Raw genomic sequence first — 72,089 nt, forward strand, 5'->3', positions numbered from 1 at the left:
AGTCGGCCTTGTACGGCAGTGGAGTTGCGATGTCGTCAGGATACCGGCAGTTGACTCTGCCGTCTGTGACCCTGCCGACTCAGTGCTGCTCGGTGTGAGCCGCAAGCGACGAGCTGTGTCTTTCTCGCTGGTGTGGCTAAGGTCACAGCGACAACAAGTTCCCATGGTCTGGAGTCCAAAAATGCGGCCCTCGCCTCGGGATGCCTCCAGCAAGTGCTGGAAGATGGTTCAAATGGCTCTGAGCACTATGGGACTCAACTGCTGAGGTCATTAGTCGCCTAGAACTTAGAACTAGATAAACCTAACTAACCTAAGGACATCACAAACATCCATGCCCGAGGCAGGATTCGAACCTGCGACCGTAGCGGTCTTGCGGCTCCAGACTGCAGCGCCTTTAACCGCACGGCCACTTCGGCCGGCAGTGCTGGAAGCAAGAGCGACTGCTTGCAGTAGCGAGCCATGGAGTGGCCCGCCACTGCCTGGCTACGGATCACTCATCGGCCTCAGAGGGTCAAACCAGCAACCCGCCCTGGACTGGATGCTGGGGCCCCATCTGTCGATGCATGTAGCTGGTGGTGTGACATGACCCGCTGTCCAGGAGAGCTGCCACACTCGAATCAATCTTGTTAGAAATCGCACCTTTTTATAATGCGGCTGTGCACCTCTGTTTTGCCATACGCGCCGCTTCACGTCACGTTCTCATAACACGCTAGGTTGGCCAGTGGGCCCCCTCTGCCTGTGATTATCGCCATGCAAAAGCACTACGTATTCTATTTCAGCAGTTTGACAACCATGTGGCCTCTGTCTACTTCACATCTGTTGGTATGTATAACTCACTGCAATCTGGCCTACACTTGGCTGTAACTTGTCATCAGAGTATTGAACCAAACTAACTTTCCCTATCCTAAACGGTGGTGCCGTTATAGTGTGTTCAGACAGCTTTGGTCTGTGCCAAGCATTAAAGTCTCTTGTTAGTTCCGTCACAGTTCGCCATCTGTCCTGTTTTTCGAGTGTTCCCAGCCTAAAATATCCGACAATTGTAATTGTTGGTGGTGGCATGAACGCGATGAGGTCTGGACATGGTTTCACTTTGGTTCGGCCATGTATTGAAGACATTCACCACGGCACTCCTCGAACACCCTACAAATCGTGCAGTTCACGAAACTCTCGTGTCGAATCGTTGGGTCATCACATTCTGTCCGCTGTGAAACTCAGGTAGAGCGCGCAGTTCCCCATTCTACTACATATGGACAGCATCCTCACTGATACAGCACACACCGTGAGTATGTTTGATTAACAGTCATTCCAGCTCAAGTGACACTGCCACCACCTGGGTGGGTTTATATCGACACCAGAGCGGTGTTCATAATCCTCTGGGTCATCAGTGTATTTATTGACAATAATCCTCAGGAACGCATTATTTAGATATCATTTACACACAAGAAAGAAACATGGCATTTCATTGCTCAACAACAATTTCAACAGTGTAGCATGTGAGTCATATGGTAACAAACAGCTGTTTCTCGGACACACTGCTATTGAGTGCTGTGAGTGCTGTATCCATCATGTTGGTTAATTATTTGTTAACCTCGGCTGTACATGTGGCGTCCAAACTAAAAGCTGTTTCTTGTACTCAGTGCTATTGAGTGCTGTGTTCGTTACTACTATGTATTTCAACTTTGAGACATTGAGATTCGGAGATTTTTGACTAAGAGTTGACTAATTGGTTTGGAACAATAATACAGATAAAAACATATTGTACTCATGCATGGACTTTGTTGTTTCTTCAACTTCACCTCTGTTCTGATACTGCAGTTAACGGTTGCAGTTCATACTTGGGCGATGTACTTTTCAGAATAACAGCAGAATTGCTAAGATTAATAAGACAAGATTTTCACTTGTGGGACATTGCCGCACCTAATGCGACGTATACGACATTAAAATAATGTTCGGCATAGACAAAGGCTTCACAACGATCAATTGCAGTAATGTTGTTTCTTTGCCATTAACGCATAACGAGGTTTAATTTAACATGATACATTCAGAGTATAGTTTACTATGTCAGAGGTGTCGTGGTTACATGTTACTTCAGGTTCTTATAATTAATAACAGACGTATACTTGTTGCGTTTGCTAATGGTGACTGAGCTGAACCGAAACTAGTCATGTAAACTTTCTGTAATTTACTACGATGTAGCGAGTCGGCGTTTTGTGAGACTAGATATTGAGCATCAGTGCAGAAAAGAGCGAAGGTCGTAATTGTGTCAGGGATGACGAGAAAGATAGTGACACTTTGTGGCCGGTGGAATTGGCACGTCCCTTAGCTCAGAGGGTGAGCTATGAGTGAAACGTTGGTGGTTCAGTTAGCAGTCATTTATTGACACATAAGACCCTTTAAACAAACAGAGTAATACATTGTGTTTCACACCTCAGTGATGCGGCTCGGAGTCGTAGCGCTCAGATTCCAGTGACCGATAATGGCTCGTGTTGCAGCGCAGCGCCAGGCGTCGTATTCCTCCGTTCAGGACCGTATCCTTGACCCACTGCGGCGGCGGTGCGGTATTCTCCTTGGGTAGTATCAAGGGACTACGGCATGTCGCTGAGGGCTCCATCCCGGAATCGAACCAGCGGACCTAAGGTTCGGCCTCTTCTGGCGTGAGTTCATCAGCCTCTAGGTTCACAGATGACCCATTTGGTTAGGCCACAGTCCCATCTTCCTCACTAGCTACCTGGGTAGGTAGCACAACAACTTCTTTCTGATAGCATCTGGGGTGGCGCCTTCTGCGTTGGCTTATTGGCGCAGTACCAAAATCTTCTCCTGTCCCGTAGCGTAGCGACCAAGCCGTTGCAGCGAGGTATTACGTCCGCTGACTAACCATCGGTCTGTCCGTCCAGGCGACGTTTCTTCGCCTCTTATTTCTCCACTCAAAGGACCACCTCATGCCTATTGGTTGGATGTATTTATTCGGTGTTTTCGCCAATGTCACGAAGTTTCTAGAGCGGCGACTAATTCTTCGGTCGTTGATCCATGCTTCTCACGTCGGACAGAAACGTGACCAAAGTCGACACAGATGACGGCTTTCCTTGTTGTATCTATATGCTGACGTGGTATGGAACCACCCTGTCGTCCACCCCTGAACGTGATTCCAGTATGATGACAGTTCCTGGAGCATTGACTGCTGATGTGGGAACTGCACTGGTCGTCTCTCCCCTTGGAAGCGTTGCCCATCTGCTCACTCATTGATCTGTCGAAGTGCCGACTGCTGCTGCGCAAACTCCGCTGATCATCGGCCTCCTTAAACTGCTGCTGCTACCAAATTTTGTGGCTTAACGTTTCAAAGTGCCTTAAGTGTTCACTTAACCCATAATAAGTCTTTACGTATTTTTCTGTCGGATTTCTGCTTTGAACAACCGTAAATAAGACATAATTATTATGCACAGCCGTAAATATCACATAATTATTATACACCCTACAGCTACTATGTCTTGCATACTGGGCGTCAAACAAATAAATTCGAAAAAAATAGTAAAAAGCATAGTGACATACACTTGAAGACCAAAATCGCAACAGTATAATGTAAATGTAACTTCCGTAGAATTCACCAAATTTGACTTCAGAATTAAAGAAAATTATACATTTCCTCCATAATGAAAGCTCATCTTGTTTTGACAGTGTTTCCTAAAGAGTACTAAAAATTTGTTCCCATGTAATAAGTCCAGCCTTATCTGAAATATGTAATGCATCAGTAGTTCAAGGCATTTTTCCAGAGAGACTGATATATGCCATTTTTAAACTTCTCTTTAAAAAAGATGATAAGGGAGATGTCAATAAACACTGACTTGTTGTGCTGCTCATATCATTCTCCAAAATTTTTGAGAATATTTTCTTGAGTAGTATCCAACCTTAGCAGCAATAGTTTCCTTAGCAAATCACAGTTTAGCTATCAGAAGAGTTTCTCTACTGGGATGCCATGTACACATTCACTCGTAAGATTTTACAAGCAATAAGAACTGAAACAGTGTCGTTTGGAATTTTCTGCGACCTCTCTAAGGCATTTAACAGAGTGAATCAAAGCATTCTCCTAAATAAATTGACCTTTTACGGGATTGATGGTATAGTCAATCAATGGATAATATCGTATTGAACCAAAGGAAAATAGTAAGTTGTACTTAGTAATTCAAGCAACGTAGTCCAGGGACATAATTCTCACTTGGGTGAACCACATATGGAGTTCCCCAAACTTCAATCTCAGGTACACTATTGTTCTTCATACATGTAAACGATTTTCCATCCAGTACAGAACAAGCTGAATTAATTCTTTTTGTAGACGACACTAGTTTTGTAATGAATCCAAGTATACATGCGGAAACAAAAGAAACGCTAAACAAAACTCTTAAAAGTAACATTGACTTATTTTCCGCGAATGGTCTTACCCTCAGTTTTGAAACAACCCAATATATTTAGTTCTGCACATTTAGAGGTACCACACCAATGGTAACTGTAACAAATGATGGGGAAATTATAAACTGGGTGGGAACTTCAAAATTCTTAGGGTCCGTATTGATGAGAATTTAAACTCGAAACGACACTTTTAGAACTCCTAAAACAACTTAGTTCAACCACAAATCTGCTTACAATCATTACAAATGTTGGGGAGAGACAAATCGCTAAACTGACATATTTTGGAAATTTTATCATTGTATCCAATAATGTTTTTTGGTGACTCATCTTCAAGAAGGAAAGTCTTCATTATATAAAAGTGTGTTGTAAGAGTAATATGCGGAGCTTACTCACGACCATCATGCAGACATCTGTTTGAGTGGGCACTGTGACTGCTGCTTCAAGGTAAATTTATTCCCTCATTAAATTTACTGTAAATCATCCACTACAGGTCAAGAGGAACATTGGTTCAAAAATGGCTCTGAGCACTATGGGACTTAATATTTATGGTCATCAGTCCCCTATAACTTAGAACTACTTAAACCTAACGAACCTAAGGACATCACACAACACCCAGTCATCTCGAGGCAGAGAAAATCCCTGACCCCGCCGGGAATCGAACCCGGGAACCCAGGCGTGGGAAGCGAGAACGCTACCGCACGACCACGAGCTGCGGACGGGAACAGTGGGGTACGTAATTATAATACCAGAAGGACAAATGTCTTTCATTACTCTACATTATGGTTGTGTTTAGCATAAAAGGAGGTGCACAATGCAGCAAAAAATTGGTCACTTGCCAAGTGATGTGAAATGTTTGACAGACCCAAAGTAAAATTTGATAACGAACTGTAAAAGTTTTTCCTTGACAACTCCTTTTAAGCCTTAGAAGACACTCTGATAGTGTAATGTGTAAAAGGTGGTTAGTAGTGAAAGGGTACAGTACTGCCCAACATAGAAAAGATGTACAACATTCTTCGTTGTTCTTGTCAGAACAGCGTTTTTTGTGGAATAACACCATTTTATTTAACAGAGCGAAGCCGGATACCATTGTAGGAAAGAAGGTATGTTTAATTATTCATATGTGCACTTCCTAAAAAACAGATCCGTGAATCCAGTTTGATAGTGTTTGTGAATTGAATGAATGGCTGGTCGTCTGCTGACCCCAGATAGTGAAGGTAGATTCTATAATCATCTTTGAGGCGGTTGTCTGGTCACCTTTGGCTGAACCAAAGAGATGAAGTATACCGGAGCACTAGAGGCCTGTAATGTGGCTGAACAGTACGGTGGCAAGGTCCTCCCCATTTCTGCAGAAGCGCGGGGTGACCGGATGAACGGCCATGTTTCAGCACTCTGTCGCTGGTTCCTGAGGTGTGAAGACGTGCTGTATGTGTGCTCCAGAAAAACTAAGTTAAATGAAAATGGTATGCATGTGGAATACTTAGGAGTAGATGAACCAATAATTTCTCTTTTCAGAAACTTTTGATGGGTGGCTGATGTAAATTGTTCTGAAAAAAATAGGCAGGTAAAAATTGATGGGGAACACAGGATTCTTCGGAAGTGACAAAGAAACCACGTGTTGTAATCATAAGACGAAGTACTAGCGTGTGGTAGTATTAAGATCAAATACTTGCGTGTGTAAATCTAAGTTGAAAATAATTCAGATTTCCATGTGCAGAACTTGAATTAGAGACCAACCAACAACTTGAAACAGGACTTTCAATAAAAGACCGTTTCTCTTTCTATAGTTTTCGGTAGGGCGTATACTTCTTTTAGCAACAATTTAAAGGAATTTGACTCTTTTCATATAGTAGCCCTCCTCCTTAACACCTCTGTCTAGTACACACATAAAAAAAGGTTTTGTATAACCTCGGTTCCTAGAGTTCCGTTACCTGCACAGAAAATAGTAATAGAGATCAACATAAACATCATTTCCGCCCTTTGTATTGCTCGTGAAAACCACACATTGCATGTTGTACCACCATACAGCGGGGTGGTGGCCCAGATTGCTGTACACACCGCTAATACCGAGTAGCACGTCCTCTTGCATTGATGCATGAGTGTATTCATTGTGGCATACTATCCAAAAGATCAGCAAGATACTGTTGGTCCAGATTGTCCCATTCCTCAACGGCGATTAGGTGTAGATACCTCAGAGTGGTCTGTGTGTCACTTGGTCCGTATACAGCACTTCTCAATCTATCTGAGGCATGTTAGACAGGATACATGTCTGGAGAAAATGCTAGCCTCTCTAGTCAAGCGGTCGCTATCCTGAAGGAAGTCATTCACAAGATGTGCACGATGGGGGCGCGAATTGTCGTCCATGAAGACGAATGCCTCGCCAAAATGCTGCTTACATTCTTGCATTATCGGTCGGAGGATAGCATTCACGTATTGTACAGCCGTTACGGCGCCTTCTACGACCACCAGCAACATACGTTGGAGCCACATAATGCCACCCCAAAATAGCAGGGAACCTCCACCTTGCTACACTCGCTGGACAGTGTGTCTAAGGCGTTCAGCCTGACCGGGTTTCCTCCAAACGGGTCCCCGTCGATTGTCTATTTGAACGCATATGCGACCCTCATCGATGAAGAGAACGTGATGCCAATCATGATCGGTCCATTCGGCATGCTTTTGGGCCCATTTGTACCACGCTGAATGGTGTCGTGGTTGCAAAGATGGAACTCGCCATGAACGGCGGGAGAGGAGTTGCTCATCATGCAGCCTATTGCGCACAGCTTGATTCGTAACACGACGTCCTGTGGCTGCGCGAAAAGCATTATTCAACATGGTGGCGTTGCTGTCAGGGTTCCTTCGAGCCATAATCCATAGCTGCGATCATTCATTAGTAGCCCTTGGGAGGCCTGAGTGAGGCATTGTTTGGACAGTTCCTGCCTCTCTGTATCTCCTCGATGTTCGAACAACATCGCTATGGTTCACTCCGAGACGCCTAGACACTTTCCCGGTTGAGAGCCGTTCCTGGTACAAAGTAACAATGCGGACACGATCAAACCGCGGTATTGATCATCTAGGCATGGCTGAACTATAGACAACACGATCCGTGTACCTCCGTCCTGGTGGAATGACTGGAATTGATCGGCTGTTGGACACCCTACGTCTAATAGGAGCTGCACGTGTATAGTTGTTTACATCTTTGGGCGGGTTCAGTGACATCTCTGAACAGTCAAAGGGACTGTGTGATACATTATCCACAGTCAACGTCTGTCTTCAGGCGTTCTGGGAACCGGGTGAAGCAAATCTTTTTTTGATGTGTGTATTATTTACAGCACCCCTATATTTCATTTTTCAGTTAGATTTTTCTTTTCATTTTCATCAGAAAGTTTAGTGTCTGAGATATTAACATCACTGATCTGATGCAGAAAACGCTTTCCTTTCGCAGACACTTCTTTTGTGCTATTTATAACAAATTCCTTCACAGAATAGGCTTAAAGGAGAGGCGGGATGGAACTCGCTTTTGTTTATGTTAGAGACTGTCTTTTCACCTACTTCAGTCCCCTCACTAACACTGATTTGCCAAGTATTATATCATTCATATTTTCATTGACAGTTTTACTAATGTTTTTACTTTTTTTGTGAGCATTATCCATTATACTGTGAGCATCGCCAGCACACATTTCTGTTCTTTCATACTAGCAAGTTGTTAATATTCTTCATGGTTTCCTGCTACTGCTCATTTTGACCTGGATGACTGTACATCGGTCTGTGATATATTCATCTACACTGTTGTTAGTTACCTCATTAATTACTCCAACTTTAACAAATTCGCAATTAACGATTAGGACCACTTCCTTCATTATAGCCGGCCAGAGTGGCCGAGCGGTTCTAGCCGCTTCAGTCTGGTACCGCGCGGCCACTACGGTCGCCGGTTCGAATCCTGCCTCGCGCATGGATGTGTGTGATGTTCCTTAGGTTAGTTAGGTTTAAGTAGTTCTACGTTCTAGGGGACTGATGACCTCAGATCTTAAGTCCCATAGTGCTCAGAGCCTTTTTGAACCTTCATTATAGTGTACACTTTTAATTTCTGTAGCTGCATTCCCACTGATCTTGAAACTCCATATCATATTCTTTCATTTGCCTTAAATAACTTATCTTCTCTACCCTTATTTTAAGTGGCACATAAAGAATTTACACCCTGGTATTAATTGCTAATGGGAATTACAGCTACCGTGAACCCTGACTTTCTCTTCTGCCTTCTCGGACGACGTAGCTGCTTGAAGAATGTGCCGACGCAACACCCTCCTGTAGAGCTGCGCGTTTGCACCCCCTGTGCATCTCGTACTGATGGTGCTGTAACTCGGTGTGATTCCCCCATATTCCTTACGCGAAGTGAACCTTCCTGTGTTCAAGGAGCTGTCTTCAGCTTGTGTGCTACCAAAAGAACTCGACTTTGCTACCTGCAAACCCAAGATTTCAGTCACTTTTAATTCACAGTTCAGTTCCGTCACACTACATGATGTCTAATCGCATCGCCTTTCCAACCCCATATCATAGGCTTTTTCACAAAATTTTCCATACACAAGGGATGCAATATTGCAATGTCCCATTATAGAACCAACCCTGCATAAAAGTTGCTCAGTTTAGCCATTAGTCCATGGATAGTCCTGTAGAGTACACTTGACGGATTTACTTCATAGTGGTATCGTAATATCAGAGCTTCAGTTAGAATTATGCTTGTCCTGACACATTTTATGTCAAAAGTGGACACTATTTATTAATATTTGCTATCGAAAATTTTCAGTTTCACGTCCGAAAGAATGTAAGTCACCTACGTATATTACGATTACATCTCCTCACTCCACTGACTCATTACAATGTGAAATGGTCCATCCGTCATCTACGCCTATGTTGGAAGCAGTTTCTCACTCGCTGCTGCTATCTGTTGCAGTGGTGTAGCGTTACAATAAAATGTAAAACTTAGAAAATAATAGACGGTCCAAACTAAGAGAAACCTCACCAGAGACAATAATACTTACATCAAAAAAACTTTACTGTCACTCCTTTACTTTGTAATTTGTGTCACGACAGTCAAAACGAGGCTCTGACGCATTCATATAATACATTCACTTCCAATGTGTCCAACTGATCAAACAAAGAGAGCATTTTTGTAACGACGAAACGCTTTGTTCCCATCACACTTTTTTGCTCACCCCTGAGAAAAGTCGAAATGTGGTGGAACGCCCCCTTGCTCAGATATAGGCTTTAATCAGTTACTGCGTACCACTGATGGGATCTTCAAGCCAGACATTGTCCAAAATTTTCGCACTGTCCAATTGTGATTGTGTATGAGTCACACAAAGTACACTCTCGTTGTACAAGTCGACAAACTGCTCTTTTCATTCATTGGTTGGGATCATGTCTGGGCAACAGACCGTCTTCTCCATTCTGGTGATACCAAGATGTTGAAAGAACTTATTCATGAGACCAGCACGATGACGCAAGGTATCATCCGTCAAGGTGAAACTAACATCGATCTTTGTGATTTGGTCGTAGCTCCTCGTTTCTGTAGATCAGTGACATTTCTCTCCACTTCTGCAAAATTGGTACGGTGGCTTCAAGTAATACCTCCCAATTAAATCATTCTACCACTAGATTGTTACACGTATGGGACACAATTTCGGAGATGTTAGGTTTCTCTATATTCAAATTCATCGTCTACGGTTATCAGGTTACACCCAAATTCGAGCTTCGACCGTATACTTGACTCCAAACCTTGAGCTCCTATTCTCCAAGGTATCTTACCCATATGTAACAGAGCTAATGGTGTTATGGTGTACGACATGGTGTTCGCGAAGGTCGTCGCGAATGGAGCTGCTCGTGCTGAGCCTCCGGGAAATCAATGGAGTAAGAAATGGCTTAGGCGTTTAATTCAGAAGGGAAGATGAAGTACCTTATAGACAGAGAGCTTCTGTATTGCTTGAAAAGTCAGAAGGCAAAGAAAAATGGCGTGGCAGTAGAGTGCTGCTGACCTGCATAAACGCGATAAAACGGCAAAGCCGCCTGTGTTGGGTGCGTCAGCGCGACGGGTCGTAAAGCTGGGGGCGGAGGCGCGGAGGCGGGATGCAGCGCTGCGTTTGGCCGCCTGCCAACCCAGAACAGTCCAAGGTCGCCCCCTGCAGTTCCGCCAGCAGCCACCCGCTGCCATACCTCTCGCCGCAGGTGCAACCAACAACTCACACCCTACCTCTCGGCGCCCCAGTTTATTGCCGCTGAAGTACAGCTGACTTCTATGTCAACTATTTGGACACTAATTTCACGAGAAACGACTCTTCGTCATACAAAATTTCCATTCGTCTGTGTTCCGCAGTGTATACTCTCACAACCATTCACCGCCTCATCTGTGACAAACTATTTTTTCTGGATCTGGGTAGAAGGTCATTCAGTACAATGAATGATGTCTAGGGACGCACTAGTTGACGAATAATAACGTTGGTCCCACTAAACAGATTACAGTTTCACCACTAAATTAGTGAATATACACCGATGGAAAAAATCGCAACACCAAAAAATAATTAATGCGAGGTAATGTAATGGGAAAAAAATCTCAACACCAAAAAAATTAATGTTAGGTAATGTCATTTTACTTATCTTAGAAATTAGATTAAGGATAGGCAGACCTACGTTTCTAGCATTTGTACACTTAGAGAAAGCTTTTGACAATGTTGACTGGAATACTCTCATTTTAAAATTCTGAAGTTGGCAGGGCTACAATACAGGGAGCGAAAGGCTATTTACAGTTTGTACAGAAACCAGATGGTAGTTTTAAGAGTCGAGGGACATGATAGGGAAGCAGTGGCTGGGAAGGGAGTGAGACAGGGCTGTAGCCTATCCCCAATGTTATTCAATCTGTATATTGAACAAGCAGTAAAGGAAACAAAAGAAAAATCCTTGAATAAGAAATAAAAACTTTGAGGTTCGCTGATGACATTCTAATTCTGTCAGAGACAGCAAAGAACCTGGAAGAGCAGCTGAATGGAATGGACAGTGTCTTGAAAGGAGGATATAAGATGAACATCAACAAAAGCAAAACGAGGATAATGGAATGTAGTCAAATTAAGTAGGGTGACGCTGAGGGAATTAGATTAGGAAATGAGACACTTTAAGTAGTAGATGACTTTTGTTATTTGGGGAGCAAAATAATTGATGATGGTCGAAGTAGAGAGGACAGAAAATGTAGACTGGCAGTGGCAAGGAAAGCATTTCTGAAGAAGAGAAATTTGTTAACATCGAGCATAGATTCAAGTGTCAGGAAGTCGTTCCTGAAAGTATTTGTATGGAGTGTAGCAATGTAAGGAAGTGAAACATGGACGATAAATAGTTTAGATAAGAAGAGAATAGAAGCTTTCGAAATGTGGTGCTACAGAAGAATGTGGAAGATTGGGTGGGTAGATCACATAACTATTGAGGAGGTATTGAATAGAACTGGAGAGAACAGAAATTTGTGCCGCAACTTGAGTATAAGAAGGGATCCGTTGATAGGGCATATTTTCAGGCATCAAGGGATCACCAATTTAGTATTGGAGGGTAACGTAGAGCCTAAGAATCATAGAGGGAGACGAAGAGCTGAATACACTAAACAGATTCGGAAGGATGTAGGTTGCAGTAAGTACTGGGAGATGAAGAAGCTAGCACAGGATAGAGTAGCATGGAGAGCTGCATCAAACCAGTCTCTGACAACAATGTCATTTTGGGAATACATTTGTCAAGGTAACGTATTCAAGTGACTAACATTGCAGAAACACAGGTTTAAGTAAGAGCGCGATAAGCCACTGCAAATGTGACATGTTGGAATGTTAATAACCGGTTCAACCGCCACAGTATTGAACCCGAGAATGCAAATGTGCATGCACAGTGTTGTATAGGTGCCGGATGCCAGTTTCCGGGAGCGACCTCATCCTATTGGGAAAACCCCTGGAATGCTGTTCGTGAATTGCAGCACATCAGGTCGAATCACCAGATTGACATACAATTTTGGGGCGGTTATGGTGAGTGGGATAACAATGCTGTACCCCTGCTGTCAAACAAAATTTCATCCCAGACCGTAACTCCAGGTGTAAGTCCAGAGTGTCTAGAACGCGTGATGAAGAAGTTACCGAGATTCAACAGAACATGCAACGCTCTGCCACTGCATTAACGTTCAGTGTCGACGGTCACGTGCAAATTTCAGTCGTATTTACCGATGTCGGCACATTCATCCGTCGTCGGCTGCGGAATTACATAGTTAGGAGCGTATGGTGTACTATGTGTTCAGACACACTTGTACTCCGCGCAGCATTGAATGCTGATGCTAGTTCCACCACATCTCGCCGCCTGTTCCGCTATACGCCTCTCCCCAGCCTACAACATCCGACATCTCCAAAGATGGGTGGCCGCCCAACCCCATGACATCTGGACGTGGTTTCATACTGGTTTTGCCACGTGTTAAGGTCACTAACCACAGCACTCCCCGAATATCCGACAAGCCGTGCAGTTTCCGAACGCTAGTGGCGAGCCTCCGGGAAATCAGAATCTGCCCTCGGTCAAACACTGATAGATCGCACGCCTTCACCTTTCTACACACGGACAGCACGCACACTGATACTACATGGGCCGTGCTTGTGTCTGACTAGCAGGCATTTCTTGCCAGGTGACGCTGCTACCGTTGGACTGGTTGATACCGATAGTTGGTCCTTGGGCATAATGTTCTGGCTGATCAGTATACATAATACATTACTGAAAAATACCCAAAATCTCGAAAAGTTCTTTATTGAAATTCTTCCAGTTTTTACATGATAATCTAATAAACGTGCTGACAGACATTGGCTATATATTTTAATAATATTGTAGTAAACGTTTGGACGGACATGGGTTTTGTATTCTTATATCTCTGGTTATAAAAATTCATAACATCTATACTACCATATATAAAAAGTCGTTGTTGAATGAAGTTACCGAAAACATCGCAAAGTACACTACCGATGTACCTCAAATTTTGCATTAAACTCAGATACTATATATCTGAAGTATTTATTTAATATGTGTGGCATTAAAATATGCATTTCAAATCAATTCTATTGTGCAATGAGAAGTTCATGTGTAAAGTTGTTACCAAACTTTTTGAATAGTCGTTGTTGATTGATATACCTCCAATGTTTAAATGTTACAGTGATTTGTCTACAGACGGCAGAGGTGTTGCATTTTACTGATGAGGTTTGACGCCTCACAACCATTGGTCATCCATCTTTGGTGTCTGTGTTGTGTCTCCTAAACAGCATCACTCCCATTACTTCATAGCCACACTTCGTATATGGAATAGTTTACATTTTTTTTAAAAAGTGTAAGAGCCGCAAATATGTGCTGTCTTCTCTATAAAATCCTTTGTATTCTTCTGTAAACGTATATGCTATACCTTGGCTGTGTGGACGAAACACACGTGTCTCAATGACTTCACAGTAAGTGACAAGTCCCACAATACCACTGAATGCTAGAAAGAATCTGGAGAATGGAGTACTCGTTCCTGATAATATACTCTTATAATCAATAGTAGTGACCCCACCAGAGTGGAACAAGACGTGTATTATTATGCCATTGCTAAAACTTCCTGATGATTTTTACTTTGAGCATGTGTGTGTGTGTGTTTTGTAAAACATCATTTCAACCTAAATACCAGCTATTACAGATGATACTTCCCCGTACTAATGGTGTAACATAGGTCACCTGGTATCATATGCGTGTATTCCATGGCAATTCCACTTTAATCAAAATGCTGTATCTCGTTTCTCAGGACACTTACCATTTCTGAATAGATTCAGTAATGCAAATTTTGTGGCGAATGCCATGGTAATATGTCCGACATTGGAAAATACAATGAAGGCTATATCCTAAAACACAAATTGCCCACTTTCATTGTAAAATTCGTGAGTGTTTATACAATGTTCTCACTATGAAGTGAGCTTTAGATACACTGCAGCAGATGTACATGTTGTACAGCTTGTTGCACAATGCCCATGGCAAGTGAATAATTAATCACACATGCCTGGGGCAGTAATACACATACTGCAGTATCTTTGAGGAAATTTTCAGAAGATGCAAATTCTGTATGCACATACGTTATTCCAGATTTCACTGTTTAATAGAGCAGCCTTTGTATGCTAATTCAAGAAATATTTGTCTAGGCTTGAGTTCGAATTCATTTGCTTCATATGCTCATAGTAAGAACAGAAAATCCTTGCATTCATATCAAACATCAGGTTGTAACCACTATTGCCAAAGAAATCTGAATTAACGAAAACATTACCGTTAGTTAGTTCATAATTGGCAAATACACTTGGAATCCTGTCAGAGTGCAGTCCTAACATAATAACATAATGAATTGAGGCATTCCTAAATGAAAAGCGGTTTAAATATTCAGTCTTTCCTGGAAGTAGTATGTAGTATGATATATCCAAACAGCTCCCAAGAACTGATAGTTAGTGGCAGTTGAACACTCGGGTTCAATTCCTCTGAAATTTTTAAATACAACTCATGAGCTGCAGAAATATATTTTCCATATAATTTCTGAGGTACAATGTTATTTTGTTTGGGATCTCCTTGCTGTTCCTCAATAGATAGGTTTTTATTCGTTGAGCATCATACCAGCACTAAACCTTGCCCTCTATCCACTAAGAATACAATAACATCTAACCAGTGCGTACACTGATCAGCCATAACTTTATAACCAGCTACCTAATAGCCCTTACGTCCATATTTGGTACGGATAACAGCGGTGACGCATCGTGGCATGGAAGCAGCGAGGCTTTGGTAGGACGTTGGAGTGAGTTGATACCACAAGTTATTAAATTCCCGTGAATTCCTGGGATGAGGAGCCATGAGCTTTGGCACCACATTCAGTCACATCAGAGATGTGTTGGATAGGGTTTTTCTGGCGATTTGGAGGGACAGCACAATAACTGAAATTCGCCACTACTTTCCTGGAACCACTTCATCACATTCTGGCCTTGTGATATTGCGCATATCCTGTTGAGAAACGGCATTGCCGTCGGGAGAGATAATCGTCGTGAAGGTGTGCATGTCTTCTGCGATGGGTGTAGAATACTCCTTCGCAGTCGTGATGCCTCACATGAGCTCCACTGGACCTATGGAGTGTTGCCCAGAGCATAGTGGAGCCGCCGTCAGCTTGTCTCTATTCCGCTGTAGACGTGTCAAGGATCCATTCCTCTGGAAGACGATGGATTCACACCCTCCCACCACCAGGACACCAGCCGGTGTGGCCGAACGGTTCTAGGCGCTTCAGTCTGCAACCGCGTGACCGCTGTAGACGCAGGTTCGAGTCCTGCTTCGGGCATGGATGTGTGTGATGTTCGTAGGTTAGTTCGGTTTAAAAAGTTCTAAGATCTAGGGGACTGATGACCTCAGATGTTAAGTCCCATAGTGCTCAGAGCCATTCCATCACCCTGATGAAGAAGGTATGGGGTTCATCAGACCATGAAACTCTCTGCCACCGCGCAAACATCCTGCACTGATGCTCACTTGTCCATTTCACTCGCAGTTGCTGTTGTTGTGGTGTTAACGTTGGAACATGCATGGCCTATTGTTAGAAGTGTTCATTGCACTATGTTCACACATTTATCTTTTAACTGCATTAAAGTGTGTTATCAGTTCCGTTGCAGTTCGCCACCTATCCTGTTGTACCAGTCTACCCAGCCTATGACATTCGACATCTGTAGTGAGGGATGGCTGCCCAACCCCATGACATCTGGACGTGGTTTCACTTAATTTTCATCACGTATTGAAGACACTCGCCACAGATTTTCTCGAACACCAACTAGTCGTCCAGTTTCCGAGAAGCCTCAGGGCCATCATAATCTTCCGTCAGTCAGACTCAGTTTGACTGCGCCCCTTCCCCATTCTACACACGTACAGCACACACACTGATGCTACACGCACCATGCGTGTGTCTGACTATCAGTGATACCTTTCCAGGTGAAGGTGCTATCGTACGGACTGTTTTACATCGATAGTACGTCAGTGGGTGCAGTGGTTTTCCTGATCAATGTACACACTAAACTGAACATAACCTACCAATCGATTTGTAATCCATTCTACATTTCCTAAGCTAGTCAAGACCAAAGTTGATGAGGAGCCATATGTTGGAGTTATTCCCACATTTAGCTTGTATCATATTTCTTGAAACAGGAACGTGGAAGCACTATGTGTAAGTTGTTATTACACTATAGGGCCTCAAACCTTTTCCACATAGGAGGTTTTTCTTTGGAACTGTTCTTTGGAATTGTTAGAGGCTCCTGGATTTGAATGTTGATAATAATCTAATCAGTTCTATTAAAAGTTGCTGAAGCAAATGTTTCCCTGTGAAAAATTCCTGATATTGAATTCACTCATCGTTTGGCGCCGGGGCATTATATCAAGTGACGTCATTATTTGGGATCAAGTCCACCAATTTGAGAAATTTATGTTTATCTCACGTCATCGGATTGTGTTTCCACTGCAAAGTAGTGTAGTGATGGGAGTGTACTTCGGTTGTATATCTTACACTTGTGCTTCTCCTGCCTGGAATGTTAACGTATTACGGTTTCTTTATCTTGATAGCCACCTAGATGCCCTTCCCAGTCCGCAATAGTCAACTCGACTTGGTCTAGTCTCTGGACAGTCGTTGATGGGTATTTGGTGTTGGTGGGCAACTCAACGATTTTATATCCTTGGCCAATTCTAAGAAAGAATCAATAAATTCCGTGAATCGGTTTGCCAAAGGGATACGGATTCATCACAATATGGCACGTGGCACAATTTATGCTAACGCATAGCACATTTCTTGCTTGAGGTGACCCATAAATCCTATCAGAATACTTCTTCAAAACTTGTCGCTTCGAGACGCATAACTGTGCTCCAATTAAATCATTATACCAAAAAGTCCCACCCAGCATCCGTATCCCTGATTTGTTCTAGAGGCGACTGGTTTCAGTCCCTCTGTTGTAAGACTGCTTATGCTTACTTGAGCTCCACTGACATTGAAACATTCTGAGATGCCTTCCATTGACGAGACAGTTATAAAGGTAGTTTGAAGTAGTGTTGTACTAGAGGAGGAGACAACTGCGGGTATAGTAGAATCGGAAATTCCATTGGTAAATACAGATACTACAGAGGAAATGTGTCCATCAGGAAGCAAATCACAACAATAAAAGAATTTAAAACAGTTGACAGAAAATTAGAAAATCTAGATATTTTAGAAAAAAGTACAAACCGAATTGAAATTAGGACAGAGGAAGCTTGAAGCTGAATAATTGAATGACGTAAAGTGGGGATGACAAGACAGGTGGATATTCGAACTAAACACTGCCAGATGGAATGACAGGTCGCTGCGGTGCAGATTAAATTGCCGAAGCAGAATCAATACTAAAGGGCGTACTCAAGGATGTAAGTCAATAGGGCGGCAAGAAAACTGAGGGCGTAATACAGCACAAGGAGGTGACAACTGACGAGAGAATCGGCAGTCTTGTACATCAGATAAAGAAATGTATCAAACACGTTACAGCAGTAGACAGTAGTGTGCGAAAATTCATCGATGTATAGAAAGAATCCAGTAGTAAGAAAAGGATTCAGATTGTAGAGCACCAAATCAGTAAAATGGATCAGCCACTATAAGAAGCGTAGAGAAATGTTGCCAAGTGTGGCGATCCAAATGAGAATTTTTGGTGGTGCTGTGTGCAAACGAGGATCATCCAATTAGAATTCAGAAAAGTAGGATCTGTAGAGCTCAAAGAACTTTTGAGCAGTAATAGAACTAACAAGTAAGCCAGACACGTGTTGTCTTGTACAGGTGTTGCCTGTTTACATGTCTCTGTATTTGAATACACATGCCAGCTCCAATTTCTTTGGCGCTTCAGTTTATTTTGGGCAGTTTAAATGTAGAGACTATACAGAAGGAGATAGTTCGTGGGACTCCTATCTCTTACGATCAATTACAAATAATGAACAGGCAGTCGCAGGCCACGGAACTCGTTGATGCCCAGAAGACATCGCGAACTCGAGACTGGAGTTGCACGGTACCTTCGGTAAACAAGGCTCCGGCAGCAGGCGGTCTAGGTGATGGGTAATTACGTAAAGAAGAAGAAAAGTGAGTCGCGAAAATATCATATCGGATTTGTGGTAGAAGGGGCATATGAGATGGAAGAGATCATGAGGCAGAGTGGAAATGGGAAAATTTAGGAACCGACTCTGAAGAATGTTTGGCGGTGGACAGATCGAGTTTGGGTGTGAAAGGATTTTCTGCGAACTAAAGTCATGGAGGGACATTATTTGTGGAAGATGAGTTTGAGAGTGATCGAGAACTTGGCAACAGAATTCAGGTTGGGAGCCGATTTTATTAGTAGGATGGACCATATTCCCGAGTGGACAGGGAAGCAGATTTATTTCAAATTTAATCTTCAGGTTCTACTGGGGTTTTTTCGGCGTGAGAAAAGGGCATTAGTCACGATGACTGGCTCTGTAAATGGAAGGAGGAAAAGACCGAATTTAGTTAGCTCGTCCAATGGATAACCTCGATGGTTTTCTTCAAGACGTAATCAAGGCAGTCTGTGAAGAATTTCCTGAAGTGTGGACTGAAGTACTGGGAGAGATCGCATTAATTCACTATCGCATTGAGGTGAAGTTGCCGTATAGGCTATCTCCACCAAAAATGAAACTGTAGAAGGAACATGTTGACGGTATGTTAGAGAAGAGGGTTGTACAGCCGTTTATGTCACCTAAGTTGTGCCGATATGTTTTGTATTAAAGGCCAGTAGTGAGTTTCGCCTGGTTGTGGACTACTGTGATGTTAACAAGGTTATTTTCGGATGGGGGTCTTTGCCAGACTTGCATACGTGCTTCGGGTGGTTCATGTGGGCTAAGCTCTTTACGGCATGAATTTGAATCAGGAATATAACCAGGTTCTCTCGGAAGAAGGCTCGAAGTCCATTACTGCCTTCGCAAACGATGGGAATTTGTTTGAATTCACCGCCCTTTTAACTGGCCACTGGGGGGGAGGGGGTGTTTTCGGATATCAAGTTTAATTTCGGTTACCATTCTTTGGATGTTCTAATAGTGTACAGTAAATCGGTACATGAACATGTTCAGCATTCGCGGGAGGTGTTTCGACGACTGAGAGAGGCATGGCTCACGGTTAGTTCCCGTGAGGTACCTTTTGCTGATGTATCAAATTTTTTAGTCATATTGTATCGGAAGAGGGAATTTGCATTGGCAACGACAGGATTCAATAATGCTGGCAGGAGTGGCCGAGCGGTTCTAGGCGCGTCAGTTTGGAACCGCACGACGGCTACAGTCGCAGGTTCGAATCCTGCCTCGGGCATGGATGTGTGTGATGTCCTTAGGTTAGTTCGGTTTAATTAGTTCTGTTCTAGGGGACTGATGACCTCAGCTGTTAAAGCCCATAGTGCTCAGAGCCATTTGACCCATTTGATTCAATTTCCCACCCGACGGAATATTAAGGAGGTGGCATGGACTGTAGGCATTTGCCAAAAAGACGTCTCCGCTTCACGAGTTGCGCAAGAAGCGATGTAAGTTCATGTGGGGATCATCAAAGGAGAGTTCATTCAAACATTAAAGGAGGCATTACAATTGGCACCGGTGTTAGCTTTACCGGATTTCAATAGTGAATTCGTCCAGCAAACCGACACATCAGCTTTAGGAGTTGTGGCGGTATTGCTCCAGGAATGGCAAGGGAGAAAGCGATTGCTAATACCTCAAGAGGACTGAATGACCTCGAGAAGAGCTACTCCAAGTAGAATTCTTGGCGGACCTTTCATTATGGAGCAATTCATGTACTCCCTCGAGCACAGGAAGTACATTCTCGAAAGCGACAACCAGGCACATAACTTGATGTTGGCTAGACTGAGGAAGACCGGCCGCATATCAAGGTGGGCAATGCGGATTTTGGCATTCAAAACAGACATTATCTGTAGCCAGGGTTCCGAAAATATTGTGGCGAGTGGGTTGAGCAGTATGTTTGGCGTGAATGAAGAGGAAATGGAGTATGAAAGATTGCCAGGTGGGTTTTTAAGGAAGGCTATGGTTGTGTCGATCGTTATTCAGATTACTCAGTTATTCCGCGACACCAGGGAGTTCCAGGTCACCGACGGAGGTATTAGGGATATTACGATGGTGCAGGAGGGAGAGACGGTTGAGCCATACACCTTAGTTGATCGTGTAGTGTGTTGCTGGACACAGGGTGATGTTGTACCCAAAGTAGTAGGGCCTAAGGAACTAATTCTGCTTTAGTGTAAAAATTTCCACAAGTCACTGGTGGTGGGGTCGCCTTACTGTGTATAAAACTAGGGAGACGATCGATGAAAGATTCATTTCGGTGTGGATCGATAAGGGAATACAGACAAGGGTACATAATTGTGAAGTATTTGCCACGAGAGAGCCTAGACGAAATAGCAGAATTGACCGTATGGTCATGAAACCTTTTAAATGGATTTATGTCGATTTTGTTGGGGCACTGCCTAGATCTGAAGCAGGGAATAGGTATATTGTAGTATGTGTGGATGCCTTTATGAGGTTTGTCTGTGTCTGGCTATAACCGATTTGGGGAGCAACTGCGCAGTTGTTTGTACCGAAGTTGCAAGGAGTATTTGGGACTTTTGGGCCATCCCAAACCCTGGTTACTGATAATGCAAACGCCTTTACTGGACATAGGTTTAGACTATTTGGCCTTGGGACGGGTATTTGCCATATAACCACGAATCCCTGTTATCCCAGAAACTCCTATGATGAGAGCCAGAATAGGAATCTCAAAGCTGCCTTAATTGGATACTGTTGTACTTATCAAAGGGGATGGGACTGCTCACTGCACTGGCTAATGATGGCGTTTAATACGCCACGAGAGCCATCAGTCTACCCCCGTCGGGTTTCTTCTGGGATATCGGTTGGCCGCTCCACTCGACAGTGTGGAATTCATGGTCCATTAAGGACTTGTTACTTGAAGGGAAGGATGTACAGCCGGTAGTAGCACATTGTAGGTGTGCCGGGAGGAATAACCAGAAGGCACATAGAAAGAAAGCCAGGCAACATAGGAAGGGGCCGCGGCCCTAATCTTATAACACTGGAGACACAGTCTGGGTCCGCAATTTTCTGGGGGCGAGTACGGCTTCAGATAAGATTTCCAAGAAATTGATAGCCTAATGTAAGGGGTCTTTTGAGATCCAGGAGTTCCTTGCATCAGTTACCGACCATGGGGACTTTGTCTCAGCCAAAGTTGGACGTTGGGGGCTAAAGGATTACTTTCTTCCCTTCTCTGGGCCGGGTTTGTCTCTGAATCGCAAAGAGGAGGGGGGGGGGAGTGGATATAGCACTGTGAGTTTAGGTTGGCCACGTTTCCTCTCGGTAGTGAGGCAACCTCCTTTGGGTTCACAGGCATTAGGAGGGAAAGGAGTCCTGGTGGTGGCATCAAAAGGAAACGAGAGGCGGACGCAGCGGAGCTGTGCAATTGTGTTGTGGACGAGCAAGTGGCTTACCGGAGTGTTGGACATGAGTATAACTCGCCGGCTGGACGTGGAGATTGTTTCTGGATGATGCAGTGTCACTGAGACTGTGTTCCTGCAACGTTACCACCTGGCCTGTATTCTGTCCATTCATATGCAGTGCTTATGGATGACTGATCTTTTTTCCTGTGGCACTTGAATTGTGTACCCCACGGCAGACTGGTTCTGAAGGTGCTTATTAACGAACGAAACTAAGATTCTGTGTGCCTTGTTGCATGAGCAGGCCGTGTGTTGATACTGATACTACAGAGTATTGGCGGCCGCAGTGGCCGAGCTATTCTAGGCGCTTCAGTCTGGAACCGCGCGCCCGCCACGGTCGCAGATTCGAATCCTGCCTCGGGCATGAATGTGTGTGATGTCCTTAGTTAGGTATAAGTAGTTAAGTTCAAATGGCTCTGAGCACTATGGGGCTCAACATCTTAGGTCATAAGTCCCCTAGAACTTAGAACTATTTAAACCTAACCAACCTAAGGACATCACACACACCCATGCCCGAGGCAGGATTCGAACCTGCGACCGTAGCAGTCCCGCGGTTCCGGACTGCAGCGCCAGAACCGCACGGCCACCGCGACCGGCAGTAGTTAAGTTCTAGGGGACTGATGACCTCAGATGTTAAGTCCCATATTGCTCAGAGCCATTTGAACTACCTAGTATTCACAAACTACTTTCGTGCTTCGTGCCCTGTCACTGTTTATAGAAGCACCTGTTCTTGTGCATTGTGCGTATCTGGTATCTGGTGTCTACCCTGTTGGAGGTACGACCTAGGATGATGTTGTCTCTTCTTTCTTTGTTTCATTGAACGGACTAGTAGGATCCGTATTCGATGACTAGATGAAATGGGAGTGCCGCCGTGGATGCAGACCAACAAAAAGAAAACGAAAGAAACAGTTACATTTTCTTATATACACTAGCACATACTGAGGTATGGGTTGGTACCTCTCTGTGTATCCTGTTTCTGATTGTTTGGAGTATGTTAAGTTAATGTACCTGGAGGGTATCTGTTCCTTACGTACTGTGCTGGTTCAGCTTAAAGTCAAACTATGACGATTATAGCTTCCAGATATCATGCGTTGTCTGTTAGGATAAATCCGTGTACTGGAATGGACGAAGCGTAGTGGTTAATAATTTTTTATATGTTACGTTTTTTCTGAGGCGTGTGGTCTGACATTCTTATTTTGTACTGTTTCTGTGGGTAACTATTGAAAAAATGGCCGATGGAGCTCCAGCCAATATTTTGCAGAAACTGAAGTTAATGTTACTAAGATTGTTAATGGTTTTCCTCCTCATTTCATATATGAGAAGATTCATGTGCTGTCTTTGGTGCGTGGTATACATGGTAGCTTAGTTCTGTAATGAAACATATGTCAGTGGACTCAATCGAATGCTCCAGGCGCATGCCTGTCCGATGTCACCATTAACGGGTTTCAGTGTATAAGCCACTTCCTCCTCCTCGGGAGTGAAATAAACGATTACGGAATGGAAAAAACACAACGACTGCACACTATCTGTAAAATATTATAATTATCTATTCGTTTATGCACACACAATGTAGCGTTATGCAACCCAGACCGTGTCCTTGCTTGCATGATCTTCTTATGTCATTCAGTTTTTAACAATATGTTGGCTATTGATTCACGACAAGAAAGTAATTACTCGCCACTATGCGTCGCCTTACTCGGTTTACTAGGTAAAAGAAGTAAAACATACCGGTATATATGCCTATAGTTTTGAGAAATTGAAATACGAAACTAACTATGCCCTCTTGAAACAGTTATCGATTGCTTGTCTGCAATCGGAAAAGGTCCAGACATTTTTATGCTGTAGTAACATTATGAATTGTTGATTGACATTTCGTGATTCTCATTAAGAGCCGAAGTAGGAGCGAATGAATGCATTCACGCATTCCTGAAAGTAAAATAAGCCATCCCAAAATGAGCATTTGTTATTCCTAACTTTATTGACTTACTTTGTCAGTATCCCTTGGAAATTGAGAAAGAAAGATTTGTCGATTATATTACTGATTGGCGCTATAATTTATATCGCCACAATAAACATCAAAATACGATCCCATTTTGCCTCCATACACACATATAAAAGTTGTCCCATAGGATTTTATGCTTTTACGGGTTAGACGCTTGGATGCACCGCAGTACTGAAACTACACAAAATATGTGGTAGCCTCGGAACTCCTCAGACAGTGATCACACTAAGCTAAATCAATCACACAATCAATTTTTTATAAATTTCTAGTTATAGTGCACAATAGAAAACTCTGTGACAGAGAACTGTTACTGTTAATGTATCTGATATGTTGTGGTGCACGGTTATTTTGTTAAAGAAGGGCTTATAAGGCTCTACTCCCGTTGTTCTCTTTAATTTAATACAGTGTCGAAATTCAGTTTTTGATATAACAACGAAAATGGCAAAATTGGACGTTATTATTTTGCTGATACCACAATAATACCTTATCCTAATGACCGCCGAACTACAGCAAAATGGCAGTGCTTAACTCATTGATTTTATAGTTAATTAAAAATGTCAAAAAACTTCCAGCGACTGTTCCAGCATTTACTGTGTTATCGGATGCATGCTGTAAGATAAATCTTTCAACAGTTTGTAAATAGAGTATGGGATGGGATATATAGGATTACTAACATATTAGATGCTGATTTTTGTAATTACAGCAATGACATCAGTGTGACTACTTATCACACAGCATATCGTACTTTTCAGTCTTATTTTATCAGTAATTTACAGGTCGAGGCAAAAACAATATCGGCAAGGGCGGCGAGACGTGTGAATCGATCGCGGCCACGATAGAAATGCCAAAATCTCACAGTCTAGCGATCAGGTAGACGGATCGCAATTACCAATTTGGCTCACTTATACGACAGAGCGCACAAGGATACCGAAAGTCAAGACAGGTAAACCAAAGACGAATGAGTGTGGCCTGGGCAACAAAAGTAGTCCGAGACGTTTGAAGTAGACAGTCACCACAAAGTGCATGAACGACACCACCTTCACCTCGTCTTGAGCCACTCACAAGACCAAGGGAAGTTTAACACTGGCCTACATGAACTATTGGCGAGCAGAACACTAGAAGTGCTTACCAGACCAAAATCCCGCAGATGTCTCTGGCGTTTCCTCTCGTATCGGACAGCATCTGGCATGTTGGCAGCATCTGGCATCTTTGGCGGCATCCAGACCACAGATGGACCCTTGGCCTCATCCTGGCCATCAGGGACTGGCTTGGCAGAGTTGCATTTGATGTGCAACCCGCCACTTGGATTAGAATTCCATTCAACGTTAGTTTAGTGTTATCAGTACTTATTGTACTACTGTATGCCTTCGTTAATGCTACCGAAGCGAAATTTCGTGCATTTTATATCTTGTATACTCATCTTTCATTTTTCGATGTGCGACATTGTTGTCTGCTGACTCTGAAGTGGTCAGGAAGTTCGTCTACTCTGTTGCTGGTGATTTGCCTGATCTTTGTAGTGGCATTTTATGATCGTGAACACGTAATTTTACATAATACAAGGATGCCTTCTGTCTCCTCTGTCAGGGTCGCTGCTGCTGAAATGAAACACAGGCACACTGCATCATATACAGGTTGAGTCACTAAATATTGCCACCAAGAATAACTCCGAAAGTATGATAGGAGCTGAAAAGCTTGTGGGACACAAGTCGAATGAGACAACGGAGGCCATAATACGATGTTGGTTTTTTGTTGCTAGGCGGGGTCACTTCAGGGCAATGAAGGTCAACTTCGTTCTTTTTTTTTTTAATAATTGGATGCTACAGTTTGGTACTTATTTTCTGATAGCGGTTATCGAAACAGATCCAATGATCTGTAACAGCAAGTTCCTTGAAGGCCAACAAAGGTGAAAAAGGTGGAATGAACGTCCATTTACAGAGGGTGTTCGAAGTGATGACCATTGGTATCAATGCAGAGCTGTAATCTTCTTATGATGGACTGAGTGGTACTTCTTATCACATCAGCATATATCGAAGCACATGCTCTGACAGTTCTCTCTCTCATATCTTTAAGTGTATTTGAAACGTCTTTATAAACAATGTCTTTCAAGAATCCCCACAAGAAAAATTCCAGAGGCGTTGTCTCTGCAACTTATTTCTAGCAATTAGCGGAAAATGTGCTGGACACCCGTCGAGTTGATAGCACGTTCTGTTCCTTGTTCCTAAAGGTATTTATTCCAATAACAGTCCTAATGTTTCTTGCAAAAATGTGGTGTACTTCTTACCATTAAGATTTCCTTCGATGAAATAGGGGCCTACATTTGTGTCCTCCAGAATCTTATACATTCACCGACAACTGTTTTTGGTGTGCCAGTTTCTGCAGCCATCTTGAATTTTCAGTTGCCCAAAAATACATGTTATGTAAATTAACATTTCCATGATTCGTGAATATAACTCTCCACTAATTAAAATCAAATTAGTAAATGTGTTATCTCTCTGAATCTGAAGTTGAGCCCATCGGCAGAATTCAATACTACACATACAATCCGTACCAGTTCATTCTTGGTTGAGACTGATATGGTAAGGATGATATTTCTAGTGGTGCAGAACACGGACTACATTAACCTGGCTCATGCCAGATTCCCTTGCGATTTGACGCGAACTAGCACAAGGATCTCGAATCACAGTGGCAAGAGTACGAATTTCCGTTTCCTCGTTAGTAACTTTCCTTTGCCGAATATTTTTCCGATGCGTTAAAGATTAAGTTGTTCTCAATTTATTATGAACATATTTAAACTTTTCAGCTAATATCATACTCTCAAAGTTATTCTAGTTGTCAATAGTTAGTGAATTTTCGCCGAATATTTACTATGTCTACGTTATACAGCAGAGCATGTGCTTCGATAAAACCACTCAATCCATGAGGAGTTTCACTTCGAAAACCTTCTCTAAAGCGACGTTCATATGACCTGTTTGTTCTTCATTGACCTTCCTCCTAGGAGACACCGCCTTAACGGGGCACTGTCGTGCGCGTGAGGAGGTTTGCGTGCTCTGGATCCCGAGGCTATGACGGCGGTAGTGTAGCTACCAGAAGGGCCACCCATGCCGGACAGGCCAATGGGGGATGGGGGGGGGGGGGGGGGGGAGCCAGACGAAGTGTGTCCCACAACAGTCTGTCTCCTGTCCGATCCTGTCCTAAACCTATCCCTCTCCCTTATCGCTCTTAACATCCTACAACGTAGGACAGGGAGGGCTCTAGAGACGTGGTGAAGCCAGTCTCCCTAAAGGAGTAAACCCAATACAAATCACCTGCTGCCTTGCAGTTGGTAGAGGGATCTACTAAGGCTAAGGATGGCCCCCTGAACATGGAGTCAGCTACCCTGCGAGCTGTTAAGGGGCAACTCCACAACTGGTTGGGCGGAAGATTAACAATCTCCGCATGTAAAACATCAATTGTTGCGAATGCCAGCAAAAGGAATAAGCCGGACAGATATTTCGATGACGACCCCAGCGAACAAAAAAAAAGGATAAGAGGTTTGTACAGGGTGTCCAGAAAAGGACTCCCTGATTTCAAAATTAAATATCCCGAAAACAAAGATCGATAGAGGAATGCAGTAAACGGTATGTTTGTTGTGAAAGCTGTAAGAAGTTTGTACAGCAGTTTGAAATAATAGTTAGAAAAGCTGCTAACAGATGGCGCTGTAATCGTCATACGTAATGCCTAGTATAAATAGTGATCCGAAACCCAGAGCGATCATTTCCACTATTGAAACGTGAAAGGAGGTTAGCGTACCGAAGGTAGAGATTAAAACCATGTACTCCAATGAACAACGCGTTTTTCTGGTGCTAGAGTACCACAGGTTAGAAGAGAGTCCTACGGCAACGATTTAATGTTCCAAAAGGACCCGATGCGAAAACCATTCGTTCGCTCTTCGCAAAATTTCAACGAACAGGCAGCGTAACGATCTAGCGGGGCATGTTGGCCGCAAGCAAACCGCAGTTACGCCTGAAAATATCGCCACAGTTTCTGGAATTATTCAGCGACATCCAATGCCATCCGTCCATAGAATTACATCTGAGACTAGTTTGAAGGGTTCCAGCACGCAGAAAATACTGAGAAAGAGCCAACACATGTTTCCATTCAAAATTCAAACGCACCAGCCCATACCCGTACGAGCTGTGTAACAAAGGGTTGCCTTTGCTAATCAGATGTTCACAATGATTGATAGTGAAGGATTTGATGTTGGCTGCATCTGGTTTACAGATGAAGCACACTTCCACCTGAATGGATACGTGAATAAGCAGAACTGGCGATTTTGGGGTTCCAAAAAGCCACATTGGTGTGAAGCGAAACCCCTGTATTCTCCTAAAGTTACTGTGTGGCCTGCAGTATGCAGCAGAGGCATTATTGACCCTTTTTTCATTCGAGAAACGGTCACTGGTGCACGTTACGTTGCAATTTTGGAACAATTTGTCGCCACACAGCAAGCGTTAGAGGATCGACCAGGTACTGAATGGTTTATGCAAGATGGAGCCCGACCACATCGGATCGAACAAGTCTTTCGTTTTCTTGAGGAATACTTCGGGAATCGAGTCATTGATTTGGAATATCCCAAATTTACTGGTGCAGTCATGGATTGGCCTCATATTCGCCGGATTTGACTCCCTGTGACTTCTTTTTTGTGGGGCACAGTGAAAGACATGGTCTACCCGAAACATCCCGCCACGCTGGACGAGCTTGAATAGGCGATCTCTGTGGCATGTGAATCCATTTCGGTTGAGACACTACGAAATGTGATGGCGAATTTCATTCTTGCGCCACCTCTGTAGTGAGAATGGTGAACATTTTGAAAACATTGTGATGCGATTGTTTCCAAAGATTGTTTTCATACGATAATTTCACTTATGTATGCTGATATGACCTGTACAGCGCACAGCACCATCTGTTAGCATATTTTGTAACTATTATTTCAAACTGCTGTATAAACTTCTTACAGCTTTCACAATAAACATACCGTTTACTGCATTAATCTATCGATCTTTGTTTTCGAGACATTTAATTCTGAAATCAGGGAGCCCTTTTCTGGACACCCTATACATAAGAATATGGGTTGTGCGAAGCCTATACCAAGCTGGAGCCCTACGTCAGCTGCTAACACAAGTAAGCAACTACAGTATAAAAATATTGGCTCTCCAAGAAATTAGGTGGAAGGGGAGTGACATAATGGATGCAGTAAATTTCACTATCTTCTATAGTTGTGGGAGGATGAATACCTTTGGAACAGGTTTTGTGGTCACTAAAGAACTGAAAAATGCGGTGATGTGCTTCCAACCAATCAATGAACGGATGTCCATATTAAGATGAAGTGGAAAATTTTTCAACATTACAATGACAGATGTACATGCACCCACAGAGGAGGCAGATGAACAACAAAAGGACGAGTTTTACAGCAAGGTAGAACAGCTGTATGATCAGGCTCCCAAACAGGATGTCAAGATATTAATAGGAGACCTGAATGCAAAAATAGGAAAAAAGGAGGCCTTTCAGCCAACCATAGGAAGACATATCCTGCATGAAATATCAAACAACAATGGACTTAGGGCTGTAGATTTTGCTATAAGCAAAAACATGACTGTCGGCAGTACATGTTTCCCACATAAAAATACACAAAGAAACAGGGATTTCCCCAGATGGACAAACCAGAAATCAGACAGACCACATATTGATTGATCGGAGACACGGATCAGACATAATAGATGTTAGGAGCCAACGTGGAGCTGACTGCAATTCAGACCACCATCTAGTGAGAATTAAATATGGACATAGGATCTCACTGTTGAGTAAACAAAAAGGCCACAACCAAAAGAAGTTTGACATTAAGAAACTGAAATTAGAAGAAAAACGGGGAGAATATCAGATGAAAGTAGAAGAGAGGATTAAGAACGAGACCGGACACATCAAATGAACATATAGAAGTAATGTGGAAGCGATGTAAGACAGCAATCCTCGAGGCAGCTGGAGAGGTTTTAGGACATGAACGGGCTCAAAGAAAGGAAGAGTGGTTCGACGAAGAATGTAAGACAAGAATTGAGGAACGTAATGTAGCACGAATGAAATTACGGCAGAGGAGAACTCCAGCAAATGTGAATGAATACAATGATAAGCGCTGTATAGCGAAGAGGGTCTGCAGAGAGATCAAAAGAGCACTAGAAAAGAAAAAAAAACTGGAAGAAATTGAACAGCTAGGAGAAGAGAAGCAAAGTCATGAAATGTACCAAAAGATTAAAGAAGGAGAGACCGGGTTCCAAGCCAGAACAAATATGTGTGGGAACAAAGAAGGGGATTTGATAGGGGCGAGTAATAAAATACTTGACAAGTGGGCAAAATACTTCCAAGAGTTACTGAACCCAGAAGTAGAAGGGTTAGAACGAGAAGAACAGGTGGAACTAACTTACTTTGGACCAGAGGTTTTAACACCAGAACCTACATTGGGAGAAGTGATGCAAGCCATTAAGACCTTAAAAAACAATAAGCCACCTGGAGAAGGTCAGATCCAGGCCGAACTTCTCAAGTATGGTGGGGAAACGCCGTGGAAAACAATTCATAAAATAATACTGAATATCTTGTAAAGAGTAGAGCACGCCAAAGGAGTGGAAAACAGCTATAATATGTCCCATACATAAAAAAGGAGATATATTCAACTGCCAGAACTATCGAGGAATCTCCCTATTAAATGCTACATATAAAGTTTTCTCCAAGATTCTAACCAGCAAGGTTACTCCATATATGGAAGAGAGAGTTGGAGACTATCAGAGTGGCTTTAGAAGAAATAGGTCAACAACTGACCAGATATTCACATTGCGCATACTACTTGAAAAATGTTACGAACATCAAATTAACATACACTAGCTTTATATCGACTTTAAACAAGCCTACGATAGCTTCTCAAGAGCAGCATGGAAGAATGTAATGGAAGTGGCTGGAATGCCTAAGAAGCTCGCTAAACTTTCTATGATGACCCTCAGCGAAACCAACTATAAAGTAAAAATACAGGGCGAAATCTCCAGAGAAGTGGAAGTGAAGAAGGGACTTAGACAGGGTGGCAATATCTCCTCATTGCTGTTCAACCTATGCCTAGAAAAAGTGTCAGATGTTGTTGTTGTTGTGGTCTCCAGTCTTGAGACTGGTTCGATGTAGCTCTCCATGCTACTCTATCCTGCGCAAGCTTCTTCATCTCCCAGTACCTACTGCAGCCTACATACTTCTGAATCTGCTTAGTATATTCATCTCTTGGTCGTCCTCTATAATTGTTACCCTCCACGCTGCCCTCCAGTACTGTATTGGTGATCCCTCGATGTCTCAGAACATGTTTACCAACAGATCCCTTCTTCTAGTCAGGTTGTGCCACAAGCTCCTATTCTCCCCATTTCTGTTCAATATCTCCTCATTAGTTATGTGACCTACCAATCTAATCTTCAGAATTCTTCTGCAGCAATAAGTCAGATAGAGTTAAATAAAGGAGGAACCTTCTTAAATCGTTCACTACAGTACCTAGCCTATGCTAAGGATGTGACATTACTCGCACGAAACACTACTGTGCTAGGCGAAGCCTATCAACAACTGCAGAAAGGTGCGAGGGAACTTGTCCTGACAGTCAACATCAAAAAGACCAAGTATATGGCAATGACCAACCAACAAAACCTACCTAATCCCAGGACAGCCGACAGGGAATTTGAAAGGGTGAGAGACTTCAAGTACCTTGGGTCCACTATCACTGAGACAAATGACATTGGCAGTGAGGTGAAAGCCAGAATAGCAGCATGTAACAGATGTTACTTTGCCGCTTACCCGTGCTTACGACTCTATCACGAAAATCCAAAATTCTCATTTACAAATTTACAAAACTATTATAAGACCAGTTGTTATGTATGGTGCCTAAACGTGGAGCGTGACTGAAAATGAGGAAAGGATACTTAGCAGAGGGGAGAGAAAGATGCTACGTAAAACATATGGCCCAGTATATGAGCAAGAAAATTGGCGCATTCGTACGACTGCAGAACTGCAAGGCCAAGGCTCTTCAAGGACTGTTGAGCCGAGTAGTAGTAGTAGTAGTAACTGACCTTCAAAGACCTTACTGTTGCACATCATAGGATTCGTCTCGATAGCCGCTATCACAAAAAAGTATCAAATTGTAGCATCCCAATAAAAAAAGCAAAGTTGACCTTAATATCTCTGATGCGACCCCACCTAGCATCAAAAAACCAACGTCATATTATGATCCCCATTGTCCCAGGCTACATTTGTCCGAAAAACTTTTCAGTTAATATCATAATCTCTGAGTTATTCTAGTAGTCAATAGCTAGTGACTCTCTCTCTCTCTCTCTCTCTCTCTCTCTCTCTCTCTGCTTCATATTCCTGGGTCTGAGGTTCGCCACTCTACCGTGACTTGCAACTCTCCGTAATTATCCCCCATACACAATATTACGCCGACGGCGCTCACATGGCTCTCCAAAATTTCACCTCGATACAAACTACGCTGCATGACAGTCTTCGCATCGACACACGCCCAAAGCGTGGACCTATAACACAATACGGAACACATCAGACGATAGAGACGCACGTGCTCATAACACACTGAGTCTAGCGTCGAAACGCGCCCAAAGCGTGGACTGCAAACGCCATACGAAGCACATCCGAAAATGGAGACGCACATGCTCTATTGCACGATTTACCGTCTTGACCCCACGAGAAACATAAAGTGACGTACATCCGTCCCTTGGGCAGTGTACAACAAACCACGAAAAGTAAACAGAAACAATTTAATTGGCCATGGTGATACTCGTGAAGGCTCTTCTCCGAGAATGCCATGACAGAGTACGACGCGCAACTGGGATCATATTACGACAGATCTCCTTGCGCTACTGGGAGCGGAAATCAGACAACAATAGTGAGGTCCGAAGAAATAACAAGAGTACTCAGTTGTTTGAAGTACTCAGTATTGGAACATGCCTGGTTTTTATGCCACAAAAAGTGCAAATTGCCGATGAAGTATAACTTGCAACGAAATTTTAATTTAGTTTCCCACCTGCCAGTGAATGTTGGCGTGAAGATGTCACAAATATGGAACTCATTTGACCACGTTCGACAAGGACCCATGCTGAAAACTAATGGAAAATACAAACAAACAAAAAAACACCGAAATAGAACAAATGGAAAATTACGCTAAGCAACATAATATCAACATTAAATTACGTTAAACAGTTCATCCACGGACACTATTTACATACTGTACGTTCTCTGATCTATAAATCTCCAATGTACACTAATTTTATGAATGGCTTGACGTAAAGACATGGTGGATGCCAAGAGATTTCCTTGATTTCAGGGTCTCTAGCTCCAGAGAGTTCAAGTGAGCGATTCTCTGGACATCGCCAGGTTCGTAGTAGATGGGATGGAATTTTTGGCACAGCTGTTTTTGTTTGTTACATAGACATAAACTTCTAACGAGTACTTTTTTGCCAATTCGGCACTCTCTCGCGAGCGCTTTCCTGTCCCAAATGTGTTTCCGTTGCTCTCCTACCTCACGCAGTCTCCTGACTGCGAGATCAACAATTTCTTCTTGTTGTTCTCGAGCTCTCGGTGGAAAACTTACAACTTCACGAACGAGATCTATGGGCTGGCTGTTCTTGAGAACCGTTATTGATGCTTTTTTGGTGACGCAGTGTGGCAACTCTGACAGGCTGGACAGTGAAGGGGAAGGCGTGTTTATAGCGATAAGAAGTCCAATAGTATCGAAGGAAATTGACAGAGATCCGAAATGTGAAGTAAATTGGGTGAAGGCCACGGTTAAAGCAGGCTCAGACATGGTAATTGAATGTCTCTATAGGCCCCCTGGCTCAGCAGCTGTTGTGGCTGAGCACCTGAAGGACAATTTGGAAAATATTTCGAGGAGATTTCCCCACCGTGTTATAGTTCTGGGAGAAGATTTTAATTTGCCGAATATAGACTGATAGACTTAACCGTTCATAACGGGTGGCAGGGACAAAGAATCCAGTGACATTTTTTTTGAGTGCTCTATCTGAAAACTACGTTGAGCAGTTAAACAGATAACCGACTAGTGGCGATAACGTATTAGACCTTCTGGTGACAAACAGACCCGAACTATTTGAAACAGTTAACACAGAACAGGGAATCAGCGATCATAAAGCGGTTACTGCATCAATGATTTCAGCCGTAAACAGAAATATTAAAAAAGGTAGGAAAATTTTTCTGTTTAGCACAAGTGACAATAAGCAGATTACAGAGTACCTGACGGCTTAACACAAAAGTTTTGTATCAAGTACATATAGTGTTGAGAATCAGTGGGCAAAGTTCAAAACCATCGTACAATATGCGTTAGATGAGCATGTGCCAAGCAAGATCGTAAGAGATGGAAAAGAGCCACCGTGGTCCAACAACCGAGTTAGAAAACTGCTGCGGAAGCAAAGCGAACTTCATAGCAAACGTAAACATAGCCAAAGCCTTGCAGACAAACAAAAATTACGCGAAGCGAAATGTAGTGTGAGGAGGGCTATGCGAGAAGCGTTCAATGAACTCTTCACCGAAGAGTCAAGCAGTATATTGCTCCCTCCTACGTATATCTCGCGAAGAGACCATGAGGATAAAATGTACTGACTTGGCAGAAAATCCTAAGAAATTTTGGTCTTATGTCAAAGCGGTAGGTGGATCAAAACAAAATGTCCAGACACTCTGTGACCAAAATGGTACTGAAACAGAGGATGACAGACTAAAGGCCGAAATACTAAATGTCTTTTTCCAAAGCTGTTTCACAGAGGAAGACTGTACCGTAGTTCCTTCTCTAGATTGTCGCACAGATGACAAAATGGTAGATATCGAAATAGACGACAGAGGGATAGAGAAACAATTGAAATCGCTCAAAAGAGGAAAGGCCGCTGGACCTGATGGGATACCAGTTCGATTTTACACAGAGTACGCGAAGGAACTTGCCCCCCTTCTTACGGCGGCGCCAGGGCGCTCATCCTCCCTCACTTCGAAAGAACAGAATGCCTTTTCGTACCAAGTAAAACTGCCACAGTTTTGATTCTGTCTTGTTTTCACTCTCTGTTTTAGATCAAATAGACCTGGATCCTAGTTCTGCTCCTGATGTCCGTAAGGTTCGAGGTTACATAATTCTCAAATGCAGCCTTCTTCACATAGAACATCTGTAGTGTTCGTCCTCCAGTGGGTTGGCCTCACTTGCTACTAGCCCCACAGGTGAACGTGACAGCACATCCGCAATGACGTTATCCTTCTCTGGTAGGAGTGATAGAAAAGTCATAGTCCTGGAGCAAGAGTGCCCATCTCGTTAGACGTTTGTTTCGAAGTTTCGCTGTAAGTAGGAATTCCAAGGCTTTGTGGTTGGTGTATGCTCTTGTTTTTCTCCCATACAGGAGAAAACTAAATTTCTTGAAACCGAAAACAACCGCCAAAGCTTCTAACTCAGTAACCGAATATTTTCTTTCACACATGCTGAGAACTCGGCTTCCAAAACCCATGGTTTCCAGACCATCTTTCCCCCTTGCTGATACCGCTGGAAAATCACTACAGCAATCCCAGAGTAGGAGCTGTCTGACGCCGTGCAAAAGTCCTCCTCCAGGTGGGGTGCGAAGGAATTGGCGCATTAATCAGTGCGGTTCTGAGGCCTTGGAATTCATCATCTGCCACGTCATCCAATTCCCACGGCGTCTTTTTTCCTGTGAGATGGCATAACCGCGATGTCGCTAATTTATTTACATGGACGAATAGTTTAGAGATATTTGCGATGCAAGGAAGCCACGTAGTTGTTTCTTGGTTGTTGACGTGGCAAATTTCGTAAATGCCTCTGTTTTGTCTGTGTCTGGTGTGATTCCTCCTGCGGTAATTATATACCCAATGAATTTTACTCGTAAGGTTCCTATGCACGACTTTATTGATATTGGCGGTTACGTTGCGTTCTTTGAAGGTCTGTAGGATTTCTCTGAGAATCGCATTGTGCCCTCTCCATGTCGGTTCCGCAATCAAGAGGTCGTTCACGAAGGTGGTGATCCTTTACTCAATGGAATCCTTTAAGATGTTATCGAATCTTCTGATGAAGACAGATGAAGACACATTTAGCCCGAATGGTAGACGTTAAAATCGGTAGCATTTCCCGAAAACAAGGAATGATGTGTTTTCCTACAGGTTGTGTGGAGCATAATTTGCCAGAAACTGGACCGAAAGTCAAGAGATGGAAACCATGGAAATTTTACAGGAGTTCCTCCAGCTTTTCCAGGCGATCTGTCTCTAGCTTAACGATTGTATTGATTTGTCACGTATCCAGCACCAAACAGATCGAGCAGTCAGCCTTCTCAACCACTGTGAGTGGGTTGTTGTACGTGGAGCTTGTTGGCTCTATGGTGTCATCGTCAAGCATCCTCTTGATCTCCAGTTAACGTTCTGTCTGCAGGTGTGTGAAATTTAGTAGGAAGGCACAAAGAATTTAGTGCGTTACCGCACCCGAAACGCATATGTGAAATTTCGGATTGCTCCGGTTTTCGGTAGAAAGACATCCGCGTTTTCCTTTAATATTCCTTCCAGCTTTTCGTTTTCCATCGTCGGGATGTTTACTAAATTCCATAGCATGTAGTCAATAGCATCGCGCACCTCTCGTCGAATTTGCTCGACATCTTGAGTGTTGCCACATCTTGAGTGGTGCCACGATTGATTTTTTCCTTCCCCTCTTTTTTCTGCGTAGTTTAGATTGAAGCATTCGGCAGAGATTTGATGCGAAATATCTCAAAATCCAAAGAAGGGACGATCAGAAAATTCGCCTCTAAGGCATGCCCCAGGCAGCTGAACGTAATCCTGGTTTCTAACTGCACTTCTGTATGCTTCCCTTTCAGACCGCGGGTGATTTTCGTTCTCTTCAGCGTGAGTGCCTGCCAAGAATGATTCCCAGAGCATTTCTTGTATGCCGAATCTGATAACGCCGTGATTTGGCTTCTACTGTCCATAATCTCGGTTAGGTTGACGTTTCCGACTGTGATGTGAACGATGGGGTGTAAATCCAGTTGCGTCATGATCTCATTCTCTTCCCGTAGCAGTTCTCTTGAATCTTCGTAATCTAACATGTTAACATCGCTCTTTCCGATTGTTTCTGCGGCATTGCTTTGAGTTGAGTCTGCAGCTGCTGTGTATCAAATCCTGTTTGAATTTTCTCTGCGTGGCCCCTGCGATTGGTTAGGAGGCCTCAATTCCACATATTCGCTACGTTGGTCATTCCATTGATATTGATCGTTGTATGTCCTGCTATTGCGTTGCTGTTGGTCCCTAGTATCCTGTGGGCCCTGGCTCGAGCTCTATTGTTCTGTCCATTTTCCGTTTTGTCGGTAGTTGTTGTTGGCATGATTATAATTCCCCTGTCTTCTTCTGTTTTGCCATGATGTCTCGTTATTCCCACTAAAGTTTGAATTTTGGTTTCGATTCGATCGATGTTTTCCCCCTTTTCGTCCATCGTCACTCCTCTCTGGCGAATCTGGCCAGTTACGGTCATTATTTATACTTCTTTCCCGCGAGTTGTGAATTTCATTCACGTACTCGAGTTCGCACAGCGTGCTCTTGAAAGCTTCGATTGAATCGCTGCATCTACCGCTGAGCTGTTATTGGTAGCGTAAAGGTAATTTCATGTAGCAGTGCCTTATAATTTCCTTGGGACAGTACGGTTGATTCAAGTATCGGTTCTTCTTGACCAGTTATTAGAAGAATTTGACAGGGCTGTGGAGTTATGACCATTCTAAGCACTTTTCTAAGATGATCTCCTGTTTTATCCTTTCTTGTGTGTCTTGCGACCAGTATGTCCTAAGGAATGCGTCCTTAAATTCTTGGTAGGAGCGACAGCTCTCCTTAACTCCGCACATATGTTCTGCAGTCGACACGTCTAAGAAGCCACACATAAACTGGCGCCTGTACTTCAGTGGACCAGATCGTGGTAGCACGTGATCTTACTGTCAATCCAGGTCTTTCGATGTGATGCGTGGTCTGTCTCCGTGTAGACTTGTAAATTGTGTATGGGGAAGAAAATGTTTTGGTCGGAAGGTCCAACGTATCCGCCGTACGATTTTCCCTCTCGTCTGCAACGTGTGGTTCCATATATCCGTGCCCCAGCGATACTCGTGCACTGTTATGGTATCCCCTCGTGTTTGCAGATGCACATAATAACATTTCTGACCTCCTTAGACGTGTACAATTGATTTCGGGCTCGGTCTCTGACATGCAGCGTGTTACAGATGGAGAGTGTTCTGTTACGTGGTTCGCCGCGGCAGGAGCATATTCCTGTTGGGTTTGAGCATGTGCGAGGGTGTGTCCTCATATAGCGGTTCGGAGAGTCGCAACACGTTTTCCTCACCTCTGTAATACTCTCGATGGCGTTCCACCGGGCGAGATTGTATTTGCAATCGCTCGACCCGCTCATGTGCCTGCCGAATGTCCTTAGCCAACTCGTTTTGTTGGGCGATGACTCGGGTCTGCTGATTTCGGCCTGTTTGAATTTTACCTGTTCGAATCGCTTCGTAGCCTCATCATTTTTTCCTGCGTTTCTTTAATTACTTTTTTGCCTTGCTTTTGGAGAGTAGCAAGTGTCTTTTTTGTCTTACACATCTCAGTTCTTGCCAGTTTCACTTCTTCTTTGGCCACGGATGAGTACTTTCGTGCTACTTGCGCTAACAATCACGCTGGTTTTGCATCGGAGACCTCACACGTTTCTGCTATCGTTTTCTTGACATTCTCTAGCTCTTTTGCATTCCTACGACCTCTTTCTTGACTCCGTCTATACCGTGACCATTCTTATGACTAATTTGTGCCTTCCTCCCGTCTCTTTGCCTCTTGTCTCTTTCTGTCTGTCTCTGGCATGAATTGCATGAGAGCCTCGAACTGCCATCCATCGCTAACATCTCCAGGACTAGATGAACGACTGATCGGTGATTCTGACCTTAAAAATTAGGATAACGCAAGCTTAACAGATCTGACGCTGAGCAAACTTTGATTGATCAAATCTACTGAAGTTTCTCTACATTGGTGCTGCTGATAGCAAGTGGCGATTGAGGTCCGTACGCCCTGACAATGCTGGAGCGACAGTACATTTCCCTGTCTACTTCTTGCGGCCACGTGACTTGCAGCTGGCGAAATGTGTGGGGCCGAGGTGGTGAGACGTGGAGGCACCACCTTTCAATCGATAGAGGCCATGAAAGAAATGCAAAAATTTCACAGTCTAGCGATCAGGCAGATGGATCGCAATTTTGCTCTCTACCAGAGCCCTGAAATCACGGTAGATTTCAGTGCGTGACACACTCGTTCGCCTGGTCGTACCAAGGACTAATTTGGCTCACTTATACAATAGAGCGCACAAGGATACCAAACGTCAAGCCTGGTAAGCCAAAAACGAATAAGTGTGCCCTCGGCAAACGAGTAGTCCGAGACATTTGAAGTCACACTGTCGGTACAGTAAGAACTTCACCACGGGCTCCCCAGTCCAAACTACTCGCAAGTGAAGTCAGTCTCAGGACAGGTCCCGAGTACCAACTACACATGCCAGAGCTTCGACTAGAAGTGCTTACCAGACCAAAGTCCTGCACCCGTGAGCTTCGCACCGCCAGGAAAAAAAATTTCGTTTTCCAACAAAGTGCACTAACGACACCGTCTTCACCTCGTACTGAGGCAATCACAAGGCTCTAGAGGCGCTAAATCTCACTTTCCACATGACAGCACATACTCATGTCGCCCCTGGGCAGGAGTTAAGAAACCTGCAACTCTGAAAAAAAAAAGAAAAGAAATCAGCAATTCAGCGAACAATCTTGAAGATCCTTATCGAAATCAGCTGTGCCTTGGAGCTTTCTGGTCCTAGCTATGAGGTGTAATAAAGATTCTGTCTCTAGACATTTCTCAGATGCCAGAGTTATCTAATAAAACAGTGGCCTACATGAATATTGGCATACAAAAAAATATGTGAATTTTTATTATGGCTGGCTCTGCACACAATGCCCAATTTACGAATACATTGTGTAGATGAATTCCTTTAGGCCATTGTCCCATCCCGGGTTTCTGCTGGCACTGCGACAGGTATCATGACAATGTTCTGCTGGAGCCTTGTCTTGATGAGGGGCTGCCCTGTCTACCCTGTATGGCTGTCGACCTGTCTGGTAATACTTACTAAGGGATTGGCTCACCGCCAATTGCTTTCAACTCCCAGCAAGCCATTTCTATGAGCTGAGAACCATAATAATACCTCATGCTTTTAGTGCCCTACCAGGCTCCATCAACGTCTGCTCAGGACGTTACCTCTCCAGATTCTCGCTCAAGGTGTGTCAGATTGTAATAAAATCTTTCATAATTTTCTGTATGTGAAAAATAAGTGAGGGGGTAATGTGCTTGACTTGTGTCTTTTACAAGCAATTTTGATTATCGGTTGGAAACTTTAATGTAATTATTAGAAGAACTGCAAATGTCTATGAAATATTGTATCTGTAATAGCTTTTTCCATAACAACTACGGCAGCAATACTGATTCCATATACTTAGAATTAATCGTTTTACATCACTGCTGACAAATTCTGCTCGCACTAAATTCATCATAGCAGTGCATTGTCTACTCACATTTGGTGTCATCTGACGTACTCTCGCCGGCCACGGTGGCCGAGCGGTTCTAGGCGCTCAGTCCGGAACCGCGCGACTGCTACGGTCGCAGGTTCGAATCCTGCCTCGGGCATGGACGTGTGTGATGGTTGGTTGGTTGTTTTGGGGAAGGAGACCAGACAGCGTGGTCATCGGTCTCATCGGACTAGGGAAGGATTGGGAAGGAAGTCGGCCGTGCCCTTTCAGAGGAACCATCCCGGCATTTGCCTAGAGTGATTTAGGGAAATCACGGAAAACCTAAATCAGGATGGCCGGACGCGGGACTGAACCGTCGTCCTCCCGAATGCGAGTCCAGTGTCTAACCACTGCGACACCCCGCTCGGTTGTGTGATGTCCTTAGGTTAATTAGGTTTAAGTAGTGCTAAGTTCAAGGGGACTGTTGACCACAGAAGTTAAGTCCCGTAGTGCTCAAAGCCATTTGACGTATTCTCCCATAAGGGACATGGACTCTTTAGCGGTGAAAAATCCTGTCCAAAAATTGCATCTCAACGAAAATGCATACCAAGTTAATACTCCCAGACTGTACTAAAAAAAAAAAAAAAAAATCAACGAATGATCATAGCCTTTCGAAACCATGGAAATGCGGATAAGAGATAGAACCGTGTAGGTGTGATACCTTTGTGAAGTACGGATATGCTCTGGAAAATAATCGGAGTCAGTGAGAATTTACTAATGGCTTAGAACTGTCGAGAATCTTCAAGAAAGTTATCCTTCATTTTGCCGTTTTGCATTCATCATCTACTCAGTTATCAAGTATACTGCTGTAGGATTCTATAATGTCACATTTGCAAGTGCGCAGTTTGAAATGTATTCGGGACGTGCCCATATGGCCATCTTAATGATGGAAAGATTATACGGTAGTGTGCTGTGACAATTCAGAAGACGTTTCTTCTAAGGCATTGGCCACAGACATTCTAATTGGTTTTGATTGCCTGTGGGAGAATTAAGTTCAGATAGACCTCTCTAGGGGAAATTGGAAATTCACAATTAATGGTTGTGACGTGGTGACTGATTTGTGAAAACGGAATTTGGACATGGGAAAGATTGGCAAATCATTTATTTGCATGGAACAGACGATCTGAGGTAGCTGTACTGTATTGACAACTTAGGGCTCACTTCTGTAATCAGTGCGCCCCGATAGATGAGTGGTCAGCGCGGCGGTGTGTCACGCAAAGGGGCCTGGGTTCGATTCCGGGCTGGGTCGGACATTTTCTCCGCTCAGTTGTTGAGTGTTGTGTTGTCCTCATTATCATGCCATCATCATCAGTGAAAGACCAACCACCACCGGTATTCCTCCTCCTGATTTCATATATGAGAAGATTCAGATATCGTTCAAAATAGTTCAAATGGCTCTAAACACTATGGGACTTAACATCTGAGGTCATCAGTCCCCTAGACGTAGAACTACTTAAACCTAACTAAACTAAGGATATCACACACATCCATGCCCGAGGCAGGATTCGAATCTGCGACAGTAGCAGCAGCGCGGTTCCGGGCTGAAGCGCCTAGAACTGCTCAGCCACAGCTGCCAGTGACCACAACTGGAATCACTTCCCTAGTCGCTCATACGGTGGACCTCTCTGACGAGGCTCCCCCCATGACAAGACACCTGTCGAAAGGCAGAACACAAAGTTAAGTTTTTTTGTTATCAGTTTCTCTCGCTCCTTATCGAAAAGTAGTAAAGAAACCCTTGCTACTAACGGCTACCTCTCAATTTGGGCTCACTCTGACGTAAATCCCTAACGTATGGTGATCCGATAAAGAGAAAGTTACTCTTGTATAGTTATATTGTGCAACAACGTGTTCGCGAAGAGTACTCTTGAGTTACAGTATCTAGTTCCATAATCCGTATATACGGAATAATTCAGAATCCTCAGAAAATGATTTAACACTGACTTGAAAGGTAAGTTAATGTCTATAGTGTATCGTATGTTAGTATCCTATCTGGTGTAAGCTAGCTATCATTACATTCGATTATTCTTTAATTTAGTGACGATTGTACCTGTAATTCCGATACGAGTTCTATTCAAGGACTAACATTAATTTCTTTTGCATTTACACTCAGAGTTATTAAAATTCGTATCATCAGATCACTGGACAAATTACATACGCCACTACACATATTTGGTAGCTTAAAACATTTTATGCTGAAATTGGTGACCGTTCGAGGTCGCTGAAAGAAATTTATGTGTAACTATTTCATGTAAATTCGCACATCTGTGTGTTTTCGTTCATGGGAATGACTAGATATTAAATTGAGTCGAGAGAAAAAAAGACGTACAATGTTAAAAATCCGGCATGCTTAAGCTGTGAGAATCTCGTCGGTGGATGCTGATGAAAGAAAGCTTATACCTTTTTCAGAAAGACTGCTTATGTTATGTTTAACAGAAGCTCCTACAAATCTGCAGCCTAGTTTATAGTTGTTTTCTCATAGACATGCGTTAGATAGAGTTTTGCTAAGTAATTTTTTTATAAATATCGGTTTTCAGGAAGTGCCCATACGACCGTCTTAATGGTGGGAATACTATACGACAGTATTCTACAAAAATTCACAAAATGTTTCTTCTAAAGCATTGGCTATAGACCTTCTAATCGGTTTTCATTCTCTATGGGAGAATCAAGTGGAATAGACCTCTCTAGGCAAAAAGGAAATTGACAATTAATGGTTGTGAGGTGATGACTGAGTTCGTGAAAACAGAATTTCGACATGGCAAATATTTGCAAACCATTGATTTCAGTTTAGAAAAAAAGATTACTAATAATAGGCCAGAATCAAATTATTTGACTGAAAATCGTTGCGCACATCTGAGAAGGTCTTACCACAATGTGTTGAAGTATCCGAGGAAAAACCAGGTGTAATAAAGGTGACAATTTTAACATAAATGTGATATGAAATGAACCATTTGGTACCCCTCCGACACTATTCCGCGGTCGGAGAGATCAGCTATTTCAAACGAATTCAAAAAATGTAAAACTGGGAAATAATCAAACCAACTTAACGTCCATGTGCAACCCATTACTAGTGTCGGCCAAAGGGGGCAATATCATATTAGTGACCGACGCAAAAGTGATAAGTAAAATAATTATTCCTATGAGAACTAGGCCTAAAAACCCTGTTTTGCAAATACAGTTATTCCATGGTGTTACATATCCAATTTCGATCACATTGTAAGCATCAGAGTGACAACTCCCATAGATGAGCCATCTTAGATATAAACTGATTTTGACACCTTAAACTTTTTTAGTCCTGTCTTCCTCAGTTGCGTGAAATATTACGGTATATCGATAATTTTTACTGATGGACCGTCTGACCGCAACCGAATAAAACACAATTTAGTGCCATACGCATTTCGCCTTTGTTTTCTGCAAGGCATCATTAGTGGCCTGGAATATGTACACATGATAGCTATTTAATTTACATTTTTGTCACTGTGCCTATAAGTTATAAACAGTTCTACAAACATGTAACAAGAAATGAAAATAATGAGAATAGGCAACCATGACAAACATGTTATACAAACGCAAGAAAACTTCCACATCCAGAAAGCCATAGCAGAAAACAAACATGTAATAAATGAACAAACACACATCAGCACAGGCTCCCTACTACATTTATTAAACGAAATGATAACATAAAACAAAAAAAAACTCTTCCCCGCACCATCTGGACACACACACAAACGCACACACGCACACACAGCACACAGCACACACAAAAAAAAATTATACCACACAAAAATACACACACTCACACACACACACACAGCTAAAAAAATTATATCACACCAAAACACACACACACACACACATACTCACACAAACGCACACACAACTGCATACACGAACAGATCACAGATACTTCAATAACTGCACTCGAAAGTTTGGCAATAACATTCGATCCTTGGCAAAAACATTTGACAGTCGGCAACAGAAACCAAAATATTGCATTGAAACAAGCGTTCAGTTCATAGTGCTGTGGAATGTGGGATAGAAACGCAAATTGGCTTTCATAAGAAGAAGAACAACACCATAAATGCAACATGAGCGTAATATGTAATAAATTGTCCCCGCAATCTGTAAGTACAGTTCGAAACATTACTACTTAATAGGAAATACCAACCACCATTACTGTTTATAACCTATAGGCACAGAGATAAAAATGTAAATTAAATAGCTAACATATGTACATATTCCAGGCCACTAGTGATGCCTTGCAGAAGGTAAAGGCGAAACGCGTATGGCCCTAAAATTGTGTTTTATTCAGTTGCTGTCAGACAGTCCATCAGTAAAAATTATCAATATACCGTAATAAACTAATTTTATTTACACAAAATATAATTATCAATTTAAAGCTGCACCCTTTGGACATAATGTGTCAGTGTGTTATTGAGACTCTTGATTACGTATTAGATTTGTTAGACAGGATTACCTTGTACACCGATGATTTATTAACTGAAGTACAAAGTGTAATGAGCGCATATATTTCAACAGGTTTTCGGTCGATTCCAACAGTATAGAGTGACTGTTAACTTTCAAAACTTAAAGTTAGGAAGGAAAACTATAAATTTTTGAAGCACATTTTTACACAATAATGCATTTTACCTGATGATAGAGAAATCCAACTTATCAAGGACTTTACAGTGCCACAAACAGGCTATTAATGGCATTTATAGAACTCGGCTCATTTTATTCATACCTGATCAAATACAATGTGGACAGATGTTGAATTTACTGAGGAAACTTGTATCTGGGGTGTGGTTGGACAAATGCTAGTTGGTATATGAAAGGATGAAAGATATCTTGGTGAATTTGTTGTTATTATATCACACAAACATGTCTACGGATATCTGCTTGGCCACAGATAACTCGTTAGTGTCTTAGAGGCAATTTCTGTTCAAGATTCATTACACAGATGGATACAACACTGCTTGTATGATTACGTTTGCAAATCATAAAAAAACATAATTGTGAGCGATCACAAAGAACAGTTTCAAAGAGGTTACTTCAAGGACAGCTACCAGCCCTATAGGGTGCATTCCACTGATCCCAAACCACCTGCCGGTCGTTATGGCCGAGCGGTTCTAGGCGCTTCAGTCCGGAACCAGACTGCTGCTACGGTCGCAGGTTCGAATCCTGACTCGGGCATGGGTGTGTGTGATGTCCTTAGGGTAGTTAGGTTTAAGTAGTTCTAAGTCTATGGGACCGACGACCTCAGTTAAGTCCCATAGTGCCTAGAGCCAAACCACCATCACGTCAATGGTGTCAAGCGAGAGGTCATTGGAAAACAGGGTGGAGTTCAGTTGTATTTTCTGACGAAAGCTTGTTCCGCCAGGGTACCAGCGATGGCCTTGTGCTGCGTCGATCAAGGCTAGTTGAGTCCTGAAACGAAGCTGTCTGCATGATGGACACCCTGGATATACACCTGGAGATGATCTGGTGTACAATTTCGTATGAGAGCAGAAGCATTCGCGTGAATATCTCACGCACCCTGACTACAGGTTTGTACGTTGTGCTGCTATTCGTGAACGGCATTCCACGGCCCTTTTCCAACAGGTTAACGCTCCCCCAAATAGCACTGTTGTACCCAAAATGCTTTACAGAGTGTCGGGTTGTTGCCTTGGCCAGCTCTGTCATCAGGTCTGACAAAAATTGAGCTCATATGGGACGTCTTCGGTCAGCTGCAGCGTTATCTACAACCAGCGTTAACCGTCCCTGTATTGAGTAACTAAGTGCAACAGGCGTGGAACTTCATAGTGCATTTTGAGGCTGCATAACCCAAAGCACTAAAATTAGCCAGGCAATATTCATTCACAATATGAGATTTTGCAACACGCTTTAGACATGACAGTAATGTGTTAAGAGACTTTCTCTGGCACCGCTCACCAATTGATGAAAGAGAGGAAGATTATCGATTTATAAGTTATCATTGTTAATGCATTAATACTGCAACATCTGAGGAGCCGATTTAATTTATCACTTCTATACTACTTGCTGTATTGCAACAATATGAAACTGAATGCACTTACAAATTATATCATTGCGACACATAGTACGGGAGATACTGTGATTTGTAATTGGAAGTTCGGGTCTTTATAGAAACAAGTATGGGGCTTTACAGGTGAAGATAGGACTACAGGAGATAATTTTAAATGAAAGGCACATATTTTGAAGAAATATAGAGGGTATAATAACGTTACTTCCGTGTAGAAGGTTGGATTTAAGTTTTACCCGCAGGGGTACTCATACCTGACACACTAGTTTGAGGCCACCACAATGCCAACCCACACCACATACTTAAGTCTGCAGCACATCTCTCCTCCTTTTCCAAACGTTATTGTGATTCTTCTGCACAAGCTTTGGAGAGACGTCAATGGCACAGATTGCGAGCTATTTTCTGAATTAACTTTTCCCTCTGAAGTGAAGTGTACATTGAATTTTAATTTCCTAGACAATTAAAACTTTGTGCCGGATCATTACTTTCGGGAACAATTTTCCTAACTAACTGTGCTATCCACAATCACCTCAAGGCCGTGCTCTCGTGTCTTCCTTCACGTTTTCTGGCCAGAGAACTAAAAGTTTGTAAACGGTTTCTCCGTGACACATAAAGAAACGTATTCTCAAATTCCCATGCGGCCACAGGCAATCAACGTTAGAAACACAGTTGCAGTTTTACGCAGTATACAAATGGGTATATCTCAAGCGTTAAATAGATGTCTGCTGATGTATTTCTTCAGAAAATAGCACCCCTACTTCAGTGGCAATTTAACTGAACATGCGCTATAAAAAGGATCCCACCAGAAAATGGAAATATATTCAGCGGTGCTTCATTTCATCACTACGTTATGAATATATACATACATTTGTCGGTACTATTCGTCCTTAGACACGTGGCTCGTAAACAGCGCAGAAAGGAACTGCGCTACTGTTACATAACGCTATAGTTCTGTAGTGCTTCACACAGCCAATTCAAGGTTAATAAATTGTCGTCATTCCTAGATATTTCACGGAAGTCGGAGGAAATATCTGAAGCGTTTAGTTTCATTACGCAGCCACATTTATTTCTCTTACATCTAAAATTACGATGCATGGAAGTATTTATGTTGCAGGCATGAGCGTACCGGCACCGTCCTACTTTTAAAAGTTACGGTGAGTTTACACTCTTTGGTCGTAACAAGGGCAGCATAATTAACTAGCTTTTCAGAGTGAAACGAACGTAACTTGAAAGACGAAGTAGAGTCCCATAGAAGATGTAAGCTGCACGAACGAGAAACAAGGACAATTTTTCAGCACAGTATAAGATACGCCAAAAATTCTTTAAAAATATGTTTCACTGAGACGTGTATCTGTGGTGATAAAGGTAACTTCAGACTTACATAAGATAATGCTCTAACCTGAATCTAGAACATCCTCTTTATTGTAAGGCTTTTTAGAGGTTGCATTAGGAGATTACTGTCGGAACAGAACAAAACTGCTTAATCTTATTACCGTGTTTTGCTATAGCATGTTGCGAAAGAATAGTGTGGGTTAATGTCTCATCGACTAAACGTTATGTACAGCTGAGAAATTAACTCGCAAGAATCCTATTCAAAACCCTAAATGATTTACAGATCTCTTCTTAAAGTAAAATACGAATGTCTCGTCAGCATATGACCGTTGGCTGTTCTCGAACGTTCGATCAGTGTTTAATGTGACGTGTTATTCATTTATGAATTTAAACGGACAATGGTTTGATGGAGAATTACTGATAGACTTGTTACTGATATTAGAGCATGATTTTCTTGGCAGCAGACACAACTGTTCAAGTCACCATCGAAAATTATTCTTTAAACACTAAGGACCACGAATGAAATCAGAATGGAAATATTTTACTACTTACTAAAATTATCATAATAAAAAATGAGCATTAACAGTTACAACCGCAAGAAGCTCCTTTTCTATGAGGATACCGGTTTCGGCCTGCTATAGACCATCTTGAGACCTCACACCATGATGGTACACAGTGGATGTGAACGGAGCAGGCGCTACGACTCCACGAACGCTGTATGTTCCCGACAATTACTGATTGCCATCATAACGTTGTCTTTATGCTATAGCATCAAAAACGTTAAAGTCATATTTTCTGTATGCTATAGTCGTTCGTGAATGATGAAGTAATTACTCATAGTGATATGATAATTTGAAAATTTCACATACTAAAAGCAAACCTGATATCGAATTTTTCATGTAGTTTTATGGTAGGAAAATGTTCTAAAATGTCATATTTCCCGTTATTAAATAGTACATAATATTAACATAAATTTTCTTTTCTAAAAAGGAACTATTAACTCCAAATGAGATACTTCTTAGCATAATGAAGAACAGAAGGTTCTGTAGTCATTAATGGCCAAAAATAAAAAATAAATAAATTCCGGGCAACATTAACGAAATACATGTTTCCTTGCATAAAAATGTTCATATCGTCCATTAATATTTAATGGCGACACAAGTAACTCAAAACAATAAATGGCGTATGGTATGTGACTTTTAAATTTGTATAGAAGAATGCAGTCCATGAATATACAGATATACGAACAAACAAAAGCTAAAAATTTCTCGTAAATGTATGAAGTCTTAAACAGAATATATCACTCTTTACCTCTTTTCATTTTCGAATACGAAATATAAATTTTATTTAAATATTTAAGTTTTACATAAGTTTCAGCGAGGAACTGCCTTTGTAAATATAGTTTACTTTCAAGTTTCAACTATTTGATAACAGCGATTTCCAGTGTTGTACGTTACGTTCATTTTTGGCTTCTCCTAAGTACCGGAAATTGTAGTGAAATTAATTTTCAAATCGCTTTTAACTGAGTCTCCATAATCCACTTACCATGCAAAAGTCTTGAGAGAAAGGTTTTTCGTACTCACACTGCAGTTCGTGACCTGAATTGGGAAAAGACCCGGTGACTTTGCGGGCTAAAGTTGCGTGTTGCAGGTGCGAAGATGTGCAGTAGAAGCTTTCGCCGTTTACAGGCGGTCATTACCTCGCTGAAACGTAATCCCAGGATGGCTTACCATGAAGGGCAACTAAATAGTGCTCAGAATATCGTCGACGTACTGCTGCGCTGTGAGGGTGCCAAAGATGATAACCACAGGCGTCCTGCTAGGAAACGAAATAGCACCAGAGTCCAGCACTCTTGGTTGTAGGGCAGTATGGTAGGCTACAATCATGTTAGTGTCCTATAGCTGTCCGGGGCGTCTCCAGCCACGTCTTTGGCCTTGAATGAGTGAGGACTTGCGCTAGGAACTGAGCCCCAAAGACCAGTGTCTTCGAGGTTCCCAAACCCTATCTTGGCCAGGAAGGCCATCGGATCTCTCTCCAGTTGACATCTTTTGGAGCATTATGGACTGGGCTCTATTAGCAGCTGGGCGCTTTGACAGTGTAACGTATCAGTTGGACAGAACATGCACGGTATTCTTCGTTAGGACATCCAACAACTAAATCTGTCAATGGTAAGCATAATTATTGCTTGCGTAAGAGCCAGCGGTTAACCATTGCATTACTGCCTCATTCAGTTTGGGAATATCTTAGTCTTGAATAAATAACCTACTTTTTTCTGAAACTGTAATCATTTGATTGCCTGTACATGTATATCACGTCTTCCGATTTCCGTTCCGTTAGAACAATTACTTCGTCCTGCGTCGCGATCTTTTTGTCTTACAGTGTATTACGTACGCAATCAGATTAAGGTCTAAAACTTCAGCGATATGCAGTAAGTAAAAACACTCTATTGAAAAGTCCCACAGATAGGTTCTCAGAAAGTAGAAATTGTACACTAAAGATGAGTTTCAGGATAAGACTTACATTCAGAATGTTGGAAAGTTACACCTGAAGAGATGCATAACACTGTCATAGCTTGAAAAAAAAAATCTTTTTGTATACAACGCACAGTGTATTTCGTATTTGTGCAGTCAATATTTTCCTTACACTGTCTTTGATTGCTACTACTCGTGATATCTTCTAAATTAACTATACGAAGTTATTTGACTGAATAGCATATAATGAAATTTTATGAAAATTAATTAATAATTGCACCAAACCAAATATTTGTTTATCAACTAACACTATTTTTTTTACTGTAATGCAGAAGGAGTTACAGAGGAACGGATACACACAATTTGTGACAAGCCTGGAGTAGCATAGTCGTCATAAGCTAGAAACATCCAGCGTCGTATATTTCGAAGAAAGACTAGTCCATTCTCCAAATTCCAGTACGGGAATTATCGGTAAACAATTAGAGCAGACAATTCCCTGCAGATATCCGGTAAGTGACATAGTATGGAGATTCTCAAGACGTTTTTGTTAAAAACATTGCCGCCTGTGAGATGCAGATTAGCCTCTTTATCACACAGCCCTCCTAGAGTGGCTTTTTTTTCACACTATCGGCTGTGGTGTATACCTGACGCGATGAATGTGGTGCTTACGTAAGCGTCTAGAAGCTGGAGTTGATCCAGGTTAATGTAGTGAAAAGTATTGTGTTCTGAGCTGTGCTTGTTATTGATATTAACTTGATCAAATATGGTAGTAAGAAAGCTGTGTGCATTTTCAAGAAGCCTTAGCCCTGCGTCCGGGTACAAGAGGACGGTTTCCTAATTCACTGGTAGTAATTCCTCCAATAGCAACTGATATGGATATTCTAGGTTAGTAATGTATCTGAACTTATTTCATAAACGTGATTATGACTGAAAATTATGAGAAAGACCTTTTACAATATGACGTCATTCCCATCGAATGATAATACCAAACGGAGAATCTCCGACTTGGAAACTAAATAACGTTTTTACAGTTTGCTTGTAAGCCTTCGTGTAGACTGGTTGTTCTGCTGGGAATTGTTTGCGACTCAGAACGGAACGCAGTCGCTTTGTACATCAGTGCACAGCTCATCCCATATATACTGTCGAATACGCTCTAGTACAAAGTAATAGAGAAATTATGTGTTCTTTAGAGCTTTGCCATTTCACGAAAGCTTTTTATCTTTTCTTTATATGATTTCTTCAACGAGCTATTTGCAATGTTATATGTTTTTCTGCAATTAACTGTCCTAAAATCTCATACCATAGGTAGCATCATGTAACGTTCCAGTAGATACGGAGTGATTGTCTCTTGATCCAAAATTTTGAATACTTCGGAGAAGCACTTGTACAAAATGCTCTAGCGAAAAATGGGATGGAGACATTATCGAATATTATCTTATGTTTGAAGACTCTAACAAAATCACCAACTTCAAATTAGCTGTCGTAGAACCAACATCGCGATTATGCAATACACTGTCAACAAAGGTGTATTACCCTTCACGTCAGTAAGCTTCGTTAATTATCTTATAATTTGAGGAGTAGAATGTTTAAAATAGTACCTTTAAAAGATATATTCAGGTTTATTCACAATCTAAGCATAATACAGAAAATGATGAAAGCTCATTGATTTTATGTTTTACGGTATATTCTTGAAACGAGTGGCATAAAATAGCTTTCTTAAGTTGGTTTATAAACGACTCGGAATCGGATTACATCACCTGTAGGTATTTACATATGCATTTGTAAGCTCAAGACTAGCTTTAGTCTACATAGCAGTGAGTTTTGAGTTTCCGAGTAGGTCTCAACTATTATTAATAAATATTTACTCCCAGAATCGTATTGGTAATATGTCAGCTGTGTTAGCCTGATGTGGTTCGTCAGTTACGTTCCTGGTAACTATCCGCTCTGGATAATTCTGTTTGCTGGATGTTGCAGTTCTGCAACTATCTCAGCTTCCATGGCTGATTACGTTGAGGACCTGATTAGCGAAGTCAACAGCAACACCAAGCACTGTCATATTGAAGCAAACAAGGGCTGACATCTTTTTTTTTTTTTCACCAGCAAATGGGATGTATTTCAAGTGACAGTCGCCCCACCAATGAAACGACAAATCCACGTGGTCGTACCAGCCAGTGGCTCATTTGTGTGTGTGAGTGTGTGTGTGTGTGTTTTTGTTGACATAATGTTATACTCGTCACACTCTGGCAACAAGTCTTTCACCTATTTCCGTTTCTTCAAACCGTAGACGGACAGAGGCCATTCTGGAGATATAACCGCCGGTGAACCATTTACTATTGTGTCCAAAGATACACTCGATAAGCTACTAATCTGATGGTGATGATCTTCCATTAATCACTTTGTTGAAATCGTATCTTACTGTTTATGGGCGTTGTCCAATGGAATTACATTGCAGAAGCAACTACATTACTCGCAAAACCGCACAACACATCAGAAGCCAATTTCTTGGGAACAAATTTATTTCCTATGGTGTGAAATTCCTGCAAGTAAGTACAATCGTGGACATCTTTCCTTAAAGGAAAAAAAATGATAGCAAACAGCAGTCTCATGAATCCAGAAATCTAACTCGCCTCACAAGCAATAAAGATATTTCGCTCACACAACTGAAGCGGAAAGCAAACTGAGTTAATTGTCTATGCAGATGTTCGCGGGGTAATACTAAACTTCCAGCGACAAAATTTCGGACGTTGCTCGGGCATGTCATTCTTGTTGTGCGCCTCTCGATACCGTCCGCCGTGAATATGACACATGAATCACTGCTACCATTGTATAAAATGTATGTTAACCTTATTGCTATTTTCAATTTAAAAAAGCATCAGATTATGTATGATTTTAATTGAATAAACAAACAAGGAACCATTTTTGCAGAAACTGTAACAACTGGATGTGGAGATAGAAAAACCCATCCTGAAGCTGAACAGTTTGCAAGAAGGAGAGAGGCGTCAAAAATATTTTGTCGAAGAACAAAGAGGCAATACTCAGTACCGATCACATTCAGAGACTGACATGTGGGTATTTCTTCTACATCTACATCTATACTCCGTAAACCAATTGTGCTGTGTGGCGGAAGGACACTAACACCATCTGCATTACCCACGAGGTTGAATCGAAGTATCTGAACACTGTAGAAGTTAGCGTGACGTATTCTGGGCGTATCAATGGTAAGGAGAAAATCGGTTTCGAGTGAGGTCATTGTGAGGTATCACTTCAACTGTGTTACATATGCTTGAGATGCACTGATTTCGTCTCCGGTGATGTAGAGATGGAAAGCTCCCCATATGACCAAGCGTACTGAAAATAAACACGGTTGCCCAGTGGATAAACATTTATTAAGTAAAAATTACTAAGCGTAGTCCTATTAAGCGAGAAGTCATGGGTACCACACTTAACATGGACGTACTGATAACGGTATCCATCAATCTACAAAAGAAAATTGGTGTTCACTGTAGCAAACTGGATTATTGCCGAAAGACATCAAAGATATTTTATACATAGAGTTAAGAATAGAAATAGGTAATTAGTCGACAAGGGATTGCAAATGCGCATTACAACCTTGGTGGAAGGCTGGTTGATACGCAAAAGAATAATGTAAAACTCTCACGAATATGACCAGTGATTGAGGAAAAGGTTAATGGGTTAATTAATGAACGAGAAAGGTGGCTATTCGGGAGGACGACGGTTCAAATCAGCATCCAGCCTTCCCGATTTAAGTTTTCTGTTATTGCCCTAATTCGCTTCAGGCAATTGCCTGGATGCTAGTTTCGAAAGGGCACGTCGCACTCCCTTCCCGTCCTTGACGATATCTGAACTTGTGTTCCGTCTCTAATTACCTCGGTGTCGACAGGAAGTTAAACACAATATTCCTTCTTCACTGAGTTACGTATCTCTGTAGAAAATAAAACACCAGTACTCTCGCTTAAGTGCGTGGTGAGTACTACTAGGTGCCTGTAAGAATTGTCTCAGTAAAAATGAAACTCTGATGCAAGAAATCTGACTTCGCACCGCCCATGTTTACCCCTTTAAAGATGTTCAAGAGCAGAAGACGGCTGCAGCTGTGGCTAATATTCCTTAGTTCAGCACTGCCTTTGTGTTTTGCTCAAAGTCGGAGACATCTCGCTCTGTATCTCTCTGCCTGCAATGACCAGGAGCAAGTACTTCCGTTCGAAAGAGTAGTTGAGCCGATCTGTTCGATTAGGACAATGGAATCTGACAATTCCATGGTTCTTATTGAGTAGTATCATGTGTTACAGCGTCGTAACGAAGTTATAGGCCGGAAGGCCGGAGTGGCCACTTGTTCCAGTAAGACTCATCTATGTTTTAGCAAACCAGTGTAGATCCTTCTGTATGTTAATGGGTAACACGTGAAGAAGGAATAAACAGCAGACCAGTAAGTCACCCCAGAGTGTAATTTTCCGTACCATCTCCGGGTCACTCTAAACTGTCTCCAACTACAGATACCTGAAAAATCTCAGCTTGAACCCACCGTTGTTTCTCTCCTGTATGCAGCCGCTCTTGTGCCAAGAAACAGATGGCCTTAAAATTTCGCGTCACCTATGGTCTGGGAGTGAGCTCCTAAGGTAAGTATGTCGCGGCTCGTGTCGGGTTACGATATACGAAACAGGAGTCGGATTTGGGGTATCCGTTCGATTCCCGGATGAGTACCTTTAATAAGAAGTGCGGAAGAAGTGTGGAAGACGGAATTTTTCCCTTAGCAGAACTAGGGAGCCGCGTATTAGAATGAATCGGCTTGAGCTTTGGAGGCAGATCAGGTACGGTGCACTGGCAGAGCAGTGCTTTTTAGTGTACAATAGTCAGAGTCCTGTATCCAAAAATTACGAGACCGCAGCAAGCAGTCCGTAGCAGTAAACAAGGCTGGACGCCTTCGCAGCAGTGACGACAAAAGCGATGTCTGGGAAACCAACGTGTATGCTAACCGCACCGAATTCCAACCCTACGCCTCCACGAGCATCAACGTACAACCGCGACCTGACCTAGAAACACTGCGAGTGGCTCTCAACATAGTATAGAAGCGAAGAGTACAGCTGCGAAAAAGTATGAATGAGGAAGGTAGTGAGGACTCCGCTTAGCATATAGCTTTGTCAGATGCATTTCAGTTTATTGTCAAAGCTTGTGATGGAAATAAAGGTGAACGTAGGGAATTCGTTGACAACTATGGGCTAGCATTCGAACTAATGCCCAGCTATAGTCACATGTGCTATTAAAATTTTTTAATATTTTGGTTGTGTGTGCAGCTCGAAGTAAACAGCTCGCACTCGATTTGACAGCAACTTGGACAGACGTGAAAGGAGAGGATACAGTACGATAAAGCGACAGTTCTCCGCCATGATAGAAACAGTGAAGCACTACAGACCTTAAATATCTAGAAGAAAATTCATTATACCTTCTGATCACAAAACGTGGAAATGGTCAGCCCATGTAAGTGACCTGCCGTCAAGATTAATTACGTTCAGGATTAAAATAACATAATACGACGTTGACATTATATATAAAAAGGGACGGCAAGAAACAGTAGCAGATGTACTGGCATACACTATAGCATTAGAAACATGGAAGAAATCGAGGAGGAAGAACGAATCACAAATTAGCGATTAGTAAAGAAGAAAAAAGAGTTAGTCTGAAACTGTTTTATGGTTCCGCGCGTGGTGGACGTCAGTGCATCATTCGCACGTACTGCAATATTAAAAAGAATAGATCAGAGAGAGTTACGAAGAAATACATAGAACAGCACATTCGAATTGCGAGAGGTGGCAGAAAAACAAAATTATACAGAATGTGAAGACACCCTTAGTGGCCTTAGTACCAACCAGGTATTGGCTCTTTGTGATATCGATGGGCGGCAGGAGTGGCCGCGCGGTTCTAGGCGCTACAGTCTGGAGCCGACTGTAGCCACTACTTTCCTTCTTAATGTATCTGCATTACCGTGCTTCTTCCTGGCATTTGTACTTCATCATAGTCGAATTTTCTAAGTCTCTGTGACAATCTTGTCACGTTGCAGTCCCAAGGAAATCTTCAAAACAGACTGGTCGGTCAGGAACCGAAATTTTTTCCCATAAAGATAATATCGAAAATGTTTTCAAAAGCATTCTCAAAGAGGTAGAATTCATGTGTGAGTCACATAATGCAATAGAGCTAAGGAGAAGCTGTGAAGGAAATTGTAGTGCACAGTCATGCAAAAACATAAATGAGAAGAATGAAAGAATGAAGCCATCGGCAGTACTTGGCCAAATCCGAACAGAACCAGAGAGAAGACGCAGTTGGAACAATGGCCATCAATTCACAGGACTGGGAAGTATTGGAGAGGAGCCATCAATCAGCAGAGAGTGTTGAGATATGACCAGCAAATCAGAAGGAGAAGCACTGCGATAATGATGGTTTACACATTTGACATAATGTAGATGCAGGAAAGGCCCACTTTGCACCCACACCAGTATCGGAATGAGTCGGATAAACATGCTGGATGATGCAGGCATAGTACAGCTGCTACTAGGTTAGGAGAATGAAGATGCATGACAGGATCGGCATCCCGTCACACAAGCCGCAGTAGAGGGTGTTCAGTTTAAAGGAATTTTGTACAGTGGCAACGATATAACTACCATCTCGGAAATGACATTCTGAAAGTGGACTGGAAGGCCCTGTTTTGGCCGACTCTGTCACTCAAGAAGACTAGAATCAAAGGAGCGCTAGTACGCAAATACACTCCTGGAAATGGAAAGAAGAACACATTGACACCGGTGTGTCAGACCCACCATACTTGCTCCGGACACTGCGACAGGGCTGTACAAGCAATGATCACACGCACGGCACAGCGGACACACCAGGAACCGCGGTGTTGGCCGTCGAATGGCGCTAGCTGCGCAGCATTTGTGCACCGCCGCCGTCAGTGTCAGCCAGTTGGCCGTGGCATACGGAGCTCCATCGCAGTCTTTAACACTGGCAGCATGCCGCGACAGCGTGGACGTGAACCGTATGTGCAGTTGACGGACTTTGAGCGAGGGCGTATAGTGGGCATGCGGGAGGCCGGGTGGACGTACCGCCGAATTGCTCAACACGTGGGGCGTGAGGTCTCCACAGTACATCGATGTTGTCGCCAGTGGTCGGCGGGAGGTGCACGTGCCCGTCGACCTGGGACCGGACCGCAGCGACGCACGGATGCACGCCAAGACCGTAGGATCTTACGCAGTGCCGTAGGGGACCGCACCGCCACTTCCCAGCAAATTAGGGACACTGTTGCTCCTGGGGTATCGGCGACGACCATTCGCAACCGCCTCCATGAAGCTGGGCTACGGTCCCGCACACCGTTAGGCCGTCTTCCGCTCACGCCCCAACATCGTGCAGCCCGCCTCCAGTGGTGTCGAGACGGGCGTGAATGGAGGGACGAATGGAGACGTGTCGTCTTCAGCGATGAGAGTCGCTTCTGCCTTGGTGCCAATGATGGTCGTATGCGTGTTTGGCGCCGTGCAGGTGAGCGCCACAATCAGGACTGCATACGACCGAGGCACACAGGGCCAACACCCGGCATCATGGTGTGGGGAGCGATCTCCTACACTGGCCGTACACCACTGGTGATCGTCGAGGGGACACTGAATAGTGCACGGTACATCCAAACCGTCATCGAACCCATCGTTCTACCATTCCTAGACCGGCAAGGTACCTTGCTGTTCCAACAGGACAATGCACGTCCGCATGTATCCCGTGCCACCCAACGTGCTCTAGAAGGTGTAAGTCAACTACCCTGGCCAGCAAGATCTCCGGATCTGTCCCCCATTGAGCATGTTTGGGACTGGATGAAGCGTCGTCTCACGCGGTCTGCACGTCCAGCACGAACGCTGGTCCAACTGAGGCGCCAGGTGGAAATGGCATGGCAAGCCGTTCCACAGGACTACATCCAGCATCTCTACGATCGTCTCCATGGGAGAATAGCAGCCTGCATTGCTGCGAAAGGTGGATATACACTGTACTATTGCCGACATTGTGCATGCTCTGTTGCCTGTGTCTATGTGCCTGTGGTTCTGTCAGTGTGATCATGTGATGTATCTGACCCCAGGAATGTGTCAATAAAGTTTCCCCTTCCTGGGACAATGAATTCACGGTGTTCTTATTTCAATTTCCAGGAGTGTATATGGAGGTAAACCTCCCGACTTGATTATAATTTGTGTGTCAAGAATACACATCCTAGAAGAAAACTTTCTGGTCGTACCGAACTTGGCAGTTGAGCTGACCATTGGTATGAACTTTGTGAACGAACAGCAAGAAATAAAAGCCCTTGGAAAGGGTGAAGTCGAACTACAAAAGTGTTCAACCGTTCCTATATGCTTCGAAGAGCATGCTATCAGAGTGCAGATGGCAGCTAACTGCTTAACGCTGAGCTATGTTAATTGTAAAGATGGAACGAAGGCAGGTCCCGATGATACAAACAGGAAACACGCGAGCAAGACCACACAGAAATAAAGAAATAAATAAATGATATAGTAGAAGAGAAGGTACATACTCTGCTGAATACCAAGCCTGCAGAGACAGACGGGTATAATGTGACATATTACAAAAACTGGAATAATTTTTGTGGAATACCACCTACATAATGAACTTCCATTACGGATTCAGAGTGCAGGTCCTCAAGAAATTTTTCATTCCACCGTATCCCATTTCTCCCAACTACAGGTGCGTGGTGTTCCTTAAAATTCGTGGGATATTAGATAATGGCGTAACTGGTGAGGTTACCAAATAGTAGCCCAGTCAGGGTGGATGAGAAAGAGGGCCAATCCATTCATCTCGTCGTCGACTAATGTCAGATTTACAGCTTTTGCAAAATATTCATTGTCGGCGTGTTTTCATCGAGCGACTTACTGTTTCTGACTGTTGGAACTGCACCAAGAATGCTGAAAATACACTGCGGTCATAGCGTTTGGTAGGTGTTACCAATTTCAGCATTCACCTTTTAGGTTGCGTATATTGTCATCTGCGTTTATCCACAGATCTCTCAGCATTCCCAAGCAGCAAGAGATGAGCTACGTCGACAACTTGCTTAAAGCGAGAAAATCGTGGAAGGATATTAATAAAGTTCTGAATGCAATACTTCGAAGTTTCAAAGAGCACGGAATTACAGACAACATGGAAAAATCATGCTTAGGAACTTATACAGAGAAATTTATAATACAGATCATCACAACAGGTTTGATATCTCCGAATCCAGAGGAGATTGAGGCCATAGCAGAATTTGCGACATCCATTAAGAGGGTTGCTAGTAATCATTACTTTGTGTAAATATCTGTAAATGTAGACACTCTGTCAACGCCCCGATGCAGGCAGCTTACAGGCAAGAAGTTTCGGTGGGCAGGAGTACTGTATGTTCACAGGCAGTGCCAGTACTGGATTCGGTGATGCGATCTTTCAAGTATACAAACAGTATGGGAACGTTGTACACAAGAGAAATGCCGTCGGTAGTTTAGGTTTAATGAAGTGTGATAAGAATTATTCAGTCACCGATTTGGATGCTCCAGAAGTTTCATGGATCATGAAGCACTGGCATTCCTTTTAACAGCAAAACTGATGCATAAGAGATAAGGTGGATGGATACTCTATCTCCAAGAATTCGACTTTTCTGGGACACATGTACCAGAAAAGGCTGACTGCATAGCTGATGCGATGTCATGCTGAATTATTTCTTTTGCAAAGGAATTTTATTCTACTGCATCAATGTGGCAGATTCATAATGGCGCCTGTGTATACCGGAAGATCTGATCAACGAAGTTGTCTGGCAAACATACTTGAGTTATACACATTTTGGACTTAGAAAATATTTTCTCTAACTGAGAATGCTTTAACAAAGATTATTTTAAGATTCTACTACATAATGCTTGTTGTGGAGCTGACATCCCAATTCGCCACTCTCACGCCATGATGAAAGCTACAGCTTTTATTGTGTCAATAGCTTTACCTTAGGACTTGCTGCCACAAGCAGAAAACATGTATAAGAAAACGGTTCTCGACGTGGCCTCGAATCTGGCAGAGTGACTAATGAAAGATCTAGGTAATCTACGGAGAACATACTGCGCAAATCACCACATTTCCAGGATGTAATGTATGAGAAGCCACATAGTATACCATTGCTGGCTCTAATTACTGTATTAAACCGTTGTTCTCCCGAATGTGAGTCCAGTGTCTAACCACTGCGCCATGTCGTAAAACACATTGGGAAACACTCTTTCTTGCCGGAGACGCAAAGATACTCACGAGAGACAGCTGCCCATCGTGAGTGAACCCTAGAATCGGCAGTCCAAAGTCCGCAAGACCGTACTCAGACTTCAACAATGGGCTCCATCTCAGTCGCTACCATTGGTATATCCTAGGATCTTCACACCATGCTGTCCGCAAGCGAACTCCATGTGTCCATGTATCCGTGCATCCACTCCTAAGAAAAATATTCCATGTGAAGTACCCTGCAAAATTATAAATACCCATTTGCACAGGACGATGTTTCTCCACGCCAATTGTGTAGTGAAAAATCAGTTCACAGTCTCCCTCCAGGTGATGAGCAAAAGTCACGTCCACAGCAGAGTGTCTTGCCGACAAAAAGTACTGACGCTTCTGTTACGTCTTCGCCGTGCGGTGACCGAGTGGTTCTGGGTCCTTCAGTCCGGAACCGTACGACTGCTGTGGTCGCAGGTTCGAAACCTGGCTCGGGCATGGATGTGTGTGATGTCCTTAGGTTAGTTAGGTTTAAGTAGTTCTAAGTTCTAGGGGACTGATGACCTCAGATGTTAAGTCCCATAGTGCTGAGGGCCATTTTTTTTGTTACTTCTGATATCATCATTTGCGTCACAATCATGACGCTCATTATCAGGGGAAATCGCTCAGCTTGAAAACCGAAACCTTTCTGAAAATACACCGTCTATGCTGACGACAAACTGTAAGGCAACCAGCAGTGCAGAACTCTCTCGGGTTCTGAGGAGAAATGAGAATGAGTGTAATGTTAGCAAGTATGGTTCTTTTTTTAAGAAAAAGGACCTCGGCCAATAGCCCCGCAAATACGGGTAAATTCGAAAAAAGTTTCTCTCCTTACACGGAACAATTTTGAGGGCGCTGTCCCGTCGCGCGATGGGGCCTGTAAACTGTGAAAATGCTTTCTGGCTAGCGCTGGGAACAAAACATTATACGGCGTTAACAGCAGGACACAGCTGCTGACTTTGTGACTCCCCATCGTCCCAGGCCTTTCGCAGCCTTCTGCCGTGACTTTACTTGAAAGTGGCCAACAGCCCCTCAACGCAACCAACCATTGAAACTGCAGCTGGGCATTTCGACCTTCCCAGAACCTTGATAACTAACGAGGCGCCTGCAGGTGATGTCAAAGCTGTGACTATCTTTCCCAACAGCGGCAACACAACGGATCAGAGAAATTTCTGGAAGATAAAACCTTTCCTCACACATTCTGTCCCGCCGGTGCATCGTCAGAAATCTTCCAAACTTCATAGAAGTTCTCCTGCGAAAATTTCAGACCTAGCACTCCTCGAAGAAACGATATTGCGGAGACATAGTTTTGCCACAGCCTGGGGGTTGTTTCCAGAACGAAATTTCACTCTGCAGCGGAGCAGCGGAGTGTGCTGTCTTATATCAGTGCACACTCCGCTCATTTCTTCCAGGAGTGCTAGTTGCGCCAGTTTCACAGCAGAGCTACTGTGAAGTTTGGAAGGTAGGAGACGAGATACTGGCGGATCGTGAGTCGTGCTTCTATAGCTCAGCGATGCCAGCACAGTAGCTCAGAGCGTGCTCGGTCAGAACAGATGGTTAGCTACCCTTTGAAAAAAGAAAAAGAAGAAAAAGAACAACTGAGTGAGTGGAGCAACGGATGTCATGGGACGTCTGCCCCGAAAAATTACAATGAACAATATAGAACAAAATGAGAGCAAAGAACAAGTGGTAGAGCTTTTTCCCGCAAAAGGCAAAGGTCTCGAGTTCGATTCCTGGTCCGGCAAACTGTCTTAATCTGCCAGGAAGTTTCATATCAGCGCACACTCGGCCGCAGAGTTAAAATTTCATACTTTCAAGATCCTTCATCTCTAATAACCCAGGGCTACTAGATACCCAGGTAAGCAATATGCAATCAGTATCAACCCACTTTATTAAACGTCATAAAAAGAAACACTATCCGAACAGGCCTTGAAGACCCTCAGGTACTGACCGGCCGCCGTGTCATCCTCAGCCTTCAGGCATCGCCGGATCGTATATGGAGGGGCACGTGATCGGCACACCGATCTCGCTGCTGCTGTCAGTTTTCGTAACCGTTATCACTATTTCTCAGTCAAGCAGCTCCACAACTGGTCTCACAAGAGATGAGTGCACCCCGCTCGCCTACAGCACTCGGCAGACCCAGACGGTGACGCATCCAAATGCTTACCACCCGCGATAGCCCTTAACTTCGTTGATCTGACGGAAACTGTAATTAAAATGAAAGGAGACAAGCTGTCGAGACTTGCAGTCTTTCAACGTCCACCCCTCCACAAGTGAGCTGCTTACTCTGGTGTTAATTACCGTGGTATCCACATACTTCAAACATGTCATTCCTCGGCACTTCACCAGCCTATTTCCTTCCACACTGATTCTTTCGGATGGTTCTTGTAAATTTCAGTCTGCTTTGCATCATTACTAAATTCCGATGTGAGCCTACATCTCATCCTGGCTACATATTACAATCCAGTATCTCATTTCTGATTTTCTGTCTGATAATTATGTAATCCTGTTGGAATCTTCCTGTGTATCACGGTCATTTCCAAGTGTAGCTCCTCCTCTTGTAATCCTAAAATGCATTGCAAAACGCAATGAGTCGTTCTCGTCTCTCATTTTTCTGCGGCCAAAGCAAAAATCTCCTATTCCCTCCCCTTCAACAGTGTTCCAGGCTCCATGGTTATTGTATTTTTATCTACTTTTACGTATTGGATGAAACGTTCAGAATCCTTATGTACACTACCTTTACCCACGATAAAATCTATATACTTTATTTCACTATGCAAAAACTTCGTACAAACTAAGTAGACTACTAAAATAAATATTTTCTCTCTCTATTATTCCAATATGGTTTAGATTTTAGCCCCTTCAGAGTAACACCTATGCCCTTAGAACACTTGCACAAGCTCTTGGCACTCTGCAGATAAGATTTTATAATGCTTCTGCGGATACTGCACTCCAATACGTCTGCATATTTTCCACAGATCTCCAACAATAGATGCCCTCGATTTTTCTGGCCGCGCTATCACGTTCATCCAGTAAGAGCCCAGTGGGACAAAAGTCAAGTGTCTAACATGACCAAATTTCATTCTTCAATCCCCTACATTTCTATTTTTTTGTGAAATCCACTTTGCACAATTCAGAAGAGTGTTTTTAATCACTGTGCTGATTCAGAACAAACCAACGACAGATGAATCTCTTTATAGACGGAGTTGCCCTTTTTCACAGTGTCCTTCCTTCTTTAATGCTTCAATAATTCTCGGTAAATCACCGACTTCATCATTCGCAAAGCACTCCCACGCCATGACCGACCCTCCATCCTGCTTCACTACTGGAATGCACACTGACTCTTCTACGTTCTCCGCGATCTTGAGGAACAAACATTCGACGATTGCTTCCAAATACTTTAACCGTAGATTCGTCAGTTAATAATACCTTGGACCATTGCTGCACGCTCTCGATCTTATGTTTCTGTGTCCATTACACTCGTTCCACCCTATTTTCTTTGCGTAATAAAGGGTTTTTCGCCGCTATGCACCCCTCTAAACCTTGATCAGGCAAGCGGCGTTGCAGACCTGATGGGAGTTGCAAGTACGCTGTTTAGCTCCTCGCGAATTTCAGGTACAGTACGAGTCCTCTGACGTTTCCGTTGGACACAAATGAACTGATCATCTCTGTATGTTGTTATTGGGGTCTTCGAGATGGGGAAACACTTTCAGCGGCACGAGTGCGCTCGACCATATACTGTGAGTGGAGTACTATAGATTGGGATATGCCTACTTCTGTTAGTAATTGTCCTACTAGAAGAGCCTTTCTGATGCAGAGCTACAATGGCTCTGAGCACTATGGGACTCAACTGCTGCGGTCATTAGTCCCCTAGAACTTAGAACTAGTTAAACCTAACTAACCTAAGGACATCACAAACATCCATGCCCGAGGCAGGATTCGAAACTGCGACCGTAGTGGTCTTGCGGTTCCAGACTGCAGCGCCTTTAACCGCACGGCCACTTCGGCCGGCTCAGAGCTACAAATACAGCAGCTTCCGCCCCCTTTAGTGTGTAATATAGAAACATATTCCAAGACGCACACAGTGTACTGTAAACTATTCTGAACTCACTGCTACTTGGTAGCTGAAGGAACGAAGCCTACTAGGCAAAGGCATCGTCAGTGTTGTTGTAGGTACTCATCAGCGCCCATCTACGGAAACAATCAGTCAGATACACAACAGAGGTAATTAGGTTTTTTTCATATGAATACTTGGTTTATTATCAGAACGGAGATACGATAGAATATTCGACATGAAATCCCTGTTTTAATCACAAAGCCAAAGACATGGAGTGTGATGGAGATCCTTTGACCTGTAGTGTACTTTCTGTATCTCTTCATATGTTGTGAAATATAGCTCTTGGTGTTGTTTTGCTATCGATTCCGGTGAGAACAACCTTGTCACTGACATGTTCATAGCAGCACAATCCCTGCCTTCCTATTCGTAACGAATCCTCTTCATGTTAAACCATTCTCTGCTGCTGTTCATATTACCTGCCAGTATGTGACGAAAAATACTTTTCTTCTTTCCATTTCACTTCAGTGACCAAAGTATATCTAGATTGAGCCTATGTACTTCACTTTTCCGATTTTCTAGCTTTCCTATTAGTTCAGATTTACGACATATCATGCTTCGACTATTAAAATGTTATCCCGTCGTTTATAATTCCATCATTTTCTCACGGTCACCTCCCCTTTCGAAGTCATTTCCTAGAGCTCCACCGCGTGGGGTTACCCGAGCGTTCTGAGGCGCTGCAGTCATGGAATGTGTGGCTGGTCCCGGCGGAGGTTCGAGTCCTCCCTCAGGCTAGGGTGTGTGTGTGTTTGTCCTTAGGATAATTTAGGTTAAGTAGTGTGTAAGCTTAGGGACTGATGACCTTAGCAGTTAAGTCCCATAAGATTCACACACATTTGAACATTTCTTTCCTAGTGCTCCAAATGGAGGATTAATCTGGAATCTTTTACTAATGGAAAGATCATCATGACACTTTTTCAATTGCAGGTATCATTACGTGCGCATATCCGTTAGATTTCTGTAATGTAATGGTTCCCATTTCCGTCTTCGTCCTCATGCCATTGATCACTGCTGGTTCTTGCGCCTTCTAGGTGCAGTTTTCCACGCCACTGGGAACACAGTCCCCTGAAACTCGGTCAGTTCCTCAATCCTCTTTGAGAAAGGCGTCGGTAGAATGAGGGTGACTTATTACGCTGGATGAATTTTATTCATTTTTTAAGCTGTAGCTGGGTTCTAACCCGAGAAGGGAGAAGTTTTGATTAGCAGTCAAATGCAATCCACTTATTTTTTCTCGTCAACATTCGATTTCGGAATCTCTCCGTTTGTCCGGTCACGCTTTACCACCTCCTTTTTTTAAGCAGAATCTCTTAGAAAGCAAAACCCAAAAAAATAGAAAGCAGTTGGAGGCGAACCTGTTATCTTTTTCTTCACAGCTCACGTCGCTCTTTTTTCAAGATAACTTTCGAAAAAAACTAACGTTCATCAAAACGCACGCGCCCCTTCACTACACCTCCCCCGAAATGCCATATATTCGAAACATTACCACGAACACCAAATAAAAGGAGCAGTGGTGAAAAATATTTAAAAAGAAATAAAATAAAAGAACGAGAACCCACCACGAACCTCAACGCTAACCATGTTTAAATTTACTATTTTTTATTCGACCTCATTATCATTATTTGTTAAACTTAAATTGCAGCAGCAAACAATTAAAGGCAAAACACGTCCCCAAAGACCTTTTTCCCGCCTACATGTGAATAACGGAGAACACTGTCGGTGAAACCACCTGCCAAATAGAGATACTAGAAATGATAAGGATCATATAACCCTATAGAGCATCTCTATATCTCTATCAGATAAGGGTCACACCCGCTTATTACTTCAACCAACACCTTATCTGGTAAACGTGAGATGATCAATCTTAGCAAAACTGTTCCGATAATTAGGCCAGTGCAAATAGCATCTACTGCTGAAACGACAAAAAGTTATCCCCCCTCGCCCTCCCCCACCGAACACACACACACACAGACACATACACACACACACACACACACACACACACACACACACACACACACACACACACACACACACACAAACACGCCAGCAACAACAAAATGTACAAAATTAGCAGTTAACCAAACCATGTAGTTAGTCTAGCTTCAGAAAGGAGGGGGAATCCTTCTGCAGAATAATGTCGGGAAGTTGTGACAGAATTCTTGGTGAGGAAAGCAAGCTGAATCCGCAGCGAGAGCCAGTTCTCCAAGTGACCACTGCAGGTAAACCTAAGCAGAAGCATTTCCAAGAAACGGCATCGACTACGTATCGTCGTATCACGAAGTCCACTACGGTGCAGACGTTCATTAGTAGGTGAAATGTAACTGTCGTGTGACAAGGGCACCCTTCGGGTAGACCGATCGCCTTGTACAAGTCTTTCGTTTTGACGCCACTTCGGCGACTTGAGCGTCGATGGGGATGAAATGATGATGATTATGACAACTTAACACTCAGTCCTTGAGTGTAGAAAATCTCCGACCCAGCCGTGAATTGAACCTAGGCCCTTAGGACTGACATTCTTTTGCGCTGACCACTCAGCTACCGGGGGCGGACATTAGTAGGTCATATATTACTGATAACTCTGCACCAAGAGGAAGTCATTTCCATCTCACGTATCGCGAGACTGATGTTTGTCCATACAAACTTCCAACAATCACGTGATAACAGTGGAGCTGGACTTGGGCGGCGCACGCATTCCCCGTCATTGTGCAGGCATTGTGACGTGACCGCTTGCCGACAGTCACTATCACGATTCGGACTCACATAGACGCCTTGCGTGTGACATCCGAAAGAGGCAAGCCTCCTTCGGTACGCGGCTTCACCAGAATCTCGGAATTTAGTTTAATTATACTGCCTTTCCAAATAAACCAACCAGACGGTTGTTGAAATTTTTTCTCTCATATAAGTATGCAATGTGCATACGTAATGCGAAATGGTAAGCAAGAGTCGTCATGTTAGAACACGACCGCCTCTTGTTTACCATTTTGCATAAAGTACGGCATCCTGTACCCTGAATTTTATTAGTAACAGATTTCAGATTCGTAGCCGCTCTCATCAGTGGTAAAAGATCAACGAGAATACCCAAAGAGGTATACCGATCCACGAACAAGGAACAACACCTTCGAAGCCTCGTAGGTTGAGGAATTTGCACCTGAATTACGACAAAAACAATAAATTAACACTTTTAAAAAGGAAATTTCGTCACTCTGACGGAGGAGCAGCACCACATAATCGGCATTAGTCCGAAGTGTGATGTTCACACTTGGGAGTTTGAAAACTCACAGCCAATCAGCAACTTGCCGCAACAACGCGGTTCAAGAGACAGGACAAAGATATTTTGAGGGAGCTACCCTGAGGCACTCCCCGACAAGAGGCCAACGGACAGTGCCAGCCTTCCATTGACCACCACTAACGCCACAGTGTTCTTGTAAATCTTAGAAAGAACGACACTTGTAGGAAGCGTATAGCCGACTACCTCCAACAGGCGATCGAGATATAAGTGTTTCACCCGATTGAATGCGTTATAAAAATCTAACAAGGCAAAAGCGCAATGAATGTATCTAACAGCAAAATTCAAAACCCCATCCCTATATTCGACCATGACGACAGAATCTGACAGCCAGGGAGGCAACATTGATGTTTACCAATAATACGACCAATCAATACGGACAATGTGCTTTTTACAGCCAGTGCGACAGTTTTGTAGTCGAAATTAGCCGCTGCGATATGACCAAAGTCCCTCGGAATGAGAACAGTTTTCATAAACTTGAAGAACGCAGGCACAGCTCTCCCCCGCAAAATCCTGTTTAAAATGAAAGTAAAAGTTGAACCCAAGAGCTGCCTTACACGAGAATAATATTTTTCGGATGGTCTTTCGGACCAGGAATTTATGAGAGTCGGACTTAGCAGCAAAATCAAACACTTCATCCTTATGAATATCCTTTAAAACCTAAAGATTCTGGTCACGCGTAATCCTTTCACCGAGAATCGAAATAAAGCTTGAGTCACCTAGTAACCCAATAACTGCCCTAGTGATGCAAAACGCACAAAACGCAAGTGGCAAGTGGCAAGGCCAAAGCACTTGTCCATTAAAGTTCTCTGTATCAGAAAGGAAGAGTGAGTAATAAAATTAATCATTTAATTCTGATTTCAGATCCGAACTCCAAATAGAATTCTGAGTAAACTGATAACTACCCAGACCAGTCGAATAAGTAATTAACAATTCATCAAACTTAATTACTGAATTAATACTACTGAAATAACTGTCCCAAGTCCACATACACTAACGAGGTATTCTCTACATACAGGACCTTTAATTAATGTAAAGGACGCCCAAGATTGCGAAATCTAGCTTGCTTTTCTGGTCGTTATTTCGAATCGTCTTTGGAGTCAAACGATGACGGAGTCACACAGTTCTCCCGCGTTCTGAGAATTAGCTGTAGTTCGGGTCCTCTAACTTAGGGGTCGGATTTTGGCCACCCCGGGCCGTCCGCTGTGGCGGAGTGGCTCTAGGTGCTTCAGTCCGGAACCGCAGTGCTGCTACGGTCGAAGGTTCGAATCCTGCCTGGGTCATGGATGTGTGTGGTGTTCTTAGGTTAGTTAGGTTTAAGTAGTAGGGGACTGATGACCTCAGATGTTAAGTCCCATAGTGCTTAGAGCCATTTGAACCATTTCGGTCACCCACAGGCGGCCTAGACAGCAGGGACGGGTCCACCTCTCACTCCTGTGAAGTTGGCTGCAAGGATGTTTTCATGTACTGCGGAGGTCCACCGTAGCTCATTGAACGAGTCTTTAAATTATATTGGGAGTCGCTCTCTAGTCCATTCCTTTGGCTTTTGTAGAGGTGTCAACATAGCGAGAATCAGTGTATGACAGCTACCGACATTTAGTGGCTACCGCTTGCCATTATCCTGGTAACAGCTTGGGTTAGTTAACCACGAGCCGGCCGTTGTGGCCGAGCGGTTCTAGGCGCTTCAGTGTGGAACCGCTCTACCGCTACGGTCGCTGGTTCGAATCCTGCCTAGGGCAAGGATGTGTGTGATGTCCTTCGGTTAGTTAGGTTTAAGTAGTTGTAAGTTCTAGGTGACTGATGACCTCAGATGTTAAGTCCCATAGTCCTCTGAGCCATTTGAGCTATCCACGAAATACTCTCGATATTTAGATTTACTACCGCTATGTCTCCAGATCGATATGTAGCCTGGTAAGCGGTATTGGGCCGACCCCTTTTACTGCTGACGTAAACGTCACACATTGTTAGTTTCTTCTGTTATAGTGATAACCTTTATTTTATTTCTGTGTGCTATCTGAGGACTAGTCTTTGTTCTGAAGACAGTTTTGTTGTATGAAGTTGTGTATTTTCAACTTGACCTACAGCAATTCTATAGCACGCCGAGAGGGTACATTCTGTGAGTGATCATTTACGGAAACTTGTGACAAGGCTACCTCTGTTTATGTGTTCATTTATTTATATATTTTTGATTATCGCGACCTTTCTTCGTCTTTAGTTTCCCTACCGCCCCCTTTGTAAATCAGTTCCTTACTAGGAGATTAAACACCTGCTGAAAGAAACGAAGTTGGGCGCTTGGTACTGGCTGGAAAGGACATATTCTTCTGAATGGAACCAATTGCTCATCCACTGTGACATATATGTAATGAACGAACATTTTAGGCAACTGTCCCGGAAACATTTCAAAGAGAATCCTGATAGCAATGAGTTTATCATGACGTCGTCTAGCTGGTCGATCATCTTTGTTGTCAAACCTGAGATACCTGCTGACTGTATGGGAACGCTGAACCGACATTGTTACCTGAAAAACTGACCAACCATTCATGGTGTCCCACAGCTCTTCGAAAGATTCTTCAGCAGATCTGTACACAACACCTAATATTTGAAGTCCCAAGTAAGCCTTCAGTTCCGGATATGTAACAGTAGTGATTGTCTCATCTTTGACTTGCGATAGCCGTGTCATGTCACTGATGGTCTCATCCAAAATAACTGTCAATATATCTTGACTTATGAACAATGTAAATAACGATACTTACGTTTCGTCACTCGGTTGAAGAGCATATCGTATAAATCCTGGAGCCGGACGGACAATGTTTGCAGTCCTAAAATAAAAAATAAAATTGTAAAATAAACGAAAGCAAACTAAACTAGAATTAAATACAGTGCAATAAAATAAATTCAAAGAAATACAATAAAACCTAAAACTGACAGTAAGTAAAGAGTAAAGATACACCACGTACAAGCCCGAAAGAGTGATGGATGATAGAGGTTTTCATCATTCTACACAATCAGCACAATGAGGGAGTAAAGGGATAACCCTGAGAATGCCTGTCCCAACAGCGGGTTCCCCACCAAAACAATTACCTATTGATAGACCGACTTTCGAACCCAGGACCAAAACGGTGACAGCACACTTGAGAATCAGGAGCATTGGCAGGTTTCTCTATCACTTCAACATCCGACTCACTCAAAAGCTCTACTAATTTATCATCACTTAGAAAGCGCCTAGGCATTTTCACGCACAAAATCACACTAATGATGTAGTTGTTATAATATTACTTATTCTTGCAACAATGTGAAATGCCTCTCAACCATTGTAGACCACACGACAACAATCGCATTTATTTCAAACAAAATTTTGCTGGAATTCAAACGATAGTTTCTGGTTGGGTCTACACGACCCATTCACAATAAGTGTGAAAGGTATGTGTCTCCCAAATTATTTTAGATGTTGAAATAAAAATTGAGGGCGACATAAATTATTACGTAACTAAGGATTACCTGAGGTCCAGTAGAATATAAACATTAATCCCAATTTTATGTTGATTTTAGTAAACGAAATGGGCCAGTGAGACTCACTCACAATAGGAAGATTAACATCTCCATATTCAAGCAAACTACGAAAACCATCTGTGTCTCCTTACACCTCGCCTATGTTCTTAGCGGCTAAGGCTCAAGGGCAAGGTGTCTGACCGGTAGTGGACTAAAGACCGCTCAATAAAAAGGTGGTTTTTGAATCTGTCCCCTTCCCCGATTTGCATAATTGTTTTGCTTGATTTTCTTGGGCTAAGTGTTCTTCCATCTTGGGCTTAAACCAGGCCTACCATCAAATTACTTTGGCTGAATAACCTAAAGCGGTGACTGAATTACCGTATGAGTATAACTGGGTGCCCCTTGGTCTTTCCATAGGGGCGGGTTGTCT

Source organism: Schistocerca americana, chromosome 7, assembly GCF_021461395.2.
Source record: "Schistocerca americana isolate TAMUIC-IGC-003095 chromosome 7, iqSchAmer2.1, whole genome shotgun sequence".
NCBI lineage: Eukaryota > Metazoa > Arthropoda > Insecta > Orthoptera > Acrididae > Schistocerca > Schistocerca americana.